This window comes from Nicotiana attenuata, chromosome 1, assembly GCF_001879085.1.
Source record: "Nicotiana attenuata strain UT chromosome 1, NIATTr2, whole genome shotgun sequence".
In the NCBI taxonomy this organism is placed as follows: Eukaryota; Viridiplantae; Streptophyta; class Magnoliopsida; order Solanales; family Solanaceae; genus Nicotiana; species Nicotiana attenuata.
In genome coordinates, this window is record NC_031989.1 from 16,504,320 (window position 1) to 16,576,408 (window position 72,089).

A 72,089-nucleotide genomic window follows, 5' to 3' on the forward strand; every position below is an offset into this window, starting at 1 on the left:
ATCTTCGTTTTTGGTAATTGAATTAAGAATTTTAAATAGAAAATTGGGGTGTTTTGTACAAAGTTTTGTATAGTGAATTTTTGAGTTTGGAACATCGATTCGGAGTCGGATTTGGGTGAAAATAGTATGGTTGGACTCGTATCAGAATGGGTGTTCGGGTTTTACAATCGGGTTACGAGGTGCGGGACCGGGGTTGACTTTTGGTTGAATTTTTAGTTTTTATTAAAGATTGAAGCTTTATTATTCAGAATTGTTTCTTATGAGTTTTATTAATGATTTGAAGTTATTTTTGCTAGATTTGAGCCGTCCGGAGGTTATTTCACTCGAGAAGTCAATTTTAGAGTAACGGTCTATCTTCTTTGAGGTAAGTATCTTGCCTAACTTTATGTGGGGGAACTACCGCTTAGGATTTGAGTCATTCGTGCTAATTGTGTCATGTGAAGTCCATGCACGCGAGGTGACGAGTATGTTTTCGGGCTTATTTGTAAAAATTGGACCGTCTAGGGACTCTTAGGTTCTTATGTTCATTAGATATGAAGCTGTTTTGTTATGATAAATCCCCATTTACTAGTTTTACTTATACGTGTATTTATTTGGAATCAATTGCCTCACGTTCCACCTTTATTGCCGATTTAAGTCTTATGATCCTTAACTGAAGTTGTTTCTTTTTTTATTGCTATGCTACCTTTTTCATAATTGCCTATTATTAGTTGAAGTTATTATCGTCTTCCCCATAATCTGCTTATCCTTAAATGAGTTTGTTGAATCTCTTCTGTAATTGCTCGACCCTAATTGAATTTTGGTTATCCCTTACCGTTATTGACTTACCCTTAATTGGAGTCCTTAATTTATGTTATTCCTCTTATCGTTGAATTGTACTTATGTGGGATCATTGCTACGTAGTATCTCTTCCTTGTTGAGCTATTGCTATGTTGTACCATTATCTCTAGTTGTGTCTTTCCTTGTGAGTTTGTTCTTCTGTCTTTTTGTGTTCTGGAGTTCCTGAGTTGATTTACTTGTTGTATTGGTGTTTGCACAAGGTCTGTGCCATGCCGTTGTGATTCATTTTACGATTTGAGACTATAAGGCGGTACCTCGGGAGGGCTCTGTTGTCATTTCCCCTTTTCTATGCACTTGTCTTTGATTGTTAGTTTCCTTAGCATATTACTAATTATTTTCCTCCGTGTTGGTCTATTCGCTCAGTTTTATGTAGCTAATCTTGTTGTACTTGTCGTAACACCCACTTCATTGTTGTCTTAATTATACTATGTATTTCGTGGTGACTGTTTTTTATGAGCCATTCATTGTCTTTACTATTGTTTGTTGACTTAGATTTTGGTAGAACACTTGCACAAGCATACACATAGATTAATCACCCATATCAGTTAGGGGAATGAATCTTGACGTTATTGACCATTACGTGTATCCTTGTCTACTTGCCTTCTATGTGAGAGTTGTTCTCTTGGCACGTGAGTTGTCCGTGCCGTTACGAGTTGAAAAGTGGGCACAAGATGGCAAGTGATTTCGGGTTCAAGCATTGGACCTGTGAGCTGTGACTATGAGGTTCAGTACCTCGTGGAAAGACTTGAACATATCTGGTGTGAAAGCGGTTGTTCTTATTGAGTTGTTGTCGTCTTTCCCTTTTATTTGGTTTGTTCTCGGACTTAGACAGTGATCAATTACTCTATAGCATTATTACCGACTAATTCTTGTTGCCTATTATTGTTACTAGTGCATTATTGCAAGTATTGTTTTGTATTCCTTATCCCGTCTAGCTTTATATTAATATTGTTCTTTGTTAGTCCAACATACTTGTTCAGGTTGTATAGTCCAGTAGGTGTCTTGACTGTTCCTCGTCACTACTCCATCGAGGTTGGTCTTGATACTTACTAGGTACCGCTGTGGTGTACTCATACTTCACTAGCTGGTCGAGCTATCAAGACTCAAGGTAAACCTGCCATCGCGTTTGCAGGCCTTGTAGTCACCTTCTGATTTTGTTTTTGTACTGTTTGATTTCCATTCTGAATAGTTGTACTTAAGGATTATCTTAGTGAACTCAGTAGAGCTTATGACTTGTACTACCGGTTTAGTTTGTATAGAGATTTTTATTTCGTATTTGTCAGTTGTTGGTTAAATATTGTTATTATTTCAGTAAAGGTTAGGCTTACCTAGTCCATGAGACTAGGTGCCATCGTGACATCCTACGGAGGGAAATTTGGGTCATGACGATTTGGTAACAAAGCTCTAGGTTCATAGGTTTTACAAGTCATGGGCAAGTGTCTAGTAGTGTCTTGTGGATCGATATGGTGATGTCCATACCTATTTTCGAGAGGCTACATGACATTTAGGATAAACTTCCCATCTTTCTTTCCTTATCGTATGGAATTGATTCAGCTTGAAGCGTAACTCTTTGAATTCCTTCCACGCATTCATATATGCATGTGAGCGATCGGTATCAGTTGTGCCTCGACGGCATGTGATCCCATGGATGAGGTGCGAGATGTGATTTCTGTGTGCTGATGATGGGCTAATCTGGAGGACTTGAGACCGGGTTTTGACTGTAGCTTGAGCACGGGGATTTCAATTATGTGAGCATGTGCTTTTGGACTTATATGTTTGGTAGTGTCTGTATGAGTGGAATTTGTGGTTCGATTAGTGGCTAGATGGCTGTATGATGAGCATAATGTGACGGCGGAATGTGTTTAGGTGGTTTGAATGTGACAAGAAATGTTTTCGAGAGATGGGAGAAGGACTATTGGGGGCTTGATTTTTATGTTTATGCGACGTATAGTCTTTAGTTATGAGAGTGTTGAAAGATTTTTCATGTTGTTTAAATTGTGGAATGAAGCAGATTTTCATGCCTTGTTGATGAGTTCGGACTTGAAAAGATTAAGAAATTACGTAGTAGTTGTGGGTGTGAAAGGGTATAGAGAGATGTCAGTTTGAGGCTAAGTGGGTGGGTTATAACTTGCAAGGTAATCTACGGATGTGTGATCCTTATAATGTTGTGTGGAGGATTCCTTTCCTACTAGTGGGTTATGTTTGTGTGATTTGAGGTTGGATCGGTTGTAATGGTTGTCCTTACTGTCACGAGGGCAAATGAAGCTTAGCAGATGATTTGAGGTATTATGTTGTTTGTGTTACATGAGTTTATGAATGATTTAGTTGAATCTCACTGCGGCATTATGGCTGTAATAAAGTATGGGCATTTTGAGTTATCGAGTGTTTTGATCTATCGCTTTGAGCCAAGCGGCGGAGGGTCTGCTAATGACGATCGAATCGTAGGGTTATGCATTGTATCTGTTTTCGGGCCCAGGGATTTGTAAAGACCTGGCCGGTCGTTTTGAGAGATAGAGCCCCAATCCCCTATAACTGCTTCCCCCGCATCTATTTCTGCTATTGTGACTTGCCGAGATGATTCGTTTTGAGTTTCTGAGTGTTTTGGGACACTTAGTCCTTAAATGAGAGCTTAAGACTTAGAATTTGGATGGTAGTCGGAACAGTGTGAAGATTGCTCCGGAATGGAATTCCGTCAATTTCGTTAGCTCCGTTGGGTGATTTTGGGCTTAGAGTCGTATCCCAATTATGTTTTGGAGGTCTGTAGCTCATTTAGGCTTGAAATGGCAAAAGTTGGATGCTCAACGGGTCATTTTTGGACTTACAGAAGTGGCATATTTCTTGTGTTTTGTTGCAGAAAAATCCTTCATCGCATTCACGAGAGGGGTCTCGCGATCGCGTAGAGCATCTGCGAAAGGCAGCTAACTTGTTCTTCGCGTTCGTGATGTTGTTCCCGCGTTCGCGAAGGTTTGGGAACTTAAGCCTACGCGTTCGCGATATGGTCCTCGCGTTCACGTAGAGGGAAGGGGATGAGGGAGCTTCAGGCATTAAGCCTACGCGTTCGCGAAGAGATTCCTGCATTCATGAAGGGTGTGTCAGTGAATGGTATGCGTTCGCGAGAGACCCTCGCGTTTGCGAAGGAGGAATTTTGGGCCACTGGAAGATTGTTCATCGCGTTTGTGATGGTGTTGTCGCGTTTGCGAAGAAGAACGCACCTGGGCAGAATTAAAGTTCAAAAACGAGGGTTTGAGTTCATAACACAAAATTTGGTTGACAGCTCGGTAGGAGGCGAAATTTGGAGAGATTTTTGGAGGAAGTTATTGCGTAATGATTCCTAACTCCTTTATAATTATATGTCATTAATCTTTGCTTGATTTCATCATTTAATTTTGGATTTGGGGTGAAACATTGGTAAAAATGGAGAAAAGTTCTTAGGTCGAATTTTGGGTTTTTGATTGGGATTTTGGTATCGGATTTGAATGAATTTGGTATGGTTAGACTCGTGAGTGAATGGGTGTTCATAATTTGTGACTTTTACCCGATTTCGAGACGTGGGCCCGGGGAGGCTTTTTGGGCATCTTTCTATTTTCTTGCCTTAGCATTTATTTCATTAGCTATTAGTTGCTTGCAGCTATAATTACGTTATGTAATTGATTTGGCTGGATTGGCCATCTGGAGCCGAATATTTGCGGAAAGAGCATTGTTTCAGATTGAATTGAGCTTGGTTCGAGGTAAGTGGCTTGCCTAACCTTAGGTGGGGGAACTCCCCTTAGGATTTGGTACTGTTTGATATATGAGCGTCATGTACGTGAGGTGACGAGTACGTACATGGGCTATTTGTGCTAAAAACTCCATTTTAACTTAGTCATAACCTGTTTTTCTCCTTGTTTGAGCTACACTAGCATATGTACTATCCTATTTAGATTGGAAAAACATGCCTATGTGTTTTAACTGCTTATTTGAACTCTGTGCAACATGTTTAGTGAAATTTTCTTGCTTTTCCTTTGATTTGGACTTGGTCAAAACTGTAGGTTTCTTGTTGTAACTGTTGTTTTTACATTGGTTGAGCTGCATATTTACTTTGATACTACGGAACGACATTCCGGGAGATTCCCATGTACTGCATATTTACTCTCGGACTACGTAATGGTATTCTGGGGTCCCCCAACATTGCATATTTACTTTGGGACTATAGAACGGTATTCCGGGAGATCCCCCTGCACATTTACGCTTGGAACTATATGACGATATTCCAAGAGATTCCCTATTGTTACCCTTGTGTTTTTGAGTTGTTGTTCTTCTATGCTTATTTCCTAGTTAAATTTCATTACTTATTTCTTTACCACAATATTTCTTTCTATAAAATTTTATTATACTTATACTAGTAGGCCCCTGACATGATCTCGTCACTACTCGATCGAGGTTAGGCTTGGCACTTACTGGGTACCATTGTGGTGTACTCATGCCCTTTCTAGCACATGTTTTCCGTGAGCAGAACTAGGTACTAGCTATTATCCTTGAGTCTAGTTGCGTAGTTGTTGCTTCAAGAGATTTCAAGGTACATCTTTCGCGTCCGCATATCTCGAAGTCCCCTTCTATCCCCTTATGTTGATTTTTCCCTTATTTTCTTCAGACATAATTTATAGAGCAGTTGAAACTCTTAGAAGCTTGTGACATTGCGACATTCCGGGTTTTGGGAAAAGTAATTATTGTATATGCCGAGCGACATCGTTTCTGCTTATTTACTATATTCGTTAGCAGTTATCTTTGTGTTTCTATTTCATTTCTGCAATATTAGGCTTGGATAGTCGTAGAGACTAGGTGCTGTCACAACAGTTCACGGAGGGAGAACTTGGGTCGTGACATGATTGCTTGGTTGTTTCTTCGAATAGTCATGTGCTGGTAAAGCGCGGGTCACTCGATGCGTATTAGCTGTGTGTTGAAGATCAGAGTATGGTGAGTGGTAATCGAGAAGGTTTTGATGAGTTCCAGGTCTTATGTAGCATTTAAGGACTTCTGAATTTGTGTATGGGTAGGGTTGAGATCGGTAGCGAATGGTGATCGAATTTGCAGTAGTTCTATGTCAAGAATTAATCTACATGGAAATATTAGAGAGATGCAAGAAACGGCTTCGGGTTCGCAAAAGGTTCCTTCAAAGAAAGCATATCAGATTGAGTTACTTTTGGGTTGGCAGTCTGTGTGACTGGGTTGAGTCAGAGGAGATCAGCTTTGATGACTTGATTATGTGTTAATGAGTTCTGAAGAATTCACCATGGTTGTGGCCGCGACACGTAGTTGATGTTTTCTACAAGTATATAAGATATATTATGTGTGGTGATGTTCTCTTGGATTGAGTAATATGAAAGGTTCTCTATTGATGAGGTGTTCAACTTGCTTGTGGTTCAGATTTTATTATGAGATTTTCGTATTTTCACGAGTTAGCATGTTAGTGGCGGTGCGCCGTGTGGGGTTGAAAGTTGCGAGTTCAAGGTTGCGGTTTTTTTTGAAGGGAAGGATATGAGTTCTTGATGGCACGGATGATTTCAGGTGTTTAAGAGAATGTTGTCACTATTTGATGTCGCTGGAAGAGAGTGTGTATGTTGGCAGGTAGATTGTGTTTTTACTTGTGGGTATTTTTATGTAAGATGATGAAGTATGAGTGACATATCAGCCATTTGAATAGCGGTGTTGAGATCGGATGTGGAGATTCTGGTATTCATTAGGTTCAGATACTAGATGTTCTCGTAGGCATACTATTCCTCGATTGCGAGTTGTGAAGAAATGTTGAGAATTAGATAACTGATGGTATGTGTTATGGATAGGTTGCTATGGACTTTTGGAATGTTATTACCTGTTTAGGAATGATCAAAATATTGTTCGGGGTTATTTGTGATCCTAATGAGAATGTGTATTCTATATCGGATCGAACTTGCTTGCTCTTGCGCAACTGTTACCATAGGGCATAATGGATGTTATTCATGCCTTGTTCTATGTTATGTGTTTCTCTATTATGCTATGACAGGTTGTGAGGGTTACATGATTTTTCGCACGCATATTGTAATTACATTTAGGCCTTGTAGAGTTATGGGAGAGATGACCCTCGTGATGTTGATTTGCTTATTGCACCATAGTTATGCTTGTCTTTCTCAGTATTTTTTGTTCCTAACAATTTTCCTACAGTTATATTCATGCACTCTATCGTGCTTGACATTGACGCATATGTGATCATTGAGCCCGAGCATTATTGCTCGATGGGTACGATTGATATGATTTGATCTGGTTGCTCGCTACAATAATACAATGATCTGATGTAATTCCTTATGCTCATTTTGTGTGTTTTGCTTTTACTTTGTTAAATATAGTTTATAGGCGATGTTAATATTACCCCGCCTGCTTAACTAGCTTAGTAGCCTTCTTATTTAACATTCTAACTATTATCTATCATGTCTGAATTATTACTTGTTTGGTGAACGGAACCATGTTGTGTGGGGCTCCATATGCTTTTATGTGTGACTTGTCGGTTGGGCTGCTTATATTGGCAGATATGAGGTTTCTAGATCTGAGAATTGCACTATCGTATTGGGATGAGAAACGTCTGGGAGAATGATACCATATTTTCTCTCAAAATTTGGCAATGGTCCTTTTCGAACGAGTGAGCCTCTTGTCTTGTTGATCTGATGAGTGGTGATAAGATTCTGCGTGTTTTTATTTCATCATCGATAGTGTATGAGGGTTTTAAATGAGGTTTTTCTTTGATATAAGGTTTAATACCAGTACCAGCTTCATTTTTGGGCAACTATTGTGGTCGAAAGTTATTGAGGTAAGTATCTGAGTTATGTGTGGTATATCATGTGATTACATCGTGGGTTATGGTTATGCTTGGTATAGTTTATTCAGACTTATGCAGTGTATGGTTGTGAGAATTGGGTCTTCTAATGAATTCCGGATGTTGGAAACTGGATTCCAAGGTTTAAGGATTAGATTGAAGGAAGAATCTCCGGTTATGTTGAGTTAGGTCCGAATGGTGATTTGGGACTTGGGCGTATGCCCGGATTTCTCATTTTAATGTTTCATGAAGGTTCTAGCGTTAATTGGCAATTTGGAGTTTTGGAATGTTCATAAGTTTGACCGGAAGTTGACTTTGGCGATATCAGCATCAGATTTTGGTTCCGAAAGTTGGAATAGCTTCGTTATGCCATTTGAAACTTGTGTGCGAAATTTGAGGTCATTCCGAGTTGATTTGACACGAGTTTTGGAAGTTGAAAGTTCAAAAGTCCATTTAGTTTGATTTGAGGTACGATTCGTGGTTTTTATGTTGTTTGACGCGATTTGAAGCTTCGAATAAGTTTGTATCGTATTTTAAGACATTTTGGTATAATTGAATGGGGTGCCGAGGGGCTCGGGTGTGTTTTGGATCATTTGTTGAGAAACTAGTTAAGTTAAGGATTTGGAGTTTGACCATGGTCAATATCGGGTCAAGGTGACCTCTTTTCGGTGTTTTGAGTGCGAGAGCAGGTTTGTAATGTGTTTTATGATTGAAACGCATATATTTGGTTTGCGTCCGGGAGGTCAGAACGAGTTTTGGGTGCTAAAACGAAAATTCTTTCGTTGCTGATTTTCTGATGTAAAATAATTATGAAAATGTCATTTTTATGCCTTAAATTTTCAGACTTCATTCAAAACATCAAAACTTCATATCTCCTTCAGTATAAGGTTAAATAAAGTGATTCAAAAGTCTAAGTTGACTGAAATTTCACAAGAAATCCATTCGAGGCATCAAAGGAGAGTTTTGGGATTATTTGGTGCACGAAACGAGGTATAACAGCTAGGCAAAAATATTTAATATCGAAGGTTTGTTCATCTGTTCATATTTTGAGTTGGGGAGCTCGGATTTGAGGAATTATTTAGGTGATTTTAACCTTATGGATTGGGGTTAATGTTCTCTACTCAGTTTTGATTATATTTTGTGAATTTATCCTCATTTTTGGTAATTGGATCGTGAATTTTAAAGAGAAAATTGGGGGGTTTTGTACAAAGTTTCATAGAGTAAATTTTTGAGTTTTTAACATCGATTCGGAGTTAGATTTGGGTGAAACTAGTATGGTTGGACTCGTATCAGAATGAGTGTTCGGGTTTTGTAAAATTTATCGGGTTCCGAGGTGCGGGCCCAGGGTTTGACTTTTGGTTGACTTTTTAGTTTGGTCAAAGATTGAAGCTTTATTATCCGGAATTACTTCTTATGAGTTTTATTAATGATTTTGGAGTTATTTATTCCAGATTTGAGCCGTCCCGAGGTTACTTCACTCGAGAAGTCCATTTTAAAGTAACGGTCTATCTTCTTTGAGGTAAGTATCTTGCCTAACTTTGTGTGGGGGAACTACCCCTTAGGATTTGAGTCTTGGTGCTTATTGTGTCATGTAAAGTCCGAGCACGCGAGGTGACGAGTAGGTGCTCAGGCTTATTTGTGGAGATTTGACTGTCTAGGCCTCTTAGTTTTTTATGTTCATTAGATATGAAGTTGTTTTGTTATGATAAATCCCCCTTTACTAGTTTTACCTCTACGTGTCTTTATTTGGAATTAATTGCCTCATGTTCCACCATTATTGCCGATTGAACTCTTATGTGCCTTAACTGAAGTTATTGCTTCTTTTATTGCTATGCTACCTTTTTTTATAATTGCCTATTATTAGTTGAAGTTATTATCTTCTTCCCTATAACCTGCTTATCCTTAAATTGAGTTTGTTGAATCTCTTCCATAATTGCTCGACCTTAATTGAAGTTTTGTTGTCCCTTATCATTATTGACTTACCCTTAATTGGAGTCCTTGATTTATGTTATCCCTCTTATCGTTGAATTGTACTTATGTGGGATCATTACTGCACATTATCTCTTCCTTGTTGAGCTATTGCTATGTTGTACCATTATCTCCTGTTGTGTCTTTCTTTGTGAGTTCGTTATTCCATTTTTTTTGTGTTCTGGAGTTCCTGAGTTGATTTACTTGTTGTATTCTTGTGTTATTGTCATTGTTGTTGTAGTATTCAGTGTTTTGTTGGCTCGAGGTTTTTGTTGTACGGATTTTTATTGTGGGACCAGATTTTTGCCGCGCGGTCATTATAGTGAAACGAGGTTTTTGCCGTGCGGATGTTATTGTGGCTCGAGCTTTCTGCCGTGCGGATCGTTATTGTGGCACGAGGTTTCTGTTGTGCGGATGTTATCATGGCACGAGGTTTCTGTCGTGCGATCGTTATTGTTGCACGAGGTTTCTGCCGTGCGGTTATTGTTTGCATGAGGTTTCTACCGTGCTGTTGGGATTCGTTTTGCGATTTGAGACTATAAGTCGATACCTCTGGAGGGATCTGTTGTTATTTCCCCTTTTCTGTGTACTTGTATTTGATTCTTGTTTCTTTAGCATATTACTAATTGTTTTCCTCCGTGTTGCTCTATTCGCTCAGTTCTATGTAGCTAATCTTGATGTGTTTGTCGTAAAGCCCACTTCATTGATGTCTTAATTATACTGTGTATTTTGTGGTAACCGTTTGTCATGAGCCTTTCATTGCATTTACTCTTGTTTGTTCACTTGAATTATGGTAGAACACTTGCACAAGCATACACATATATTAATCGTCCATATCAGTTAGGGGGATGAATCCTGACATTATTGACCATTACATGTATCCTTATCTACTTGCCTTCAGTATGAGAGCTGTTCTCTCGGCATGTGAGTTGTTCGTGCGGTTACGATTTGAAATGTGGGCACAAGATGCCATCTAATTTGTGGTTCAAGAATTTGGGACCCGTGAGCTGTGATTATGAGGTTCGGTACCTCGTGGAAAAGCTTGTTCGGATCTAGTGTGAAAGCAGTTGTTCTTGTAGAGTTATTGCAGGCTTTCCCTTTTATTTGGTTTTTTCCCGGACTTAGATTGTGATCGGTTACTCTATAGCATTATTACCTGACTGCTTCTTGTTTCCTATTATTGTTACTAGTACATCATTGCAAGTATTGTTTTATATTCCTTATCCTGTCTAGCTTTATATTAATATTGTTCTCTATTAGTTCATCTACATACTTGTTCAGGTTGATTAGTCCAGTAGGTGTCTTGACGTCCCTTGTCACTACTCCACCGAGGTTAGTCATGTTACTTACTGGGTACCGCTTTGGTGTACCTATACTACGCTTTTGCACATTTTTGTGCAGATCCAGGTGCTACGGTTGTTGTTGAATATTAACTAGATGGTCGAGCGGTGGAGACTCAAGGTAACCCTGTCATCGCCTTCGCAAGCTTCAGAGTCACCTTCTGATTTCGTTTTTATACTATTTGATTTCCATTCAGAACAGTTGTATTTAAGGATTTTCTTAGCGAACTCAATATAGCATATGCTTGTACTACCGATTTTGGGATTGTAAATTTGTATAGAGATTTCTATTTCGTATATGTCGGTCTTTGGTTAAATATTATTATTATTTCTGTAAATATTAGGCTTACCTAGTCCATAAGACTAGGTGCCATCACGACATCTTACGGAGAAAAATTTGGATCGTGACATTATTGAATAACACATAATTTTTTTGTGGATATACTCAAATATATGTTAGAGATACATGAATATACAAGATGAGGATTAGAACTATTATTTTAATTAAAAAGGGGAAAAAATGAAGTTCTGGCCAATGCAAATTTTATGGAAGAAAAAAAAGGGATGTATCGATTCTATATCATGAAACTTGCCAATATGTTGTTCTAAATTCATGAAATACTAAAAAAATTAAAATATATAAACTTTAGTAGCCCATTCTGGCAGCCAAAATCTAAAGGAGGAAGGCAAACCTCCATCCAAAATTCGATGTGGCAATAGCGGAGATCAGCAACCCCATCCTTTACCTTTTTTTTGGCCAAATAGATACACAACCCATTAAACATGGCCCAAGTTTTCATTTTGGCACCTTAACTCTATCTTGTTCCATTTTGGCCCTCCAACTCCATTTTTTTTGTTCCACTTTAACACAAAAGCTGACTCCAGCAGAAAAAAAGTAGCGCGTGTATTCACACAAATCTGATGTGTAATTATATCCAATCAAATATTGCCATTTCAGCCATGTCAAACGGGTCATATACTATATCCGAACCCGCACCCGACCCACAATAACCATTTCATCCCTAAACCCTATATCCGAACCCGACCCACCAAATCCAGTAAAAATACGCTTCCACCTTCACTGTCCCGTAAAAATCACCCCTTACTGTGACCCTACTCCGTAAAAATCCCTAATCCAACATGAGGTAACCTTCGATTTTTGATGGTTTCTTCATTCTCTGAAGACGTGATTGAGATTTCATCAAGTATTTCTTGCTGGTCGTCAATTTTCACCAACTATTTCACCAACCCGTCGATTTTGTTCCATTTTTGCTTGTTGCTGGCCTTAGAAGTAGCGAATGTTGTGGTTCTTGTACTGGTAAGTGTCGAGTTTTCAATGCATTACTGTTTTTTGGACCTATTTTTTTTTGTCTAGGTATATTGGGAAATTGATACAAAAGCTAGGTTTTGTATTTTTGAAAACAGTGTGTGTATAATACTGTTGGTAATCGTCTCTTTCTTCTTTTTCATGTCAGATTAAAATAAAAAAATGGCAGAGGATTATATTATTGTCCGTTTCCACCATGGTGGAACTTTTATCAAAGCGCCTGACCCGAAATACATTGGTGAGAGAGGAATGAAGGTAACTCCTATTGACAAGGACCACTTTTCTGTTGTCGAGTTGATTAATTATTCAAAGGATATGGGGTACGAAACTGTTGGGGGCTTCTATGTATTTAACTTTAATACCAATGGTTTTGTTCTGTTGGAAAATGACAACCAGATTTTAGATATTGCATCTCAGCTGAAACATGGTGCTTTTCTTGATTTGTTTATTAGTCATGTTGGTTTGCTGGAAGAAGGGGTCCCATTTGACTTAGACAATTCAATAAATAAGGGTTCTAGGGCAACATTAGATGGCTTAGATAGTATAAATGCTGAACAAACTGCCGTAGAAAACCAACCTCTCATTGAACAGGTAGAAAACAGTACATATTTGACTAGAGAGGAAGAAAACACTAATCTAGGAGATGACAATACTATTCTGCCTTCAGATCTGGAGAGTAGTGAATCTGAATTAGATGCTATACCTAAGGAAGATGATGGTGAGTTAGATGATGAGTGTAGAGCCTTAAGGCAAGAAAGAAGAAGAAAAAACAATCAAATCCCAAAGAAAAAGAGGAAGAATCCTACTCCCACACCAGAAGTTGAGTTAGGAGAGGCTGGAGCGGACAAAGGGTTTGATGTTATTGATAGGCCAAACAAAAGAGACAAGTATGCTGGAAGATTAGGGGGGGATGAGCACTACTACACTAGTTCAGATATTTGAAGTGATGATAGTAGAGATGAGTTGGATGTTGTAGCTGAAAGGGGTGTTGACTTACCAGCTAGAAGGAAGAGCAAAAAATTAAGGTTTGACCCAGATTGTAAAATAACTATATTTGAGCTTGGTATGGTCTTTGAGAATGCTATGCAATTTAGGAAAGCAGTGCAATCTTATGCTATAGAGTACAAAGTTCAGCTTAAACTTAAGCCCAATGAGAAGCACATGATTAGAGTAAAGTGTAAAAGCAAAGGGCTATGTACATGGGAGCTATATGCAAGCACCGACAAAGATTCTGGGGACTTTATTGTGAAGAAATACCAACCAATTCACAAGTGCACTACCAATTTAGTGTAAAGTGTTGTGGAATGGAGATTCTTGATTTGAAATAGGTGATGGTGGAAAAAGGTTTATTGTTGACTTAGTAAGAAGGGCATGCACATGTAGAACTTGGCGGTTGAGAGGCATTCCATGTTTTGGGACATAAAAGGCCAAGGCCAACAACAAGTATTGGAGTATATACAAACATTAGGTGTGGAAGAACAGTTATCAATGTAAGCTTGTACTGGCATATTACTTTGCTTTGATTTTTATCATTATGAGTAGTGACTAATTTATATCATTTTGCAGCCCGGTATACCTTCTGAGAGAGTGATAACACCTGGAACTTACAAAGATACATCTGCAACAAATATAGATATTGGATATAAGCCTCGTGGTCTCAAATGGAAGGGGAAAAATGTAGTAACAACTTCTCAACTGCAACATATGCGAGCAACAAGCAGGAATATAGGGTCTTCTCAACATCAAATGCAGTAACAATTTCTATGTTTGGTATTGTTGTGCAAAAAACAGTTTGTCATTTTTGTGTTGCGCAAAAAACAGTGTCATTTGCACAAATTTGCTATTGGGCTTCTGTTTTGTGCAACAACAACATGTTTTGTTGGTTTTTGGGCTTGTGTTTTGTGCATAAAATATAGTCATTTTTTGTACAAAAACAGTGTTTTGTTTATGCGAAAAACATCATATTTCTGGGCTTGTATGCCTTCTGTTTATGCGAAAAACAGCATATGTAGAACTGGTATGCCTTTTGTATATGCGAAAAATATCATATTCGACAGCTTGTATGGCTTTTGTTATAGCCTTTTGTTTCTGCAAAAAGCAGTGTCGAAAACAGCTGGGTTGACAATTTCTTTGTTGGATACGTCTTATAACAGTAAGATTAAGTAATCTAATAAGTAGTAATTGATTTTGTAATTTGACGCATGCAGGGTTCAGCTGTCAACTTGGGATACAAAATTGTTCCTGGTTCGACAATTACATCAATTTGCATATATTGACTCAAATTACATCAATAAAAACCGGGAAAACCTAGCCAATTCCATAACATGAACGCAACAAGAAACACAGCTAACTTCTTCCACCTAGCCAACTTTGCATCTCTTTCTTTTACTTTGTTTAGCAGACCATAAATAACCTTGTTCGCTTGAGCTGGAAACTCATCATCATGCCATCTAAAGTAATTGCAACCACGCTGTAAAACACAATAAAAAAAACAGATAAATCAATGTAAACAAAGACAAGAAAATGAAAACCCTAAAAATGAAATCCGAAAATGGTTCACCTACTTTGTCAAATTTACACCCAATAAAAGCGACGACCTGGATTTCTTGGTATCCATGATACTTTCAATTCAACTTGAAATCCACTTGGAAAAGCTAGCTCTTGCATTAATAAGTGTGTCTCGAAAATTGAAACCTTACTTCCAGTGTCATCATATTTGCGTCTCGGGGACCTCGCATGGCATCCATGGAATTGCTGCAGAAAAGGAAAGAAAGGTGCATTTACGGAGCCTGCCTCCACCATAAGTAAAACAACGAAAGCACAAAGTGTACCACTTACGTGTGAAATTCCATTCCTTGGGAAATGGCAGAAACTCCGCAGGAATAACGATGATAGTCCATACTCGAACAAATCAGCTCATACATCCCCGATCCCCATCTTCTTCATCATCGACAACAACGGGCCTGGTGGAGCGGCATCGTAGGGTTAACAGGCCTCGATGATGAAAAGGCCTGTACAGCCTAATGAGATGACTAAGGGTAAACTCAAGCCGTGCTTCCTCCACAAAGAATCTCATCATCAATACTATCCTCCAAAATGACGGATGAACCTCTGCCAAGGTAGCTCGATACTTTTGACAGAAATCGAGCACAACCCTATCAAGGAGGCCCAGCGTAAATGGGTACGTGTATACGTTCACAAACCCCTCGGCATGATCCATGATGCTCTCTTCATGGGAAGGTACCTGTAGTACCACCTTTTACCCCCATCCACAATCTTTCCTCACTAACTCAAGGTGCCCATATCCTATCAAGGAAATAAACTTCGAGGCATATCCTAATGACCCTGAACATTGGGAGGTTTTTCCGACAAAAGTCCCTCCTCGAAACAAAATGCCCCAAGGTTGACCCGCCAAACACCGGCGGTGCATCATCAACCAGGCGGGAACTAGAGGAAGAACTTCCTTCTCCTCGCCGAACAGATCCTGGCGTAGCAACCATAACTATGATAAAATCAGAGAATTGGAGCGGGAATTTGGGCGAGGGCTTCAAAGCTAAAATGGTGAAAGACTTAACACAGGGAAGAAGAGTTCTATGAAGGAGGATAGCTACTCAGAATAGCGGAATCTTCAAAGAAGGGAAGACAAACCTATATATATAGAGCAAGCGACAACTGTCCGCCTGGCTCAAAGGACAAATTTAAAAATACTGACTAAGCCATTTTCGCTTTCGGAAGATGTACTGGCAGGATCATCTCGGTCGTCCCATAAACATGCCATACGATCAATGCTGTCGTACGACGTTTTAGGTACCAAAAGGCCACGGAGATCAACTAAGCCTCGAGATAGTACCCGATCTCGAGGATCTCTATTAAAAAGAAGATAGGCTTTGAGAAGCTAGTAACATCATTGCAAGCCTCGAGATGGTACCCGATCTCGAGGATCTCTATCAAAAAGAAGATAGGCTCTAATGAGCCATTAGTGTCATTACAGGCCTCGAGATGGTGCTCGATCTCGAGGACCCCTGTCGATATAAAAGATAAGCCCCGAGAAGCTACTCTTATAAGCCTGACCTCGAAGCAGTACCCTACCTCGAGGATTTGTACTATTGGCAACACGAGTCTTTCGTCCGATTTGTTGGCCCTCGAGCTACCTGAGCTCGGGCCAATTTTCATTCAAGGATCACTAATAAATCCTTAGGGCTATTTCTCGCCTTGCGATCCAGTTGAACGCCCTCTCGGTTACTTCAATCCAGGGGCTATCCGAATCCAGGAAAACCCTCGTCCTGGATATATCTATAATGCCTTAAGGTTATCTTCGCTCTAAGTTCAAAACAAGTTCACAGGTTGCCAGAGCTTGATCGAATTCTCGCTCGGGAACTGCTTTCAAGAGCCTAAAGTCTATCTTTGTTCTCAGGCTTCCGAGCAAGTTCCCCTCGAGGACTATCGACGGGGTTTGAAAGGCTGAGTTTCGTTCTATTAATTCGAAGCCCTATTCACACTCGGGGGTCCCGGCGGCCCAAACTTGGATCAATTCATCTCGGGCTCAGCCCGAGTAACGACAAAGGGCTCCACACGATATCGTATTAACCAATCAAGAACTGGGGAAATAACTGCACCTGGGCCCGGTATTCGGACCGATCGGTAGAGTCATGCACTTAGATTCTTCACAAATGCAAATAAAGGAAAATCCAGCATAAATCGGAGACAAATTGAAGAAACCTCTTTGCATTAATAAACGATGATTACACAAAGCCTATGAAGGGACCTTACATATGATTACAAAAGCCCACGAAGGGTCCTTATATAGAAACAAAGAAGCAAAAGTAACGGCTAAAAGTCTAATCTACTCTCGGGGGTACATCCTTGGGAGCAATGCCTTCCAGAATCATTTCTTCGGGCCCTTGTCTCGACCTTCCAAACAATGTCTTCGAAAACCTCCTCCGAAGACGAAAAAGATGAAGAAGCGGAATACGATGAAGAAGTAGAAAAAGATGAAGGGGGGGGGGGGGGGCTCGCCAAAGAGCAAAAGCTCTTTGCAGGCCTTGCCGGCACGACTACTTTGAGTCCACTTCTTGCAACATTGTGCCGTGCAGGTTAGTAGCTGGTAGCGCTGCTCCACTCCACGGAAAGCAAAAGGGGTGAAGCGCCACACCCAGCCGAAGAAGGGAGGTGAGCAGCTGTGTAAAGTTCGAACATCCTCCGGAGCAGCAGTGTTAAGTTCGAATATCTTCTTGAGTAGGAAAAAATCCAACGCCCCACTCCTCATCGTCTCGAGCCAACGACGACAGCATTAACAACAACAACAACAACAAACCAGTACGATCCCACTCAGTAGGGGAATGCTCTGAGAAAGAGCCATAACACAACTGGCAAGAACACTGTCGTATGACCTTGCGGCCACATGCTTTAAACATGGGAAATAAAATTGGATGAAGATGAAGAGAAGTAAGGAACCGAAGATTGTTGAAGAATAACTGAACGAAGTTTTGATTCAAGAATGCTTCCATTTATAGTAAGGAGGAAGCGTTACCAACAGTGCAATCAATGCCTCTGGGAAACGTGCCGACGGCACAATCAATGTCTTGGGAGAATGGATCGACAGGCGCAATTAATTCTTGTTGGGAAACGGATCAGCGGCGATATTATCACCTTGAGAAAGTAAACTGGCTATGCATCAAGCGTTCCTTGGAAAGACGTATCAATGGGACATCTCAGTTATCGTAAAAGCTGACGGCATAAGCATGACATCGTCACAAGAGGCCCGAGGGGATCGGTGTCAAATCATTTCTTAACATTTTATTCTAAGAAACACGGGGACTATCTGTATACGGTAAAAATCAGAGGGCTTGATTTTATTATCACTAGAGCGCCTCAGGGAGACCACCCCCGAAAGGCTCGAAGTATAGATCGGAGATCACCCCAAAGGTGCATAATGATCAACCTCGAGGCAGTACTAACCAACGGCCACGACGCGCTAGCGGGAAGTTTCCAAGGCACATGATTAAAAGGTGGCATAGCCTACTGGGCTAGTTCTGGCCCGCACAGTAGCATTCAATGGCTAAGCCAACATTATGTTCTTTTAATAAATGCATCTTGTACTGTGTTAAGATTCCCCTCATCTATAAAGGGGACCCTTGTCATTTTGTAAAGGCATCTGATACACAAGATACAATACACTACATTCAATACAAGAACATCCTCTTCTCTCTAGCTTGAACACATCCTCTTGGTTTCTTTATTTACATTTATTGCTTATACTCATTGTGTTTATTAATTGTTTTTTATTTATTGCTCATTATTGGTCATAAAGAGCCAGAATCCCATCTCTCATAACTGTTAACCCTTCATCGACTGCCTTTAATCGGGCATCTCATTCGACCTCGGGGCCCCGTTTACACAAGCTCGAGTCCTCGATTTTCAGCCATTTCGGTTCGATTATTAAGCCTTCTAAGCTATCATCTTAATTTCTAATTCTTCACTTAGCATCTATTGCATTTTAACTAGCATAAAAATAGATCACATATTTTTAGAACTACAAAATCAAATCTAATTGTTATTACCATTTTCAAGGTAAACATAACAATATAATGAACACAATACAGTAATACTCAAAGATATGATGCTCAGCTCATTCATAGTTACGGAAAAATAGGCATGTTTTTCAAGTATAACAATAAAACCCAAATCTTTCACCGGGTTCTCCAAAATATGAGTATATCTGTGATTTTTCCCAAAACTTTCGATAACAGATAAGATGTTTCATTATCAGATAGCATGAGGAAAGTACATCTCTATGCCTACATGTCAGTGTGCATGTGAAGTCATGAATGTTACCATACTGTACAACATGAATAAATGCATCTCTATACCTACATGCCAAGTATACATGTCAAATGTAATGCACCACGTAATAAAGTCATGTGCTAATGCTCTCGGAATAGTCAACCTCACTCAGCACCTCCCAATCTCTCAGCACTCGCACTCAATAGATACCTGCCCTCACTGCTGATATGTCGGACTCCGGAGGGGCAGATCTTTCCCAAGCGCTAATATAAGCCAATCATGACATGTCGCGGCGTGCAACCCAATCCTATAAATATCACTCACTATCAGGACCTCGGCCTCACTAAATCATCATCCTCTCTAGTCTCTCAGCCTCAAAAATCTCATGCCATAGCCTAAACAATGATCACATGATGTGACATCAAATGATAATAGAGGTGAATGAATATGACTGAGTATATAATTGCAACTTAAGCAAATAACTCAACAACATAAATGACCTCAGTGGGTCCCAACAAGATAAGCATATAGCCTAAACATAGTTTATAACATGGATCACAGCTCAATTACTCTAGCACGTAGAAATTTCATGGATAGAAACAAGATTAGGTCACTACACAGTACTATAGAATCAACCCAGTCATAATTCACACGGCGCACGCCTACACTCCCATCACCTAGCATGTGCGCCACCTCAATACCAAACACATAACACGTATATTTAGGGGTTCATACCCTCAGCACTAAGTTTAGAAGTGTTACTTTTCTCGAACAGGCCGAATCCAACGTCGAGCAAGCCAAACAATACTCTAGAAATGCCATGCTGCGTGTACCGAGCTCTGAATGGCTCAAACTAGCCAAAAGCAACTCAAGAACATCAAATAATGCCAAAAGAAACAAACCCAATCAATAAAGGTTGAATGCTTAATCGAAAGCCCAAAGTCAAAAAAAAAGTGAAACCCGGGCCCTCACCTAGGAACCCGACAAAACTCATAAAATCCGAAAAGCCATTCCATTATGAGTCAAACCATAATAGTTTCACTCAAATTCGACTCTAAATCGATGTTCAAAACTCAAAACTACACTACATCATATTTTAGGCAAAACCCCTAAACTTTTCTTTGAAATTATATTCCAAATGGCAAAAACGAAGATAGATTCATGCAATATAATAAAACCGAGTAGAAAAAACTTACACCGATCAATGTGGTGAAAATCGCCTCAGAAATCACCCTAGTCCGAGCTCCCCAACTCAAGATGTGAATAAATCAACAAACCCTAGAAATATATACTTCTGCCCAGGCCTTTTCACATTTGCGGACAAAATGCCGCACTTGTGGCCTCGTATTTGCGAGCGAAAACATCGCATCCACGACTACAACTTAAAGAACGAAGACGGCACCTGCGGAGCATCTTCTGCACCTGCAACTTCGCACAAGCGCCTGGCCCACCGCAGAAGCGGACACCCAGCTCGCACCTCTTCTCGCTGAAGCGATCCTGACCGCGCAAAATCGCTTGCGCAACTGCGCTTTTCCCTCCTCAGAAGCGGCACTCACCATAACACCTCCTCTTTGCAGAAGCGAGAAATCAATCGCATAAGCGCCTCCGCGCCTGCGGCCAAATAAGCGCAAGTGCGAAGAACCAAAACCAGAACTGCCAACATGACCAAAAATGATCTGAACCACGTCCGAAACTGACCGAGCCCCCCGGGACCACGCCCGAACATACCAAGAAGCCCCATAACATAACACGGACCTAATTGAGGCATCAAATCAAACGTAACAACATCAAAACCACGAATCGTGCCTCAAATCAAACTTAATGAACATTGAGTCTTTCAACTTCCAAACTCGTGCCGAACCTCATCAAATCAACTCGGAATGAACTTAAATTTTGCACACAAGTTCCAAATGACATAAGAAGCTATTCCAATTCCCATAACCACAATCCGAACCCGATTTCATCAAAATCAACTCCCGGTCAAACTTATGAACATTCCAAACCTTCAAATTTTCAACTTTCTCCAAATGGTGTCAAAACCTTTTAGAAATTTCCAAATGCAAATTCGGGCATACACCTAAGTCCAAAATCACCATATGAACCTAACGAAATCATGAAAACTCCGATTTGAGGTCAAATACTAAAAAGTCATATTTGGTAAACTCTTCTAACTTAAAGCTTCAAACATGAAATTCATTATTTCTAAACTAATTCCAAATCACCCGAAAACCGAAACCGACTATACACCCAATTCATAATACATCATACAGAGCTAATCATGCCTTCAAACCACCGAGCGAAGTGCAAATGCTCCGAACGACCGGTCGGGTCGTTACATTCTCCCTCACTTAAACATACGTTCATACTCGAACGTGCCTGAGTTGTTCCAAAGCCCTCAAATCGCCGTGTAACCTTACCATGCATATACTCGGGGGTGATCCCACGCTAACCCAATCCATATAAGCCTGACAACACAACATATCTGAAGATCATTACTTTAACCTTAGACCGTAAGCCTTAGAACCCAATTCCCAATATCTGAAATGCCCTGCAAGACCTGAATCTTGCATATACACACTGTATAAGTCTAAACAATTTGTATCAAGCCATAACTATAACCCAAGATGTAATTGTCACACCTCTTTTTTTACACACTTACCCCGAAGGATAATGTATAAGGGAGTTTTTCCATTTAAAGTGACATTATTCGAAATGGGATTATTTATTTATTTCTTAGAGTCGCCACTTGGGATAGGATTGGCTTTTGGTGTCCCAAGTCACCGGTTTAATTTAAATCCCAAATCGAGGAAAAATTCGACTTCCCAATTGGAGTCTGCGAACCAGAAATTCTGAATAAGGAATTCTGTTGACCCGAGGGAAGGTGTTAGGCACCCCCGGATCCCGTGGTTCTAGCACGGTCGCTTAAATTATTATAAATGGCTAAAATTCTGATTTTATACATATTCAAACCTATAGTGGAATTTTATAAATTGTTTACCACTTTTATTTACTTTTTACGGAAGTGAACGCCGTTTAAGAGCGTGTTTTTGGATCACGTCACATGAAATGCACCCGGATCCTCAACACCTCTTATTCAATGCTTTAGGATTTGGAATTGGGTTGCGCGAAATGCACATCCGAGTTTAAGAAGGTAAAATTATTAAAAGCACGCCTACAGTGGCTAGCGTCTTATTAACTTTGAGGGAAGCCGTGAAATTCGCTAAACGGCGCGTCCCGAATTCTACGTGTTTTAATATAACATTTAAAGAGAGCCACGCAATTTATGAATTTTGTTTGGCGCGGCACATCTCGTTTTAAAAAGGTCATCCTAAAAGGGACTATTATTTTCTATTGAATTAGTTTCTAAAAAGGGGCTAATTAATCAGTATTGTGAACTCCCATTTATTAAAAATAATTTAGGCTCCCAGCTCAAGTCCACATTTGAACAAGAGGAAGACCTCTTAATTCAAAGGTGCTACCTAACTTGGACAGCCCAAACCCGGTACTATTTTCAATTAAGAATTAATCTTAAAACCCATTCCAAAATGATAAAGCCCAACAGGATGTGAGTCCGGATTTAGACTCAGCGAAGTGAGCTGCTTGTGCGATTGGGCTCACCATTGAAGGGCCCTAAGCCCACAAAGAATATCTCGTACAAAGTTCAGCTGCAAAGCTGAACACTAATTGCTTGGGCCTTGTGTTTGAGCCCAGAAACAGAATTCAAATTGGTGCAAGGTTTGGTATTAATCCGAGATCGGATATTGACTGCCGATGCTACAACTATTTTATATTGTTTGTTAAGACTTCCAGTTTGCTAGTTTAATTTTCGAATCTGTCCAAGGGTGAACATATGGATCAAAAGTTTTTAAGGACAAAATTATATGCTAATATATAAGCTCACAGACGAAACCCGGTTCTCCATTGTGATTCAACAACAGACTTATGCATATACCACCTAATTAAATGTAAAGATTTAAACAACCTATTATCATGGAACACTGCTGTTCCTTCTATCAGAATTCACAACGATTCAAAACAAACTCAGAACAATCCAACAGTCCTATTTATACAAATTGTCCTAGTTAATCCAGTAAATACTAGTTCACATGAGTTTGCATCTAAATATTGAAACTAATCATGGTTGTAGGAACAATCAGATGAAACACCAAATTCTTTTGATTTCACAAGTAGGCTTATACACATTGCCCTAAATTTCCAGCTCAAAGTTACACTGATGCGAGTTCAAAGCTGTGTACCTGAAGTGTGAATCAAGTAAAAGGAGGAGAAGTTAGCTACAGCAAAGCAATCAGCAGCAATTGAAACTCAAGCAGCAACCACTCAGACAGTTTCAACCCAGAAATGAGTGCAGAAATGTTTCAATTCGAGTAGGATGGATAGACCACCCAGAACAGTGTCAAATTTACCCAACTAGACTCAAAAATGACCACAAAACTCCTTTTAAAACTCTCAGCAAACAAAGGACTCAAAAGACTGCTCACTCGAGCTTAAAATTCACTCAGAATCAAGACCATTTGAACTCCTATTTTGTGTGCTTTCTGTTTTTGATTTCTGCTTGAATGAGATCTAAAAGAAATTTGGACTTCAGGATTCAGATTTTTTTTTCTTTGAAATTTTCAGAGGTCCTCCTCACTTGTTGAACAAGGCAGTGTATGTGCCTTTTTATAGGCAAAACCTAAGGTTAACTTCAGATTTTAGTTTTCTTTTTAGTCCCTTTCTTATTTAGTTTCTTAGTCCCTCATTTCTAAGACTTATTACCCAAGTAACAACACTTATTTTACCAAAGCTACACTAAAGTCTTGTTCTAGAAGATCCTATACCTATTATAATCCCTACACTACCCTCCCCTTACCTTTACAATTACTATTCCTAATAAAACTACCCTTTTCCCTACCCAAACTACCCTTTAATTGTACCAGAATTACTGAACCATACCAACTAAAACTAAACCTCAGAACTTAGTTATTACTGACTATGGTTAGCTTGACCTAAACCTGGCAGTGTTCACAATTTAACAGAACTAGCTTATTCTTTTAAAATCTATATTGTTTTCAATTAACGAACTATTTGGACATGTAACAATCAGCAAGAATCATATCAGTATTCGAAAACAGGAGTCATATTTAATCAGAATCAATTCTAAGAGACTAAAGAAAACAATCAAAACTAAAGAGCAAACGGAAACTCAGATATAGTCAATTCTAATATAATTCCTAAACTAATACTGGAAGAGATCAATAATACCTAAATAAATAAATAAATAAAGCAAAAACAGTAAAAGAGAGGTATAAGAAGAAACTTACACGACCCTGCAATCGACCTCAATCGCCCTCGAATTTGATCCCCAAGTGATGTTATTTGCCTATTCTTTGTCAAAAATAGGCAAATATCATCACGTAAGGATCAATTTACCCAACGGAATTTCGAGACCCTCATCCGGAACCCTAGATCTAAGATTCGAGCAAATCCGGTTGGTTTTGAGAAAAATTAGTTCAAGATTCAGGGATAGGAAGGTAAGAGGAGCCCAGGGTGTAATTTGGGCGGAATTTTGGGCGACGCCGCCGTACGCGGCGGAGGCGGCGTCTAGGTTTTCTTTTATTCGAAGAGTTAGAGGAGGATTTGAGGAAAACTATGCTCGGATCCATAAAGGGGAGGTTAAGGGGAAGCCGGGGTGTATTTTTTGAGTGATTTGGGGCTTCGCCGCCGGCGGCGGCGATTTCCGGCCGGCGGCGGACGGTGGCAAAGGGGTGGAGATACAGTGGGGTACGGTGGGGCTATGGTGTGGCGATTTCCGGTGAGATATGAGGGTGGGGGTGCGGGAGAGATGAATGAGGGGGTAGGGGGGTGTGTTTCGGACATATATATATTAAGTAAAACCAGCTTCAGGACCGTTCGATCAAAGAACCTCGACGGTCCTGATTGAACGAGTCCAAACGACGTCGTTTCACGTGGGCTGGGGAATTGGACCGGGTAGGGTTGGACGGGTCTGGGACGGATCAGGCCTATTTTGTTTGGGCTTAGCCATTTGGGCCCAATTTTTGGCAGCCCCTTTGTATTTCTTTTGTATTTCATTTTGTATTTTTGTATTTTGTATTTATTCATTTTTTCTTAATTTTATAAAAATGCTAAAACAAAACAAAGACTCAATTAAACTATTTAAATTTCCTAAAATTACTTAAAACTCTAACGCAACAAATAACAATTAAGAGTGCAACAAGACTTATTATTATATTTTTTCATTATTCTAAATCTAATTAATACCTAATTAATACTAACAATTGTGAAATTAAAATCCCTACATGTATGTGCATATTTTCTGTATTTTTATGAAAAATGCAACCAATTAACACAAAAACTCAAACAAAAATTCACAAAAAATTGTAAAATAATAAAGAAATCAATTATTTGAAACTTTTGGAATTAGTTTGCTTAGGGCAAAAATCACGTGCTCACAGTAATCACATGATATACCACACAACTCGCATAATCGTAGCAATAATTCCCGATCACAGTATCTGCTCAAAACAAACTCGATACCAGTAGTAAACCTCATATCGAGTAAAACCTCATTCAAAACCTTGGTACACTTCCGGGATGAAAGAAACACGTAGAAACTCATAACCACCCATTAGATTAACAAGTCAAGGAGCTCTCTAGCCCGATAAGAACCATAGCCAAAATCTAAGCCGACTAGTGACACAATTCTTGCAAATATACCTTTATCAAATCTGATGGCACTCATTTTAGGCCCAATAACCTCACGTCATCAAGTACAAGGTACTCGACCGACCTTTCAGACAAATCCTACTTAGAGCCACATACCATGCAATTTGTGCACCAACGATTAATAACTCAAATATACCTAATGATGGAAAGAGAATGGAATTGAAGAAACCAACCTGCCAGCTCAAGAAATACCACTACGAAGCGCAATGCTATCAATCCACCACACAAGAGGAAACATAACACACGAAATATGCACATAAGGATCATATCCTAGCATAACGATGTAGTGATGCATGACCCAATCCGAACACCAGTCGATATGACATACCTCATGCCACAATGCTCATAATCAACAACCACACGCAACTCGACATCAAGTATAAGAAGTGAATGACCATAACCATGGAGAAGCGAATGACACAATATACCACAGTCTGGAAAGACCATAACCAAGGCACAATCAACAATTCTACACCCTAATAACCATCTCGCTCAAATTCTGCTATAAGGCCCAAACAAAACCGCACCATGTGTACATATAGCCAACAAATCACCACCCCTCGTAGCATAGAAGGCACCACATAGAACATATCAGAAAATGAACAAGCTCAACTCTAACCGAATGACTTACCCCTCAACACTAACAGTTCTGAGTCAACAAATCTGACCCGGTGTAGAATACACATGCTCATTGGGCCTACCAATGGGCCCCCATATCAACTCCGATGATTCCCAAATGGATAAATGGCCCTCCAACTGTCCACAATGATTTAACCATAACACGTACCATCGTGTGGCTAACTTTGGCCACATATTTACAGTCCGCAACCACGAAAGAATCTGCTTCTAAGAACTCCCAGTCTCAATATGCGTAGAACACACAAATAACCATGGTTGATCCTAACTCAACAACCCGAATATCTAACACATCTCTCATACACAATCATCCCACGAGGAATACTTCTATAATTCATTCATGCCACATAGCAAAATCTGAACATCAGTAGTCGATCAACCAGGCGAGTACCGTAATACTAATGAAGCATCCATAAGTCAAAACACAGTACGCCTTCTGAAATGTGCACCCTTCTCAGGTAATAAGAAGTAGTAATAGAATTCGTCCAATAATGTGAAACTGCCCATGCTATTCAAAATTCTTGACCTCCCATCCAAAACTGAACCGCCACCCTGTACATGCAGATCTCAACCCCACACGACGCACCGCATCTATCATGCTACCATATAAAAATACGAGAACCCCATCGCTAAATCTAAGTCACAAGCAGAATACAAACTCAATTAGCCAGGAACCTTCCACTTGATCCCATCCAAAGGAAAATCATAATACGCGACATGCTCCACGGCAGTAGGAAATATCCATCTCAAATCGTGATAGAAACCATCAAGAACTCTTCGAACCCCATTTGCACATAAGCAAGCCATCCGAATTGGATTTCTCTAACTCAACCAAGCCACGGAGGTCGCCACACCCAAAAGTATTGCCACGAAACACCTGTAGAGACTCACCACCTCATAAGTACCCAAAGAACCTATCATATCCATTATCGTGTTGATCTAACCTACTACCAAGTTGTCATATTTCACCGAGTTCCTTCCGAATTGCTTTGAAGTTAACACTTCTCTTTGCCAGAACACCATGATCCTTACCCAAAGCTCACCACCAGATATCTTAGCATAAAACCACGTCGTCCTAAAGCCCATAAGCCATTGTATTCCCTCTTAAGCTCCCCAAAAGTACCACAACTGAGATGCTCACTCTGAGGATACCTTCTATAAATTTAAAGTTATTCCTTTTACATTCCTGATACTAAAATATAAAATCCATAATGATATAGAAATACCGCGAGTCTCGACACTATCAATGTAAATCTCAAATCCTACCCATATACAAATCCGAAAAATTCTTAGTTGATATATATAAATCTTGAACCCATTAGAACCTTCTAGAGAGTCATCCACTCTGCTCAAAGCTCGGTTGCACCGCCCAAACGGACTGAACGATCTGTGCCCTATTATCACGACAACACCCAAAAAAGTAACCCCGCCTTAACACAACCAAGCAAATTCCTACTCCATGCGCACTATATCCTTCACAAATAACAACTCAATAATTCTGTGATTCCCATATACCCATAAAGTGTAATACACCATGCATCCAGAAATTTCCTTGCTTAAGTCATCCTCAAAACCAACCTCTACAAGTCATAACCGATCCATAAGTACGCCTCAGACCGAAAATAATACAACACATAACCATGCAATCCAATTGTCGATAGTAGACTCCCCTACTTGGCTCAAAGCCTTATACCAAAATACTCGATAACTCACAATTCCCATACTCTATTACTGCCATAATACCGCAGTGAGATCATACTAAATCCTTCACAAGCTCATGTAAAACAAACCATATAGTACCTCAAATCATCTGCTAAGCTCACATTCATCCTCGTGATGGTTAGGTCAACTTTCTCAACCAATCCAAACTCAAATTGCAACACCTATACCTGCTGGTAGAAAAGAAAGCATTCACACAACATCATAGGTATCACACATCCGTAGATTACCGCACAGGTGATAACCCACATGCTTAGCTTCAAACTGACATCTCTCTATACCCTTTCATAGACATAACTAATACGCAATCACTTAATCTTCCTGAGTTTGAACTCGTCAACATGACATGAAAATCTACTTCGTTCCACAAATGAAATAACATGAAAGAATCTCTCAAAAACATTCATAACTCAAGACTTTATGACACATCCACAGAATCGAGCATCCAATAGTCCTTTTCACATCTCAAACAAACGATTACCGTCATATTCAAACTGTCTAAACACATCCCGCAGTCATATCCTACTTATCATATAGCCATCCAACCACTCACCGAGCTACCAGTCCCACTCATAAGGACACCACTAGACATAGAAGTCCAAAAGCACATGCTTACACAACTGAAACTACCGATCCTATGTTGCGTTTAAAATCGGGCCTCAAGTGCTCCTGACTGGCCCATTACCAAAAGATATGAAAAACACCTCGTACCTCATCCATGGAATCCACAAGTCGTCGATGTACAACGAGTACTGAGTGCTCACATGTGCATGCGGGTGATTGGAAGGAATCAAAGAGATAAGCTTCAAGCTGAATCAATACTGCACGATAAGGAAAGAAAGAGCATTAAATACCAAATATAATTACCCAAACCAAAAAAAAATCTATTTAAAAAAAATCTAAAATATAGCTGTTCAAAAATATTTTCAAATATAATCCAATTAAGGATCTAGAAAAATTAAAGAACTAGTTGAATGAACAAAATTGTGGCTCTTAAGTTCCATTGCTTGTTAATAATGGAAAACACAATATTAGATATAATTGTGTCATATCTTCCATTTTAAGTAAAAGTTCTTACCATCTACATGAATTATTCATCTCTTTTAATTTTAACTTTTTTTCTTTCCCTTTAAGTTTTCTTCAATTTAAAGTATATTTTTTATACTAAAATAGTGAAGAAGTCAATAAACAACTACATTACCTCATTAATTATGCTATGCACATATCTTGTTCCTAAAAGAAATGTAAGAACACCACAAATTAGTTAGCAAAATTATTTAGTAAAATTATCCCCAACTTGGTAATGTTATCCCCAAATTAGTAGGTAAAACTAAATGTTTTAATTGTTAAATTTTATTTCAAATTATATTTTTAGGGTGTAACAACCTGATCGGTCATTTAACAATTAGCATCTCGTTCGGTGGCTTAAGGTCTCGAGCAGCTTCGTATTATGTGTTATGACTTGCGCGTGTGATCAAGCTCGATTTTCGGATGAATATGGGTCGATTTGGAAGAAGGATTCTTGTTTTAGAAGCTTAAGCGGTAAGAGTTGACATGATTTTTGACTTTTGAGTATACAACTCTGAAATGGTATTTTGATAATTCGAATAGCTTCGTATGGCGAGTTTGGAATTAGGCATGCATTCAGATTTTAAATTGGAGGTCCGTAGGATAATTTGACGCATTTTGGCGAAAATTCAAAATTTGAAGTTCTAGAAGGTTGAGAGGTTTGACCGGAAGTTGACTTGGTTGATATCTGGCTCGGATTGTGATTCCAAGAGTTGGATTAGCTCCTTTATGTCATTTGGGACTTGCATACAAAATTCGATGTCATTCCCGGTTGATTTGATATGTTTCAGCACGAGTTTTAGAGTTGGATGATTTTAAAGTTTATATGTTCGATTCGAGGTGTGATTCGTAGTTTCGACATTGTTTGATGTGAATTGAGGCCTCGAGTAGGTCCGCGTTATGTTATGGAACTAGTTGGTATGTTTGGAAGGGGGGCCTGGGCGTATTTCTCATGGGCTACAGGCACTTTTTGTTTGTTTCGAAATGCTGAATTTCTGGTGTCTGGTGTCCTTCTCTGCAATCGCGTAGCCGTGATCACAAAGGCTATTTGGTGAGCTGGTCCTTCTCTTCGCGTTCGCAAGGATCAATCTGCGATCGCGTGTGTGTGTGTGTGATTGCTTATTCGCGTTCGCATTGTATCTTCCTCGTTTGCGTAGTGTTGACCCTTTTGGGGAAGCCGACACTTTGCTCTTCGCATTCGCACAGCTATGTACATGATTGCTTACTTTGAGGCAGTGATGAACCGCATTCGACTTTCTTTTTCCACGTTCACGTAGTACCTTTTCATGGGGCGGTGTCATTTGTTCTTCACGATCGTAGGGATTCATTCATTATCGCGTAGTTCACTTTTAGGGCAGTCATTATTTCTTCTTCGCAATCGCATGTGTATTTCTGCGATCGAGATGTAGAAGTACCTGGGCAGTAGAATATATTTTCCAAATCTAGGGTTGGCCATTTTTTTATCATCTTGAGTTTTAGACCTCGGATTTGAGCGAATTTCATGATTTTTCAAGCAAATCATTGGGGTAAGTGTTCTTCACCCGGAATTTATTATATTTCATGATTCCATCTTTACTTTTATCTTTTAATTAGTGGTTTGAGTTGGGGAAAAAGAGGATTTTGAGAAAAACTTTCACAAATGTAAAATGACGATTTGAACATCGTTTCGGAGTCGGATTTGGGTTAAACTAGTATGGTTGAACTCGTATCAGAATGGGTGTTCGGGTTTTGTAAATTTTATCGGGTTTCGAGGTGAAGGCCCGAGGGTTGACTTTTGGATTGACTTTTTAGATTAATTAAAAAGATCAGAGCTTTATTTTATGGAATTATTTACAATGAGTTTTTTTTATGATCTGAAGATATTTTTGCTAGATTTGAGCCGTCCGGAGGTTGATTCACTCGAGAAGGTCATTTTTGAGTATCGGTCTAGCCTCTTTGTGCTACATATCATGCCTAACTTTGTGTGAGGGAACTACCCCCTTAGGACTTGAGTCGGTTGTGTCATTTGTGTCATGTGAAAGTTGTGTACGCGAGGTGACGAGTACGTACTGGGGCTTATTTGTGGAAATTTGACCGCTTAAGGCTCTTAGGTTCTTATGGTCCATAGATGTGAAGTTGCTTTAGCATGTTAAATCCTCCATTTACTAAATTCACCCTTACATGTCTTATTTGAAATTGATTAGTTCATGTTCTACCATTGTTGCCAATTAAACTCTTATGTGCCTTAATATAAGTTGTTGCCTCTTTATTGCCTTGTTGTCTTTACCATAGTTGCTTAACCTTAATTAACGTCATTATTATTTCTTCCGTAATTGCTTAACCTTAATTAAAGTTATCGAGAGTCTTTAATATAATCTAATCGAGGTTGTGTTTAAGAAGGGGTGTTTTTCCTTGTTGAATTACTTTTTAGTTCATTCTGTTGTTATTATGATTCTATGTATACGTTGTGTCGAGCCGTGAGCTATTTATTGCGTTGTTGTGATGATATCATATGTAATATGTTATGTGGTTTTGTTTTTGTTATGCAGAGTATAAGGGTGGCATCTCACTGTTGTTGAATGTACAAAGTGATACAGGTGGCTATTGTGTTATTGTCCAGGCAGAGTGATAAGGGTGGCTATATACGGAGTGATACAGGTGGCAATATGAGAGATAGGGGTGGCTAATGATGATGTCCGGGCAGAGTGATACAGGTGGCTATAGGAGAGATTAGGGTGGCTATCGGAGAGATAAGGGTGGCAAATGTCAGGGATGATATGTGATGGTTGGAGACATTGTGTTGATGATTTTCGTGTGATGGTGTGTTTTTCATTGTGTTTCTCATACACCTTGCTTGACTTGCCTTGTTATTTCGATGAGTTACTCGATGTCTTTGATATTACTTGTTTATTGGGGCTGCAGTAATACACTCGCACAAGAATACACCGTAGCATGCCACTTATACTAGCTTAGGAGTATGAAACTTGACATTTATAGATCATACCAGTGCACCCCTTTTTCTCGTGAAATCGGGTTTCGACACGTGACAACTCTTTTAAGGAAGGTGTTAAAAGAGAGAGTCACCACCTAACGGGTTTGAGGTGCGTTAGGGCACCTATTTGCAAATAACTCTGGTTTAACCAGTTTGCATCACCAAAGATCGAGTAAGGGATAAAATTACCTCGAAGAGAAGGTGTTAGGCATACTTCGAGGTCCACAACAGTGGGTCCCGTCCGAACTCCAATTATATGAATTAGTCAGATAAACAAGGATAGAGAAAAGCATGAGTTTTGGAAGTTTGGGTGTTACTCGTATTATTCACCGGGCACGGACTATCATTTTCTGCTACCCGATTACTATCTTGAAGTTGTTATCTAAGGCGCACTAATTGATTCTAAGTCGTACCTTATGCGTGCACTACCCATCCCATGCCTATGGTCCAGGAAGAGTTTGGACCTCTATTTTGGGTGGTTCTAGACTTAACTTAGGTTGCTCAAAACGAGAAAAGTAGGCGACATACAAAACATGTTGGACTTCATATAAAAGCAGATTATAAGTGATTAAACCTATAGACATGATTGTTAGGTGATTCTGGATTCCAGTATTATAAAGGTAATGCTGTAATTTCTGACGTATTAGAATGTTGTTGCTCCGATAAACATGATATCTAGTGGTAAAATCCAGTTATCAATGTGATTAGGAGAGGGGATTTGGGGGTGAGACGGCTAGGGTTCGTAGAAGATGAGAGCGTGTGAGGGCGGCGGAGCAGAGATAATATATCTCTAGGGTTCGGGGTTGGGTTATAAGAAGAAACGGGGGAAATGTTATGAGTCGTTGATCACTCTTGATCAACGACTGGGATTTTAGAGTAGTTGGGTCAATTTTTTGGACTGGGTTGGGAATTAGGGTCAGTCGGATTGGGCTTAGGGGGGTTGGGCTAGAGATTTGGGTAGTTTGGGTCCGAAAATAGGCAAAATTTGGGAATTTATTTAAATACCCTAAAATTCATCAAAAATGATTTATGAAAATGCATAATAAATAAAATAAAATATTATTTATGCCCTAAAAAGCTTAAAATAATAAAATTGTATTATAAGAATATAAATATGCTATTTTGGGAAAAAATAATATAAAATAGAGGGCAATTGTGTGAATATAGGCCATTGTTGCAAAATTAGACAAAATAGCTTTAAAATGCTAGTGTAAGTACATGTAATGAAATAAATATTTGAAACATATATTATAGGTGCAAAATAAGTATTTTATGTAACCAAATCATCACAAGATAATTTAAAGGATAACTACTAGATATTAATGTGCAAGAAAATGAATTTAAAGCTCTTAAAATTATGGAAAATTATGGAAAATGCTTACATAAATTTTGCAAATTAAATAATGATGCAAATATACTATTTTGACAGAATATATATACAATTTAAAAATATGAGGGAAAAATTGGGTATCAACAACTTCCCTTCTTTACCCGGGAGTGATGGAAGAGTTCTCGGGTAAAGAAAAATGATGACCAATTTTGGCCGAATAGAGGGAGGGATGACGCGATTTTAAAAATGGGAGGCCAAACCCTGGTTCGTGAGTTGCCTACATATCCCTGGTGTTACGGGAATCCGGCCGTGTGTAGTTCTGGATCCAATGGTCAATGAAACCGATAGAGTTGTTATAAGAATGTTCGCATGTTTTGGAGAGGGTTCATATGGGAAGGATAGGATTTGATGGACTTTTGCGAAGTCATGAAAGTGAATTTGAGACATTATGGATGTGTTATAGGGCAAGTATCTGAACGGTCATAGTGTAAGAAGCGGTAATTGATGATGGTCGTTTACATTTTGAAATAATTGCAGGATGTGAACATTATGAACAGAAATCGGGGCAAAGATTGCTCCCGTGTGAAGAACGGTTACTTCCTAGATTACCTACAAAACTTAACACACGATGCATGCAAATATATATGGATTATTACGAGAATTTAAACATGATGCAAATTCCCTTTGGAGCATGGAGATTGTCTTTGGACGGTGAGGATGATGTCCTTAGACCATGACGTCCCGGGCCATGAATCGTGAGATAAGGGATTTGCAGGCCATGAAATGATGTTCTCGGGATATGAGAATGGTGTCGCTGAACCATGACGCCTTTGAATAATGATGAATAATGTTGAGAGATCCTCAGGCCATGACATGTCGTCTTCAGGCTATGAGGATGATGCCATCAGACTATGACACCTTTGGACACGGTGGTGATGTTTCAGCCCATGAGATGCAAAGACATGATGCTGGTTATATGAGAAGCGAAACAAGACAGAGCTTAGTCTTGCATAAGGTTGGGGCAGAGCTTGGCCAGGTGAAAGCAAAACTAGTGCTAGATTTCAAGTAGCATAGCATTTGGTATTATGTGGGGAAAGGCAGAGCTTAGACTTATGCAGTTGAGGAGGCAGGGCTTAGCCTCGAACAATTAAGGGAGACAGTGCTTAGTCTCATGCAAATGAAAGGCAATGCTTAGCCTTATGCAGGGGAAGGCAGTGCTTAGCCTTATGCAATTAAGGAGGCATGGCTTAGCCTCATGCAGAATGGGAGACAAAGCTTAGTCTCATGCAGAGGAAGGCAGGGCTTAGCCTTATGCAATTGAGGAGGCAGGGCTTAGCCTCATGCAGTGAGAAAGGAAGTGCTTAGCCTTATGCAGTTTAGGAGGCAGGGCTTAGCCTCATGCAAAATGGGGGGCAGTGCTTAGCCTCATGCAAAGAAAAGATAATGAGTGATAGCATAGTATTTCTTATCTGGAGACATGTTTGCGTTTGGCAATTTTGTCATTATGAAGATAGTGATTTTGATATGTGTGTATTTGCGAATACTCCTGTTATGTTCATTGTGCCTGCATCAAAAGAAAAGATGTGATTTTTGTGGGAAGGTTGGTTTGTGCCTTCGCCTGCTTTCTTTGCTTTGCTTTTTCCTGGAGATCCTATTTGAGTTACCCTGGGTAACANAGGGGCATATATATATATATATATGTATGCAAGTGCTTCATTACTTTTCCTTAATATTAAAAGATTTTTAAATCTATTCATTCTCTTATTTTTATCCATAAAATTCACTAATTGTTTCCAAAATTGTCATTTTTTGGTGATTCCCTTATTGCCCTTTCATATCTATACCATATATAGCCAAGGGAATTTTTGCACATTTTTACAAGTTTATTTAGTATTTTTAAAGGTAAATTGCATGTAATTGCCATGTTAGACTCTTTTAAGATTTAATTGCCTTTATGTTCACAAAATTAGTTCTGGTATTTTTAAATAATTAATTATGTGTTATAAATTATTTTAGTACCTTTAATTTATTTATAGAAATTATTTTATTTTTTTTGTAAATCAAATAGGAAAAATTGGGTATTTAAATGTTAGCCCCATTTTATTTCAATTATAACCTGATATTGAACCCAATTTGAAACCCAATTACTCCGATCCAATTGCAATCTGAACCGACCCAAACCCTATTCTATTAAACCGTCCCACTTACCCGTCCAATCCAGGCTGTTGATCAAAATGATCAACGGCCATCAGACCCCCTTAACTTAATTAATCCCAAAGGACCCCCCTAAACCCTATCATTCCTCACAACACGCCTCCTCTAAGTCCCCTCCTCTCTCAAATCCTCTCTACACCACCCTCAAACCCTAGCCGCCTCCACCCTAATCCGCCCTAATCCATGGCCTTCCAAGGTCATCAGAGACCTGTATCTGCCTCCCATGGCTTCTACGTGTTCGTTTTTGTGGTCTCATGACCAGATCATGAAGGGGCTTGGTCCAGACTTTGCTTGATGACTGTTCTCTGGCCGTCTCTGATCTTTCTCCGGCCAGCCATGGCCATTCGAGTCAGACCTTGGCTCTCCTGCTTAGATCAATGGCTTTCAAGGCCTTTATCATCACTTGGGGTTCTTCTGAAACCCTAATCTCTAAGGTTCTTTCGATTTCTTCAGATCTGCTTCAGATCTATGTTTGCTTTGAACATCTAAGCATTTTTCTCGAAGTTTCATTTAAAACTATGCTTCCAAAACTCTTTATCTTTTCCGATTAGGGTTTTCTTGTTAAGTTATTACAAGAGTTTCTCTGATTTTTGACATGTTTTACTATGTTTGCTTGTATTGTTCTCCTCTCTGAGTTTGCATGATAAAAACCCTAATTTCTTCTGAGGTTTATGAGTCCATTTGTTAGTATCTGTTTGATTTGCTTGCTTATCATCTCTAGACTCGATTGGTGTTGAAAACCCTAATTTTTGGGTTTATTCGAGTTCCTAAGACTATTTGTTTGTTTGATTTACTTGCTTATCATCTCTAGACTCGATTGGTGTTGAAAACCCTAATTTCTTTTGGGTTCAGTCGAGTCTCTAAGTATTTGTGTAATCTGTTTGCTCATCATCTTTAAACTTGATTGGTTTCAAAACCCTAATTTCTTTGGGGTCTATTCGAGTCTCTGAAACTGCTTGTGCAACTAATCCATTTGAAGTTGCTCGACCTGATTTGAAATTCCTTTGTTTCAGCATCTCTTTTCTTTATGTGATTCTGGGTTCTTAATATATTTGAAACGCGACTATGTCTTCAGAAGGGTTTTCACTTGACCATTTACATGCTTCTGATACTCTATCTTTTTCTCTACTACTAAGTCACTGAAGCTTGACCTACATGACTATCATGCTTCGAATGTTTGCCGCCTACTAACTTTGTGCTATTATCGCATGTTGGTTCCTTCTGCCAATAGTTTAGCCTTGCATGTCAAGTGTTTTTGCACAATATTTATATGCTATGTTTCCCTGTTTGATTGATCTTCCATTTTGTGACTAATTTCAAACTTTTCCTTTGTGATCTGATTTCACTCGCCCATTAAGGTTAATTGATTTCATTCCTTGTTTGCCTTACTGAATTCTTTCCAAAACAAGTATATTCATGTACTTAGACTTAATCACTTACTTGATGGTTTTACTACTTCTTTTATGGCAATAATCAGTCTGCCTATACATTGATTTCTTTCCTTATTTTGAATCTGTCACTGCCCGTTAAGAAAGTGATCCCTTAATTAAAGGCAATCATGTGTGTAATTGATTCTGAATAGTGATTGTTTCCATGTTTATGTTAAGTCTTTGCTTATTACCTTAATTTCTACTCGTTTTCAAAACTATAAATACCCACCTTCTCTTCTTTCAAAGACACGAACAATTTTAAGTTCAGAACACACACTTACACTCAAAAACTCTCTCCTGCTTTACTGCTACTGTGCTACTATCTGGTTCAGTCGGCTGAAAGCCAAGGCTGGACTTCGGAGTCCTGCTTACTTTTCTTTACTGCAATTTGCTTCTCTGACTGGTATGTTCTAACTAATTTTTCAGCATCAACAACAACATGTTTCTTTACTATTTCTTTCATTCTTGTTTGTCTCTTGTTTGTATTTAACTAAGTTCCATTGTTAAGCATGCTCTATTCTGCCTTTTCTATTCTGAATTAATGTTTCTGTTACTTACTTATCATGGTTTGTGAACCGTAAATCCCCATTCCCAATGTGTTTGGTATCTGTAGTTGGTTTGGGGCATGGCAGCATTGAACATTGCTGTCCATGACCCAAACTTGATTCCCCTTGGATCATAAACTCCATGTTTACTCTAGTTGTTGTGTGTTCTGGTTGGCTTATAGGCACGCCAGCATCTTTTATTGTTGTGCATGTCCTAAGCTAACCCTTGCCTAAGTGCATAGGCTCCTTGCAATGAATTCCCAACCCCTGACCCCCTTTGTATGAAGTTATCAACTCTGTATTTTTACTAATTACTGTTTCCCTAATAACCTTTTACCCCTCTCCTTATCCACTCAATTTTAAGAGTCCATTCTTGCACTTCCACTGTCTTCTTAGACTTAAGTTCTGCCCCTCTTATGTGAGCCTTGCCTTGGGACCCATGCGCTCCCTCTGAACTTGGACACATAAGTGTTGGCCCTTCCACACTGCACTAATCTTTATCTGGTTCTGTTGAACGTGGGTGTAAGCACTGCCCGGGGTTCCTTGAGACCCTTAGGGAACTCTGACACACCCAGGTCCGAGAAAGGCTTTGAAACAAATGGTTTTTGAGGCATTTTGTTTCATAACTCAGAGAGGAAGTCAGAATCAGGCTTCCTATGGTTGTAATTTCCCCTTTTTATACATTTTCTTGATGTAATTCAGCAACTGGTCTGTAATAATTTGTAATGAACATCTGGGGTTGGCTAGTGAAAAGGGATGGGTAATTATGCATGCTCAAGGGTAGAAAACATGCCTATAGGATTTGTATTTTGAATGATTCAATTATGCATTTAGAAAGCATGCCCGTAAGACTGTTTTACATCCTGCATGTTTGATTCTGCATTTTAGATACCATGCCTATAGGGGTTCATTTAAAATTCTACATGTTCAACTGAACACCTAGATAACCTGCCTATAGGACTTTATTCTGCACGTAATGTTTTTACCACTTAGACATCATGCTCTAGGATCTAAACGGCTATCAATGAGTATCATGTTTATAAGGTTAAAAAATAGTATAATGTATAGAGATCATGCCTATAGGAATTCCCAAGTGAAAACCTGCCTGTTTCCGTTTCTCATTCAACTAGATATCATGTCTGTAGCAATTAAAATAAGCAACACTAGATATCATGCCGATAGGAGTTAAAACCAGCAATAATAGATACCATCATCTGCAGAATCTGAGACTAGTCTAATTTAAAATCAGTCTATCCGGAACCACTTTTTTATAATTTAATCCCCTATTTAACACGGTTTAGCAAGCATGCCTATATGATTTCAAACCACTAATCTATAAGATTGTTACTGTTTTGCAAAATTCTGAATCCGTAATAGATACCATGCTCATAGGATTGTGCCCCAAACACTTAGGCAAACCTTAGGTAATAACAACAAATAAAACTGAGCCCGTTAATAATTGCTACAACCAGCAGGCAGGCCCGATTCTGACTTCTTATCTGCGTTATGTAATAAATTGTCCTGCTTTCAACAGCTTTAAACTCCCCTTTGCCTAAATATTTCCAGACCCTGCTTGTTGTTTGAGTCATGCTATTTGATTGCCTTGTTTGAGGAGGTATATGTGAGCCTTCATTATTTATGTGCTTCCCCTGTTATTGTGCTACATGTTTTGTATGTTGCCTTATATTTTTCACCTGTGAAACTCCAAGTCATCCTAATACCCCTCCCTTTTAGGAATAGTAGTCCTAAGTGCCTCTGGTACTGATAGGAATGGGACGGGTAATAGCATGCAATAGTGCTCAAGACCAATCCGCGCTTTAGTACCTTAACGGGGTGGGAAGGGTAGATATGGATTTGATGATCGCTGCGCTAATACCACGTGTAGCCCCTCTTTTGAGGAGTGATTACCGGGTATTGCATTGATGTGATCCATAGTATGAACAAACTTAGGACCCCCTTCCCCTTTCTATCTTTGTCATTAAAATATTATGACTTCTTTCGAAAATAGCCCTTTAATAACTGCTCTTTCATACTTTGGTTACTTTCAAGCATTTGTGTATTAAAATCCCCTCTTATTTGAGCCTTATCTGCTTAAATGTTAATTGCACCAAATTCACAAAGAATTGTCTGGCCGGGAACAACACTAGTGGATCCTGAGGGGTGCCTAACACCTTCCCCTTTGGATAATTTCAAGCCCTTACCCTATCTCTGGTTATCAAAAAATGTAGTTATAGTGAAACTTATAGGTGTCCTAATGCACCCGAATTCATTAGGTGGCGACTCTTCAAAATGCAAAACTCAGTTCCCAAAAGGAACGAGTTTCCCCATACCCCAAAAATGTCATAAACCCGATTCTCCCGCCGCGAGGAGGGAAAAAAGGGGGCGCGACAGCATGGCGACTCCACTGGGGATTTTTTTTTAGGCTTTTACCATTTCAAATTGTTCTTGTGAATTTGTCCCTTCCCTTTACATGCAAATACTTGTTTAAATTCCTTTAAGCATTTAATTTCTCTTACAAGGCAAAACTGACTTATCTTCTTCGTTTCTTTTCTTTATTACTGTTCTAAATTATAAACTGCTATATTTACTACTTTTTTAACGTGCAAATACATGACAACCTGCTTTTTAATTATTGCATAATCATGCTCGACATCATATTCCACTCGTGCCAAACAAATACCATAGCAACGCTTATAATGAGTGGTTGCGCTCTTCCTATATTATTACCCCTAAAATTTGGAAAGGCATATTTGCGGTAAAACCAGTCGATCAACGATGTAGTCGACGGTTCCGTGCCTTCCCCCTTGAGTTGTCCGCTCAAGGGTACCAGTCTAAAATCCCATAGAAACCTTACCCCGTTTAAATTGTGCATGCATCATGGTCAAACCTAGCCATATCAGTTATGTTGTCCGCATAATGATCCTTTAAGATAGCCATGTCCGAAGTCCACTGGGTTTCCCTAAACCCAAACGGACACCATCACGTTCTGTGCATTTATTTGGAGAACTAAATGCCTAATGCTAATTGTTGATGTTAGATAGTCGAGTCTGGTAGGGGTAGGGTCTAACCCTTCTGTTTTGCAGATAATAAGGCACAAAATCCCCAGATTCAGCATGGTTACCAACATCCACCCAAGACTGCTCTAGCTAGAAGTTAATTGAGGAATGGAAGGACATGGCTGTCAGCGCCAACAAATGACTGGTATACTTGGAACGGGGCATAGTGGAGTTAGAAAGAAAGTTTCTCAAGAGGGTCGAAGACTGCCAAAATGCTGAGGGAACCGAATGAGGATATCTGGCCAGGGCCTACCTATTGCTGGGACTTCGCGAGTTGGGGAAGCTGTTCGATGGAGCAGATGATGCCGAATCTGGGGAGGGTCCTTCTGGGACCAAATAAATAGGTGTTTATCTTTCGGCTTTATAAAATGTAATAAGGCCAATGGCCATTAGTGATTTCATTTCTTGTTTATTTAGTGTCATTTTGGGATTCGTCTATTTTTTATCAATAAAATGAAGCATTTAGCATTCTAAGTTCTCCGAATCAACTTGTCGCTAGGCCTACCTCGGGCACAACGAGGCTCCCAAATTAGGACACGATTTACATTTCCGCACTATGTGTTTAAATATTGCAATACTTCATATAATCCTCACTAACTTGGTTACCTTTTTGTTTTTTTTTTACTTTTTGTTTTTATTCCCCTCCCAAAGGTTAGTTCGTGCACTGTGGCATCATCATCTTATTTCACAAGATCCAGGGGGCCCTCCACCCACTCCTCCTCTTAGTCCTATTAAAGGCAAGAACAAAGGCAAAATGGAAGAGGACAGTGATATGGACTGTCGTGTTATCCTTGAGGAGGAGGGGGAGGAAGGCCCTTCCATACAGGCCGTAAGCAGAGGAGCACGCCTCAATAACTGGACTATCAGGACAACCAGAGCTCGGCCAGCCTCGGGGTAGCAAGGCTAAAACAAGCGTCATGCACTATTTTTATTTACTAGATGATTTTTCTTTTCGCATTTTAATATCCGCAATAACATCTTCGATGTTCAAAACAGTAATGGAATTTATCAAAGCATTTTTGACTTTTCTTATGAATCAACACTCATTATTGTTTTTCTCTCATTACTTTACTTATACAACATTACCATTACTTATCTTGATGAACCAATGACTGTGACATGCAATGAGACAACGCAACAAACGGACATTGAGTCAGAGGAGGATGACATTCTAGAGGAAATTGTCAAAGAAGTAGAGAACTTTGAGAACAGACCTAAGTCCAACCCGGACGAGACAAAAATTGTTAACCTGGGAGATGCAGAAAATGTCAAGGAAACACGAATCAGTGCTCACTTATTGCCATTAGAAAAGAAGGAATACACAGAATTTCTAAGGGAATATAAGGACATATTCGCCTGGTCATATGATGACATGACCGGTCTAAGTACGTCTATTGTGGCTTACAAACTGCCGACTAATCTGACATGTCCGCCGGTAAAACAGAAGCTCAGAAAGTTCAAGCCGGATATGAGTTTGAAAATCAAGGAAGAAATCACTAAGCAAGTCAAAGCTAAGGTCCTTAGGGTAGTGGAATACCCGACATGGTTAGCCAATATCGTTCCAGTACCAATGAAGGACGGGAATGTCATAGTCTGTGTTGACTACCGGGTTCTCAACCAGGCCAGTCCGAAAGACGACTTCCCTTTGCCAAACATACACATCTTGATCGACAATTGCGCCAAGCATGAGTTGCAATCATGTGTAGATTGTTTCGCCGGTTACCATCAGATCTGGATGGATGAAGAAGATGCTGAGAAAACGGCTTTCATTACGCCGTGGGGAATGTATTGTTACAAGATGATGCCATTCTGCCTAAAGAATGCAGGGGCCACATACATGAGGGCCATGACTACCATTTTCCATGACATGATACACAAGGAGAAAGAGGTATATGTGGATGACGTCATCATCAAATCCAAGAAGGCCGCTGACCATATAAACGATCTGAGGAAGTTTTTCAACAGATTACGGAGGTACACCCTGAAATTAAATCCCGCAAAGTGTGCATTTGGGGTTCCTACTGGGAAGTTGCTTGGGTTTATTGTGAGTCGCCGAGGAATAGAACTGGATCCATCAAAGGTCAAAGCCATTCAAGGACTACCACCGCCAAAGAAAAAGAAGGACGTGATGAATTTCTTAGGAAGACTTAACTATATCAGCCGGTTCATAGCACAGTCCACGGTTATCTGTGAGCCAATCTTTAAGATGTTGAAGAAGGACGCCGCTACTGAATGGACCAATGACTGTCAAAAGGCCTTTGACAGAATCAAGGAGTACTTGTCAACACCACCAGTATTAGTCCCGCCTGAGCCAGGTAGACCCCTATTACTCTACCTTGCGATATTGGATGGAGCTTTTGGTTGCGTTCTGAGGCAACATGATGAAACAGGAAGAAAGGAACATGCCATCTATTATCTCAGCAAGAAGTTCACTCCGTATGAGGCCCGGTATTCTCTTTTGGAGCGCACCTGTTGTGCTTTGACTTGGGTCTCTCAGAAGCTAAGGCATTACTTCTGTGCCTATACTATATATCTCATATCAAGGATGGATCCTTTAAAGTACATCTTTTAGAAGCTCATGCCCACTGGTAAGCTAGCCAAGTGGCAAATCCTATTGAGTGAGTTCGACATTGTCTACGTAACTCAGAAAGCGGTCAAGGGACAGGCCCTGGCAGATCACCTCGCTGAGAATCCCGTGGATGGAGAATACGAACCTCTGAAAATGTATTTTCCTGATGAAGAAGTATCATTCGTAGGAGAAGATATTGCAGAGTCCTATGATGGTTGGAGAATGTTTTTTGTTGGAGCAGCAAACTTCAAATGAGTTGGCATAGGAGCATTCTTAGTATAAGAAACCGGCCAGCATTATCTAGTGTCCGCCAAGCTTAGGTTCCCCTGCACCAACAATATGGCCGAGTACGAAGCCTGCATCTTAGGGCTCAAAATGGCCATTGATATGAACATCCAAGAACTGTTAGTGATCGGAGATTCAGACTTACTTATACATTAGGTACGATAAGAATGGGCAACCAAGAACTCCAAGATACTCCCATATCTGCATCAGGTACATGAATTGAGAAAGAGGTTCACAAAGACAGAATTCCGACATGTTCCCAGGATCCAGAATGAATTCGCCGATGCATTGGCTACCCTGTCATCCATGATACATCATCTCGATAAGAATTTCATTGATCCCATACCAGTGAAAATTCATAATCAACCAGCTTACTGTGCCCATGTTGAAGAGGAAGCAGACAGAAAACCTTGGTTACATGATATCAAGGAATATTTGGCGAAAGGAGAATACCCGGAGCTTGCCAATCATACCTAGAAGCGCACACTTCGGAGGTTGTCTAACAATTTCTTTCACAGCAGAGCAATCCTGTATAGGAGGACTCCGGATTTGGGATTATTAAGGTGTGTCGACGCAAAAGAAGCATCCAAGCTACTAAAGGAAATTCATGCTGGGACCTACGGTCCACATATGAATGGTTTTGTTTTAGCAAAGAAGATACTCCGGGGTGGTTACTTTTGGATGACTATGAAGACAAATTGCATCCAGTATGTCCAGAATTGCCATCGCTGTCAGATTCATGCCGACATGGTAAAAGTGCCTCCGAATGAACTTAATGTAACTAGCTCACCTTGGCCTTTCGCCACTTGGGGAATGGATGTTATTGGTCCAATTGAGCCCACTGCTTCAAACGGACACAAATTTATCCTAGTAGCCATCGATTATTTCACCAAGTGGGTCGAAGCAGCATCTTACAGAGCAGTAACTAAAAAAGTCGTGGCAGTCTTTGTCCGCGGCCGTATTATTTGTCAATTCGGTATCCCAGAGTCGATCATCACTGATAATGGCTCCAATCTCAACAGTGACCTAATGAAAAGCATGTGCGAAACGTTCAAAATCAGCCACAAGAATTCCACAGCCTACAGGCCTCAATTGAATGGAGCTGTGGAAGCCGCCAACAAGAATATCAAGAAAATATTGAGGAAAATGATAGAAAAGCATAAAGAGTGGAACGAGAATTTAGCATTCGCTCTATTGGGGTATCACACCACAGTCCGCACATCAACCGGGGCAACCCCTTATATGCTGGTTTATGGTACAGAAGCCGTCATTCCTGCCGAAGTAGAAATTCCTTCGTTCAGGATCATACAGGAAGCTGAGCTCGACGATGCAGAATGGGTGAAGAGTCGTTACGAGAAGCTAGCTCTTATAGATGGGAAAAGAATGAACGCAGTGTGTCATGGAGAACTTTATCAGAACAGAATGTCCAGAGCCTTCAACAAGAGAGTCAAGCCAAGACAGTTCACACCGGGACAGCTGGTGTTAAAGAAAATTTTTCTACATCAAGACGAGGCCAAAGGGAAGTTCTCTCCCAATTGGCAGGGTCCTTACATGGTTCACCGGGTTCTGACAGGAGGAACCCTCATACTTGCAGAAATGGACGGAGAAGTTTGGCCAAAGCCGATTAATTCAGATGCAGCCAAGCGCTACTATGTGTGATCTTTATATTTTCCCTGCACAATGTAATTGAACTACGCTTGACTTGATTCCTGTTTAAGAGGGGCTACGTAGGCAGCCCTATGGGTTCGGTCACAATTCAATAAAATTTTCATTTTTCCCCGAAATTAGAAACTAGGGCAGAATTTTGAGGAGGACCCTCAAAATTCTGAAGCAATTTCACCCGATCGTCGCAAGCAGCAGCCAGCATCACCAACCCATCAAACTGGGGCAGAATTTTGAGGAGGACCCTCAAAATTCCGTAGCAAAAAAGGTCGCAATGTCCCAAACCACGTCACAGTCGTCGGTTCATCTAAAAACTATTTTAATTATACATTTATGTTATAATTTTACAAAATCATGCATGTTTATTATCGAAACTGCTTTGTTTAGAAACGGTACCCCAATGATACAGACAGTATCTCCAGGTCAAAGCCGAACAAGTCAAGCAAAACCAGTAGGGGATACGAACTAACCTTCCCCTTTACAAAACTCACGATTTTTCTTTGGATGCAGGATTATGAAATCATAATGTACACACATAAGGCAGATCTTGTTCAAGAAAACGATTCTTCGATCCATTGCACCAACCAATATTCGCTATCAGCACGCGCCCGTAACATTCCGTGTGTCACAATGTCCCCAGCAGTCCCAATATCGCGATCTGCTATCGGCTAAGAAAGCTCCATTACCATTTGCCATTTTATTTCTTGCATTCTGCCTTTTGAGACTAAACGCTGTCTCCATCTGCATTTCTGCATTGCATAAGGCTACCATTCTGCCTTCCGAGACTAACCGTTGTCTCCATCTGCATTTCTGCATTACATATGGCTACCATTCTGCCTTCTGAGACTAAACGCTGTCTCCATCTGCATTTCTGCATTGCACACGGCTACCATTCTGCCTTCCAAGGTTAAGCTCTACCTCCATCTGCATTTGCATTGCATAAGGCTACTATTCTGCCTTCCATTTGCATAAGGCTACTATTCTGCCTTCCATTTGCATAAGGCTACCATTCTGCCTTCCGAGACTAAACGCTGTTTCTATCTGCATTTCATGGGCTGAAAGATCGCCTTGTACTGCATTGCATGGCTGAAAGATCGCCCATACTGCATTGCATGGCTGAAAGATCGCCCCATTCTGCATGGCATGGCTGAAAGATCGCCCCATACTGCATCTGCATGGCTGAAAGATCGCCTCATACTGCATCTGCATGGCTGAAAGCCTCATACTGCATCTGCATGGCTGAAAGATCGCCACATATTACATCTGCATGGCTGAAAGATCACCTCATACCGCATTTCATAGGCTGAAAGATCGCCACACACTACATCTCATGGGCTGAAAGATCGCCAAATCATCCAAAGGCGTCATCGTTCGGAGGCACAATCCTCATTGCCCGAGAATACCATGTCATGGCCTGAGGATCCCTTTCAATCTTTTGCATATCATTACTCAAAGGCATCATGGTTCGGAGGCATCATTTTCGTAACCCGAGAGCATCATTTCATAGCCCGCGAATCCTTTATTAGACGCCTCATTGCCCAGGACGTCATGGTCTAAGGACGTCATCCTAACCGTCCAAACACAGCATTCATGGTCCGGCGGGAACTTGCATCATGTTTAAATTTATGCACGATATACGCTTGTGTTGTTTCTATTTACAGGTAAAACCGGCGTGCAATAGCCGTCCCAGCAGGAGCCCGCTCCAGTGCCCGCAGCCATATCAAACCTAACCATTCCCGTAAACCGTCCACGCACACTCGACCAGCCTAAAATATTGCGTCCGTTCTTGGAAAATACCCCTCGGCATACTCCGCCGACGGATCCTGAACTACATATGGCCTGATTCCTGTAAAACCAGGGATATGTAGGCAGCTCAGAATCCAAGGTGCGGCCTGAACCTCTCTCCAAAACCATTTCGCTCGGTCAAAATTGGCCATCATATCTTTACCCGAAAACTCTTTCATCATTCTCGGGTAAAGAGGGGCAGCTGTTGACACAAATTTTTCCCTATATATTAGCAATATGAAAAATAGCTTCAAAATGATATATATACATATATATATATATATGCTTCATTACTTTTCCTTAATTTTAAAAGATTTTTAAATCTATTCATTCTCTTATTTTTATCCATAAAATTCAGTAATTGTTTCCAAAATTGTCATTTTTTGGTGATTCCTTTATTGCACTTTTATATCTATACCAAATATAGCCAAGGTAATTTTTGCATATTTTTTACAAGTTTATTTAGTATTTTAAAGGTAAATTGCATATAATTGCAATATTAGCCTCTTTTAAGATTTAATTGCCTTTATGTTCATAAAATTAGGTTTGGTATTTTTAAATAATTAATTATGTGTTATAAATCATTTTAGTACCTTTAATTTATTTACAGAAGTTATTTTTTGTTTTTTTTTTATAAATCAAATAGGAAAATTGGCTATTTAAATGTTAGCCTCATTTATTTCGATTATAGCCTGAGTTTGACCCCAATTGAACCCAATTTGAAGCCCAATTACTCCGACCCAATTGCAATCTGAACCGACCCAAACCCTATTCTATTAAACCGCCCCACTTACCCGTCCAATCCAGGCTGTTGATCAAAATGATCAACGGCCATCAGACCCCCTTACCTTAATTAATCCCAAACGACCCCATAAACCCTATCATTCCTCACAACACGCCGCCTCTGAATCCCCCTCCTCTCTCAAATCCTCTCTACACCACCCTCAAACCCTAGCCGCCGCCACCCTAATCCGCCCTAATCCATGGCCTTCCAAGGTCATCGGAGACCTGTATCAGCCTCCCATGGCTTCTACGTGTTCGTTTCTGTGGTCTCATGACCAGATCATGAAGGGGCTTGGTCCAGACTTTGCTCGATGACTGTTCTCCGGTCGTCTCTGATCTTTCTCCGGCCAGCCATGGCCATTCGAGTCAGACCTTTGACTCTCCTGCTTAGATCAATGGCTTTCAAGGCCTTTCTCGTCACTTGGGGTTCTTCTGAAACCCTAATCTCTAAGGTTCTTTCGATTTCTTTCAGATCTGCTTCAGATCTATGTTTGCTTTGAACTTCTAAGCATTTTTCTCGAAGTTTCTTTTAAAACTCTGCTTCCAAAACTCTTTATCTTTTCCGATTAGGGTTTTCTTGTTATGTTATTTCAAGACTTTCTCTTGAATTTCTGACATGTTTTGCTATGTTTGCTCGTATTGTTCTCCTCTCTGAGTTTGCATGATAAAAACCCTAATTTCTTCTGAGGTTTCTGAGTCCATTTGTTAGTATTTGTTTGATTTACTTGTTTATCATCTCTAGACTCGATTGGTGTTGAAAACCCTAATTTTTGGGTTTATTCGAGTTCCTGAGACTATTTGTTTGTTTGATTTACTTGCTTATCATCTCTAGACTCGATTGGTGTTGAAAACCCTAATTTCTTTTGGGTTCAGTCGAGTCTCTAAGTATTTGTGTAATCTGTTTGCTCATCATCTTTAAACTTGATTGGTTTCAAAACCCTAATTTCTTTGGGGTCTATTCGAGTTTCTGAAACTGCTTGTGCAATTCATCTGTTTGAAGTTGCTCGACCTGATTTGAAATTCCTTTGTTTCAGCATCTCTTTTCTTTATGTGATTCTGGGTTCTTAATATATTTGAAACGCGACTATGTCTTCAGAAGGGTTTTCACTTGACCATTTACATGCTTCTGATACTCTATCTTTTTCTCTACTACTAAGTCACTGAAGCTTGACCTACATGACTATCATGCTTCGAATGTTTGCCGCCTACTAACTTTGTGCTATTATCGCATGTTGGTTCCTTCTGCCAATAGTTTAGCCTTGCATGTCAAGTGTTTTTGCACAATATTTATATGCTATGTTTCCCTGTTTGATTGATCTTCCATTTTGTGACTAATTTCAAACTTTTCCTTTGTGATCTGATTTCACTCGCCCATTAAGGTTAATTGATTTCATTCCTTGTTTGCCTTACTGAATTCTTTCCAAAACAAGTATATTCATGTACTTAGACTTAATCACTTACTTGATGGTTTTACTACTTCTTTTATGGCAATAATCAGTCTGCCTATACATTGATTTCTTTCCTTATTTTGAATCTGTCACTGCCCGTTAAGAAAGTGATCCCTTAATTAAAGGCAACCATGTGTGTAATTGATTCTGAATAGTGATCGTTTCGACGTTTATGTTAAGTCTTTGCTTATTACCGTAATTTCTACTCGTTCTCAAAACTATAAATACCCACCTTCTCTTCTTTCAAAGACACGAACAATTTTATGTTCAGAACACACACTTACACTCAAAAACTCTCTCGTGCTTTACTGCTACTTGTGCTACTATCTGTTTAGCCGGCTGAAAGCCAAGGCTAGACTTTGGAGTCCTGCTTACTTTTCTTTACTAACATTGCTTCTCTGACTGGTATGTTCTAACTAATTTTTCAGCATCAACAACAACATGTTTCTTTACTATTTCTTTCATTCTTGTTTGTCTCTTGTTTGTATTTAACTAAGTTCCATTGTTAAGCATGCTCTATTCTGCCTTTTCTATTCTGAATTAATGTTTCTGTTACTTACTTATCATGGTTTGTGAACCTTAATCCCCATCCCCAATGTGTTTGGTATCTGTAGTTGGTTTGGGGCATGGCAGCATTGAACATTGCTGTCCATGACCCAAACTTGATTCCCCTTGGATCATAAACTCCATGTTTACTCTAGTTGTTGTGTGTTCTGGTTGGCTTGTAGGCATTCCAACATCTTCTATTTCTGTGCATGCCCAAAACTAACCCTTGCCTAAGTGCATAGGCTCCTTGCAATGAATTCCCACCCCTTGACCCCCTTTGTATGAAGTTATCAACTCTGTATTTTTACTAATTATTGTTTCCCTAATCACCTTTTACCCCTCTCCTTATTCCCTCAGTTTTAAGAGTCCATTCCTGCACTTCCACTATCTTCTTAGACTTAAGTTCTGCCCCTCTTGTGTGAGCCTTGCCTTGGGACCCATGAGCTCCCTCTGAACTTGGACACATAAGGGCTGGCCCTTCCACAATGCACTAATCTTTATCTGGTTCTATTGAACCTGGGTGTAAGCACTGCTCGGGGTTCCTTGAGACCCTTAGGGAACTCTGACACACCCAGGTCCAAGAAAGACTTTGAAACAAATGGTATTTGAGGTGTCTTGTTCTATAACTCAGAGAGGAAGTCGGAATCAGGCTTCCTATGGTTGTAATTTCCCCTTTTTATGTATTTTCTTGATGTAATACAGCAACTGGTCTGTAATAATTTGTAATGAACATCTGGGGTTGGCTAGTGAAAAGGGATGGGTAAATATGCATGCTCAAGGGTAGAAAACATGCCTATAGGATTTGTATTTTGAATGATTCAATTCTGTATTTAGAAAGCATGCCCATAGGACTGTTTTACATCCTGCATGTTTGATTCTGCATTTTAGATACCATGCCTATAGGGGTTCATTTAAAATTCTGCATGTTCAACTTCACACCTAGATAACCTGCCTATAGGACTTTATTCTGCACGTAATTTTTTTACCATTTAGACATCATGCTCTAGGATCTAAACGACTATAAATAAGTATCATGTTTATAAGGTTAAAAATCAGTATAATGTATAGAGATCATGCCTATAGGAATTCCCAAGCGAAAACCTACCTGTTTCCATTTCCCGTTCAACTAGATATCATATCTATAGAAATTAAATCAGCAAGACTAGATATCATGCCTATAGGAGTTAGAACCAGCAATAATGGATACCATCATCTGCAGAATCTGAGACTAGTCTAATTTAAAATCAGTCTATCCCGAACCAGTTTTTTAATAATTTAATCCCCTATTAAACACGGTTTAGCAAGCATGCCTATAGGATTTCAAACCGCTCATCTATAAGTTTGTTACTGCTTTGCCACATTCTAATCCATAATAGATACCATGCTCATAGGATTCTGCCCTAAACACTTAGGCAAACCTTAGGTAATAACAATAAATAAAACTGAGCCCGTTAATAATTGCTACAACCAGCAGGCAGGCCTGATTCGAACTTCTTATCTGAGTTATGTAATAAATTGGTCTGCTTCAACAGCTTAAACTCCCCTTTTGCCTAAATATTTCCAGACCCTGCTTGTCGTTTGAGTCATGCTATTTGATTGCCTTGTTTGTGGGGGTATATGTGAGCCTTCATTGTTTATGTGCTTCCCCTGTTATTGTGCTACATGTTTTGTATGTCGCCTTAGATTTTTCACCTTTGAAACTCCAAGTCAGCCTAATACCCCTCCCTTTTTGGAATAGTAGTCCTAAGTGCCTCTGGGACTGATAGGAATGGGACGGGTAATAACATGCAATAGTGGTCGAGACCAATCTGCGCTTTAGTACCTTAACAGGGTGGGAAGGGTAGATATGGATATGATGACCGGTGCGCTAATAACACGTGTAGCCTCTCTTTTGAGGAGTGATTACAGGGTATTGCACTGATGTGATCCATATTATTAATAAACCTAGGACCCCCTTCCCCTTTCTTTCTTTGTCTTTAAAATATTATGACTTCTTTCCAAAATCAGCCCTTTAATAACTGCTCTTTCATACTTTGTTGACTTTCAAGTATTTGTGTATTAAAATCCCCTCTTATTTGAGCCATATCTGCTTACATGTTAATTGCACCACACTAGTGCATCCTGAGGGGTGCCTAACATCTTCCCCTTAGGATAATTTCAAGCCCTTACCCTATCTCTGGTTATCAAAAAATGTAGTTATAGTGAACCTTATAGGTGTCCTAATGCACCCTAAATCATTAGGTGGTGACTCTTCAAAATGCAAATCCCAGTTCCCAAATGGAACGAGTTGCCCCATACCCAAAAAATGTCATAAAACTGATTCTCCCGCCGTGAGGAGGGAAAAAACGGGGCGCGACATGGATCTCTTTATTCATCGGTTTTGATCACATTTACCCCCCTCGCCCCTGTGATTCAGGAGAGAATTGTTGTGGGCATTAGGTGCAACCTCCTTTTGTTGTATAACCTTAGTGTCAATCGGTGTTTGGATCTTATCCTTCAAAGTGCGACATTCATCGATGGTATGACCCTTCATGCCCGAGTGGTAGGCATATGTCTTGTTTGGATTGACCCACTGAGAGGTGTTTTCCATGGCAACAACTGGAATGGGAGTGACATAACCGAAAACCTAAAGTCTTTAATACAAGTGATCGATAGGTTCACCAATAGGGGTGTATTGTCTGGGCGATCTACGGCCGGAATTTGGTTTGGGTTTTTGGTAGTTTTGGCGGGCTGGTGGTGAGTGGTAATATGCTGGCTGACTGTTGTAAGTAAGGTAAGTGGCGGCGGATTGTTGGTATCTGGGAGGTGAAGGCTGATATGTGGGTGGTGGTGTTTGGTATGTGAGGGGATACTTCGAACCTTGGGCTACCGTCACTGCCCCTACTTCCTTCTTTTTAGAAATACCACCCGACTCCAAGGCTTTGTTTGTAGCCTGTAGTGCCTCAAAATATGTCACCACTACGCTTTTAATTCCTTCCTCTTTCTTTCTCCTAATTTGATGATATCGGTGAACTAATGGTTTTCAATAACCATCAACCTTTCATAGTATTGCGGATCTAGAGCTTCGACGAAGAACTTATTCATCTGTTCTTCTTCCAGTGCTGGCCTTCCCTTCGCAACTTCCGACCTCCATCGAATAGCATACTCGCGGAAAGTTTCTGTTGGCTTCTTCTTACGATTCTGAATATAAAAGACGTCTGGCGCATTTTCTGTATTGAACCTAAACCGATCCATAAAATCTGACGCCATTCTTACGCAGTAAACCCATTTCTTTAGATTTTGACTGATTTACCAAGACAGGGCATCTCCAGTGAGACTCCTCATGAACAGCTTCATGCGGATTCTTTCATCTTTACCAACCCCTATGAGCTTGTCACAATATGTTCTCAAGTGTACCTTCGAATCCCCTATCCCGTCTAACATTTCGAACATAGGAGGTCTATAACCCTCTGGTAGTTCTACGTTCGGCTGAATAAATGAATCTTCATAATTCAGACCTTCGATGCCTTTACGACCGTCAACACCCTAGACTCGACTAGTAAACTTCTTGAGATCCTCTTTGATGTTCTTGATAAGCAGGTCCTTCTCTGCGGATTCAAGAATGTATAGAGTTTGTTGTGGAGTATGGGGTAAGGTTTCCACATATATGGGGTTGCTTTGATGGACTCTAGGAATTAGGGCATAGTGATGGTCATTGGTTGAATTTTAGGGATCACAGATAAGTTGTGATGCGTTTTGAGGAGTGTGGTAGGTGTGGTTTGTCGATACTGAGTTGGGTGGTGGTGATGCTGTGGAGGTGTAGGTATTGGTGGAGGATTAGGATTTTGAGGACGTGTGGCATACTGATGAGGTGTGGGAGGATTTTGTTGGTTTTGTGTGTTCTAAAGAGGTGCCGGATTTTGAGTGTTTATGTTCTGTTGGTTGATATTGGGGACGTTCTGGGTAAGGGAAAGATTTTCCAAGTTCCAGACCTGCTCAAGATCCCCTTGTAACTCCAATATCTTCTGTACTAATAGTAAAACTAGGTCATTCTGTGCCGGAGTACTCCGACCATCCGAAGTTTCAACATTCTTTGCATTCGTAGCGTTGTCTTTCCTGATACCACTCATATCGTCCATTTTAGGTTTTCCCTTGCTGTTAGGATCACTTGGAGGAGGAGGAAGTGGAGGACCTCTAGATCTGGTGTGGTATGTTGATGATGCAGTATGCACAAACCAACCTTAGGGGATGGGAATAAACAAATAAAGAAAAGAAGAAAACAAAAAGGTAAGCAAGTCAATAAGGAGTATTAAAGGGATATTTGCGGTATTTAAACACATATTGCAGAATTATAAATTTTCCTCCTAGTTTGGGGGACCTCATTGTGCCCGAGGTAGGCCTAAGCGACATATATATTTGGAGAAAATCGATGCCAATAACTGCTTCATTTCATTAATATGATAAATTAACCAAATCTCTACTAAAACGACAATAATTATAAAGAGTAACTAATGGCATTTGCCTTATTACAACCAAAGTCTAAAATGAGTCTAGAAAGCAAGTAAAACATCATTCCTAATCTATTTGGTCCCAGTAAAACTAATGTCCATGCTTGGCCTTCTTTGCTCCATCAATCAGATTCCCAGGTCGCGCATGTCCAACAGCAGATATGCCCTTCCGAGGAGCCCTCCTTCATTGCCATCCATGTTTTGACAGCCTGCAACCCTCTTTCTCATTTTCCCTTCCAGCTCCATCAACCCTTGCTCCAAATATTCCAACCTCTCTGTTGATTTAGTAGCAATTTCCTTCCACTCGTTGATTACTTCCATGTCCACTTTATGATAATCCACATTCTGGCTTTAGACTCGAAAACCCTTTTGCGCAACATCCTATATTTGACTTGTGCTTGAGAAGCGTCATCTATAACCATGTTCTTTGGATTAATACCCGGCTTGACATCTCCTGCTATATCATCTACCAACCATGATGGATAGAAGTGCACATGGACGGCATGATACCGATCTGGCTCAATGGTATCTTTCTCCACAATGATCTTTTGATGCCACATGTGTTCTGCCTCGAACTTTAACGGAATGGCGTTCCCCTGGAAGTCTTCTTTGTACTGAACCATTTTTCAAACTCGTGGTACAACCTGTTTTCTTCCAGCTTGCCTTATAACCCTGATAGGAGCATAAGGATAGATCCCCCTCAATCCGATTATCACTAGATGAGGAGTATCTCTCGGCCTGATGATGAATTCACAGCTAGGGAACCACTCGAACATCCAATGTCCTTGTCATTAGTCAACGTGCCAAAGAAATGTGCCCAGCTCACAACGTTTTCTGGTTGTGCGAATATATTTGGGATAAAAGTCATTCTCTTCGGATGATGATAGGCTATGTGGTCATTCCATGATCGTCGCAAAAGTTCTTGACTGTATTCTCCTCCAACAACCATACTTGCAGCAACAGATTGCAACCCTCGAAATGCCTATACCTCTTTTTGCAACGGTCTAAAGCCCGGTACATATCACCCAGAATCATAGGGACAATAGTATAAGTTTGCCCCCCAATCCCCTCCATTAAGGTCTTAGTGACTATAGCTTGGCGAGTGTGGATCCTTTTCTCCCTGTATTGGGAATACCAGCATCCCCAGAAAGCAGACAATGAATACATAAACCGGTGGTGAGTCCAACCCAAAGAAGTAATGGAATACTCATCATGATAAAGGCGATATAACTTATTGTGCCCATAACGCTCATAAAGAAAATCGAATGGTATGTAAGATTTCTTCAAACAGACTATCTCATGGGAGCCTAGTGAAACCTCCTATTTCTTCTAAAAGGGGAGTAATTTCTATGTCACCAAATCGAAAAATGGCTCTGTTCTCATCCTACAACATGGTGGCGTCCTCAATTAACACATTGTTTGGATGAATGTCTAACAAGGATGGTAAATTTCCATGAACTCTTTTCACATGATTTTCCCCACTTGGTGCGAGATTTTCCCACCAATCCAGCAGCAAAGGTGGTATATTTTGAACCATGCTGAACTTGGAACTTCGTGCCTCATTTCTGCAAAACATATAAAGTTAGCCCTTTCCCCCTCCGAATTTGGCTATTTACACGTTAATGGTCAATATATTGGCACGTTTTCTTCAAATAATGCACACATCTTGATTATATCCATTGGGATTATGGAAATCTCGGCGGACTTTGGACAAGGCTTATCTTAGTGAGTTATTACGCGGACAGCGTTTTAGCCCATACTAGGTTTGGACATGATGCATGCATAGTTAATATTAGAGTGGGGGTTTCTAGAAGAGTCTAGACTTGTACCCTCAGTGAACAACTTTAGAGGGAAAGGCACGGAACCGTCGACTGCACCGCTGATCGACTATTTTTACCGCAAATAAACCTTTCCAAATTTAAAGGGTGATTTAGGAAGAGCGCGGACACTCATCAAGCGCCGGTATGGTTGTAATTACGCACGAGTGGAATATGATGTGGAACATGCTTTATGCAAAGATAAAATAACACGTTGTCAAATATTTTGCATGATAAAAATAGTAACAGTGGTATTAAATGAAATGTAAGACATAAAAAGAAAGAAAAACAAAGAAGAAGTTAGTTCGCGCGATGTGGAAATTGTAATAAAGTAGACAAGGGAATGAGGGTGGGGAGAGACATGATGTAGCAATTCGTAAAAAATGACTAAAGGAAATGCATGTTATGACCAAATTGAGCAGAGATTTGCATATTTAGCGAATTCAAATAAGGGAAAACGGGAAAAACAGCGTATAGGTAGCAATAAAAAGGAAAGGGAGCGGGATATTCATGTAACAACAAAAATAATAAAGACACGTTCATCAGAGAAGACTAGTTCATATAGACCAAGTTTGCTATGGTAAGAGCCTAAAAATATCCCCAGCAAAGTCGCCATTTCGTCGTGCCCCTTTTGCTTGCGAAATCGGGTTTCAACACGTGACAACTCTTTTAAGGAAGGTGTTAAAAGAGAGAGTCCTACCTAACGGGTTTTGAGGTGCGTTAGGGAACCTATTTGCAAATAACTCTGGTTTAACCAGTTTTCGTCACCAAAGATCGGGTAAGGGCTCAAGTTACCTCGAATAGAAGGTATTAGGCATTTTTCATGGTCCACAACTGTGGGTCCCAGCTGAACTCGAATTATATGAATTAGTCAAGATAAACAAGGATAGAAAAAAGAAAGAAATTTGGGATGTTTTATTAAACACAAATAATTGATTTTAAAGATAAGATAGGGGGTCCTAAATTTTATAGCCTAAAGGATCACACCTTGCAACATAAATAATACTTCGTAACTCCCTCAAGATGGGGTGTTACTCATATTATTTAGCATGTACAGACTATCATTTCCTGCTACCCGATTACTATGTTTAAGTTGTTACCTAAGGCGAACTAATTGATTCTAAGCCGTACCTTATGCGTACACTACCCGTCCCATGCCTATGGTCCAGGAGGAGTTTGGACCTATATTTTGGGTGGTTCTAAAATTAACTTAGGTTGCTCAAAATGAGAAAACTAGGCGACATACAAAACAAGTTGGACATCATATAAAAGCAGTTAAGGGCTCAAGTTAGCCTCCACACTTATACAACAAATGCACGCAAATAAATATGCAAATTATGAGCTTTCAGAATTCAGAACCTTAAACCTATAGACATGATTTCTAGATGACTTTGAACCAAAGTACGGGCAGTTCTAGATGCAAGGTGCCATTTCATACTTATTGACAACTAATAGTTGTAGGGGGGGAATATTTGGTATTACAAGCGGATAAATGCAATTGCAGATTATAAGTAATTAAACCTATAGACATGATTGCTAGGTGATTCTGGATTCCAGTATTATAGAGGTAATGTTATAATTACTGACGTATTAGAATGTTGTTGGTCCTATAAACATGATATCTAGTCATTTGTATAAATGGGCAAGGAAGTCGTCAATAAAGATCCTCTGGGTGGGTTTTCTAACTATTGACAATTGGGTTTGATTATAAATGTTTTATCCCTATAGGCATGCTTTCTAGGCAGGTAGTATGATGCAATAACGAATTTAAGTAATTAAAATCCTATAGGCATGATGTCTATTGTAACATGCGAGATAATATCAAATTAGGTGGTCAGATCCTATAGACATGGTTTCTAGTGTACAGTGTAGGACAATAGCAAATGAAGTGATTAATCCTATAGGCATGCTTTCTAGTGATCATACTGAGGTGAATTGAAAGATAGTTCATTGACATATTGTTCTTATAGGTAGGTTCTCTAACAATGCATAGCAGTAAGAAACAATTGTGGCACTCACGTTTGCAACAGGCAGTGTGCACATGTATGCTTATCCTAATGACATGATTTCTATAGCGTACATGTAGATCGAATGGCACATATAGCAAGTGAATCGATAAGTCTTATAGGCATATTATCTACCCCTTTCATGTAAACATTAAGAATCTACCCATTCCCCATTTTTACTAACACCCAGTTGTTCATTAAAAAGATATTACAGGCTCAATAGTAATGTAATTATAAGTATTGTACAAATAATGGTCGTAGGCTCATAGTAGGCCCAACAAGAAACACCCAGCATTGCCTGGGCCTTCAGCAACTCTCACGCAGCATGCCCTGGAATCGTATTCATTAGCACAACCCAGAATCTATAGAAGAATTTAGGCTAGATCAGACAACCATAGGTTGACCAACAAATTTATATATTCAGTAGATCATAGGCAGAAAGAGTGGAGTGTCAGAGATAGTGCAGGTTTTAGTATTAGGGTGAATGATCAAGGACCCAAATCCTAGTGTGTCAGAGTTCACAAGGGCCTCAAATGGACTCCAAGCAGTGCTCACACTAGGGAGGTCAATAGCAAGAGCCTTGAAACCTTGGCTTTCAACCGGCTAAGAATAAGGAGTTGAGAATAGCATAAGTGACAATGAGGGAGAATGGACAATAGCTGAGGGACAGAAGTGGGGGAACACACTTATAACCTAAAGTAGACATAGCCATAAAGAGCAACTAATCAAACAGGCCAGCAAGGTTAGCAGAATTTCAACACATAGCAAAGTACCACATAGACACCCATATATTGGAAGAAGTTGGGGAAAGAAACAGGTTTGCATAGGTTATCAGTCATGACACTAAACCAATTGAGGCTTAGGAGGTTCAGATTAAGCTAAACATGCATCCTAGGGGCATGCTAATCAGTACTTAGACATGATGGGGGACACATTCCGTGATAAACATTGGAAGAAACAGGGTATCAAATGAACAAAGGACAGTCTGGCAAACATATTAGCATAGAAGCAAGATCATAGTCGATAGAAAATAGTCTTAATACAAATTGCGACACATTATACATGCAGGACAAACATTGCAAGGACTCAGAACAGTGTAAGATAGCAAAACTCATACCAAATATCACATATGGGTATTCTGGGATTGTCATAGTAGACTAAACAACTAGAGAAGATATAAATCATGTCGCAAAATGGTTCAAGTAGGGCATGGAAAAACAGGTTGAGGCAACTATTAAGATCTCAATCAGTCACTAATGGGGTATGGGGATCAAGTGAGCATGGTGAGTGACAAAATAGCAAGTGAACATATCATAATTAACACAGACATTCTAGCATTCACTATAGAGGTTAAAAACAAAATAAATAAGCATGAATTAGGGAAACATCTAGACCCCTGCACTCATATTACCCAAGTTAGGCTTAGGCATACACAGAACTAGTAGCATTAGGAGGAGAGTCAGATGCTAACGAACTTAGAACAAAGTAGAATTAACAAACTCGTGCACAAAAGTAATCTAGAAAACATATTAAGCCAAGAATTTCAGAGGTGATAACATACACAAATCAAGAACACAGAGGGATGAATTGCAAGAGTCAAGTAGCTTACCAGTTAGACGAACAACAAACAAAAGAAAAAGATCACAAGAACCCAGAAGCCTCGATGCGTCAAAGTTCCCAAGGGCTTCAAAGAATCCCGGGCAATGCTTGCAGCCAGAAGAGTTCGAACAGTAGATTCTCTATGGCCTTGTATTTCACCCAGCCACCACAAAACAAAGAGCAAGATAATAAAGGAATTCACAGAGCAAAGCCTCAAGTTTTTAGTGAGATTTTTGATTAGGGTCTATCTAAAAAGGGGAAGGGGAATGGGTTTATATAGCAATAAAATCGGATGCACAAAAAAGGAAAATAATTGATCAAACACAAGTAAGGAAAGAAATCAAGTAAACATAGACGAAGAAAAGGAGGAAATCTCACATGCAAGTCAGTAAAACAATAGAAAAGGAAAAGTATCAAACTCCAAACCCTAGTTAGGGTTTTAAACTCAAAATCTGGCAACTGGTATGAAAGATCCAGTTAATCTCGCGTATATGGACGGAATATCACACAAATCTTCAATATTGAATCAATTCTCGTTCGATATAAAGGTGGTATTTCCCAAAATTAGGCAAATACCTAATTAATACCATCGAGTAGCTAGTACCAAAGGAACCCAAATATGGTAAGCAAATAGTGGTAAAATCCCATTATCAACGAGATTAGGAGAGGGGATTGGGGGTGAGACAATTAGGGTTCGTAGAAGATGAGAGAGTGTGAGGGCGCCGGAGTAGAGACAATATATCTATAGGGTTAGGGTTGGGTTATAAGAAGAAAGGGGGGAAATGTTATGAGTCGTTGATCACTTTTGATCAACGACTAGGATTTGTGAGGAGTTGGGTCAGTTTTTTGGACTGGATTGGGAATTAGGGTCGTTTAGATTGGGCTTAGGGGGGTTGGGCCAGAGATTTGGGTAGTTTGGGTCCAAAAATAGGCAAAATTTGGGCATTTATTTAAATACCCTAAAATTCATCAAAAGTGATTTATAAAAATACTTAATAAATAAAATAAAATACTATTTACGCTCTGAAATGTTTAATATAATAACTTTGTATTATAAAATATAAATACGCTCTTTTGGCAAAAAATAATATAAAATAGAGGGCAATTGTGTGAATATATGCCATTATTGCAAAATTAGACAAAATAGCTTAAAAATGCTAGTGTAATTACATGTAATGAAATAAAATGTTTGAAACATATATTATAGGTGAAAAATAAGTATTTTGTGTAACCAAGTCGTCACAAGATAATTTAAAGTATAATTACTACATATTAAAGTGCAAGAAAATTAACTTAAAGCTCTAAAATTTATGGAAAATTATGGAAAATGCTTACATAAATTCTGTAAATTAAATAATGATGCAAATATACTATTTTGATAGTATATATATATATATATATATATATATATATATATATATATATATATATATATATATATATATATATACAATTTAAAAATATGAGGAAAAAATTGGGTATCAATAATGCACATGCATCCTTGTATTATCTGTTTCCAAATTGATATCGAGCATGTGACCATGCCGGGCGGATTATGATTGGGATCTTGTGATCATACCGATCAGATTGTGATGGTCAGCATGTGACTATGTCGGGTGGATTATGAATGTAAGCCTGTGATCATGTGGTTATGGGCATATGTGCGATGTGTTACGTCATGTAGTTCTAGTTGGTGGGAATAGGCATAAGTTGTTGCAGCTAGTTAGGTTGGTACGGTGTGTTGATGTAGGAATCGGGTCTTTAGGAAACAATCGGATGGTGATAAATTTCGTTCCAAGGCCTTTAGTGTGGGTGGAAGAAATAATATTCAGTTAAGTTAGTGATGTCCGACCTATGTGGATTGGATGACATAGGATCACCCGCGAGTATACGTATGGTGAGTACACTTCGTGACTTGATGACTTCGAAATGGTTCTTGGCATGTTCGAGGATGAACGTTTGTTTAAGAGGGGGAGAACGTAACGACTCGACTGGTCACTTTGAGAATTAGCATCCCATTCGGCGGCTTAAGGTCTTGCGCAGATTCGTATTATGTGTTATGACTTGCGTGTGTGGTCAAGTTTGAATTTTGGATGATTCGGGGTCAATTTGGAAGAAGGATTCTTTTTTTAGAAGCTTAAGTGGTAAGAGTTAACAGGAGTATTGACTTTTGTGTAAACGACTCTGATTTGAGCAATTTTTTCGCGGGTTTGTCAAGAAAATCATTGGGGGAAGTTTTTTTCACCCGGAATTTATTATATTTCATGATTCCATCTTTACTTCTATCTTTTAATTACTGGTTTGAGTTGGGAAAAATAAAGATTTTTAGAAAACTCTCAAAAATGTAAAATGATGTTTTGAAGGGCGATTTGATATCGGAATTTGATAAAATTGGTATGGTTGGACTCGTATTGGAATGGGTGTTTGGGTTTTGTGAATTTTATCGGGTTCTGAGGCGCAAGCTCGGGGGTTGACTTTTGTGTTGACTATTTAGTTTTAATAAAAAAATGAAGCTTTATCATACGGAAATATTTCCTATGAGTTTTATTTATGATCTGAAGTTATTTTTGCTAGATTTGAGCTGTCCGGAGGTTGTTTAACTCGAGAAGGTCATTTTAGAGTATCAATCTAGCTTCTTGAGGTAAGCATCTTTCCTAACTTTGTGGGGGGAACTACCCCTTAGGACTTAAGTCGGTTGTGCTATTTGTGTCAAGCGGAAGCCGTGTATGCGACGTGACGAGTACGTACTCGGGCTTATTTTTGGAAATTTGACCGTTTAGGGCTCTTAGGTTCTTATGTTCCTTAAATGTGAAGTTGTTTTAGCATGTTAAATCCTTCATTTACTAAGTCCACCCTTCTGTATCTTATTTGGAATTGATTGGATCATGTTCTACCCTTGTTGCCAATTAAACTCTTACATTCCTTAATTGAAGTTGTTGCCTCTTTATTGCTTTGTTGTATTTCTCGTAGTTGCGTAACCTTAATTGAAGTTATTATTATTTCTTCTGTAATTACTTAACCTTAATTTAAGTTATCTAGAGTCATTAATCTATTCTAATCGATGTTGTGTTTAAGAAAGGGTGTTGTTCCTTGTTGAATTACTTTTCCGTTCATTTTGTTGTTATTAAGATTCTATATATATGTTGAGTTGAGCCATGGGCTATTTGTTGTGAAAATATTGATTTTGTTGAATCTTTGGAAACGTTCTAGCCTATGGGCACTTGTGATACGAGTTGATATATTATGTTGTTGTGATGATAGCACATGTGATTTGTTGTGTAGTTTGGTTGTTGTTATGCGGAATATAAGGGTGGCATCTCAATGTTGTTGAATTTATGGAATGATACGGGTATCTATATAAGAGATAAGGTGGCTAACGATTATGTCAGGGGGGAGTGATATAGGTGGCTATAGGAGAGATAAGGGTGGCTAATGAGAATGTCAGGGCGGAGTGATAAGGGTGGCTATCAGAGAGGTAAGGGTGGAAAATGTCAGGGATGATGTGTGATGGTTGGAGACATTGTGCTGGTGATTTTCGTGTGATGGCGTGCTTTTCCTTGTGTGTTTCACACATCATGCGTGACTTTCCTTGTTATTTCGATGAGCTATTCGATTTCTTTGATATTACATGTTGACTTGGGTTGCAGTTGTACACTCGCACAAGTGCCACTTATACTAGCTCAGGAGTATGAAACTTGACATTTATTGATCATGCCCATGTGTTCTTGTATTATCTGTTTCCATGTTGATATTGAGCCTGTGACCATACCGGGCGAATTATGATTGGGAGCATGTGATCACGCTAGGCGGATTGTAATTGTGATCCTATAACTATGCTGGGTGGATATTGAATTCGAGCCTGTGATCATGCCGGGCGGATTAAGATTTTAGCGCGTGAGTTGTCGGTGCGGTTGTGACGCTAGATGTGACCACGTGATGCCGTAAGTATATGATGGTAGGTTGAGACCCATGACTTGTGACTATGAGATGAAATACCACAGAGTGTTTTCGTTGTGAAACTTGTGTTAGAACAACTTGATTACTTGATTGTCCTTTGTGTTTCCTTATTTGGCTTCACCGTGTTCTTATTTCTTTACTATTTATATAACTTGTTCGCTCTTGTTGCCATTGCTGATTTCCGCTTTCCGTTATTAGTTTTATACTCATATACTGCACAGGTTATTTGTCTAGTGAGTGTCTTGACTTGTACCTCATCACTACTCTACCGAGGTTAGTCTTCATACTTACTGGCTACCGACCGTGGTGTACTCATACTACACTTCTGCACATTTTTTGTGTAGATCCAGGTACTCTGGAGCATGTTGATTGTTAGATAGTGTATTACATATTGCTTTGGAGACTCAAGGTATATCTGTTATCCCGTTAGCAGGCCTCGGAGTCACCTTCGGAAGTTATTTTGTGTAGTTTACTTCTACTCCGTAACAGTTGTATTTAGAGATTTTTTAGTGAACTCTGTAGAGCTTACAACTTGTACTACCAGTTTTGATATATTATTTTATGTTGTAAATGTTGGATTCATTTAGAAATATCCGGTTTCTGCTTAATGGTGTTGTTGGTTAATTTCTATCAATTTATTCAGTAAGTGCTAGGCTTACTTAGTCGTAGAGATTAGGTGTCGTCGTGACATCCTACGGAAGGAAACAAGGGTCGTGATATAGGTCTCCACTACTCATTCCCATAATCTTTTCAATGGGCAATTCTAAATTGCCAACATATAAGTTTAATTTAGTTACTAACAACAGTCATAGATTTAATTTAGCTAAGAACAATCAATTTTTACAAATCAAACTAGGAGGAATTAAACAAAATCACTGTATTTCAAAAAATAAAATCAAAGGAGGTGAGGGAAATACCTACCTGGGTAGTGGAGGTATGGAGATACAGGAGAGGAAGGTCGCTGGCGGAGCTGGTGCTGGGGCGTTAGTGGACCTAGGCAGCGGGCTGGGTGGGGGGAGGGAGAGAGGAGTTTGAGTGTGAGAGAGAAAAGAGAGAAAGAAAAAAGAAAGGGGTGGGGGGAGGGAGGGTTAAAAATGGTTTCCGACCGGTTCGGTGACTAACGAGGTCAACAAAGTCAAACCATATCAAATCAACTCGGAATGAAATCAAATTGCGCACACAATTTCCAAATGACATAACAAACATATTCCAACTCCCGGAATAATAATCCGAAACCAATATCATCAAAGTCAACGCCCGGTCAAAATTATGAATTTTCCAAACCTTCAAATAGCCAACTTCCGCCAAATAGCATCACGACCCAAACTACCATATCGTGATGGCGCCTATCTTGATACTAGGCAAGCCGACTCTTTACCAAAAAAATCCGATATTTCAAGTTAAAGATAAATTCAAACCATTTAATAATAAAACTTCATAAAGAAATTCTGAATAATGAAAGTGCGGAAAGAAAAGTCCGACATCGGGGTGTCACTACTCATGAGCATCTACTAAAAATCTGTTTGAATATACCAAGACTAACATACTCTAAAAAAGTAACTACAAAATAAACTATAGGAAGATAGGAGGGAGAAGAACTGGGCTGCGATTGCCAGCAGCTACCTTGCCAACTCCGAGAAGAATCTACAGCTAGACTACTCAACAGCCGCTACCGGGTCCTGATACGCCTAGATCTGCACATATGGTGCAGGGAGTAACGTGAGTACGCCAACACAGTAAGTAACCAAAGTAAATAAAGGCTGAGGAGAAGTGACGAGCAACAAAGCATAGAAAGTTCATATATGGAAAACCTAGTAAAAATATAACAGTCTTTTAAAAAACAGAGTTTGAATCAAATCATTTCGTTTAAACTCAGTATCAGTAAATCATTTGAAGATATTTTCCAACAGTTCTCAAACAGAAGCTTAGTGCAACAGTAAGCAAAATGAGGGAATCATAAACATCCCCTGGGGCAAAACATTACTCACGAACGGCCCCTCGGGCAAACCTCTCAGTCACTCGTATACAGACCCTTGGTCATATCTCATATCACTCACACTCAGGGTACTACCCGCGCTCACTAAGGGTGTGCAGACTCCGGAGGTGCTCTTTCAGCACAAGCGCTATAACAGGCCACCTCATGGTATACATCAATCAGGCCCTCGTCCCCACTCAATCATGAATCAGTAACAACATGCTGCGGCGTGCAGCCCGATCCCATAAATATCCTTTCAAATCAGGACCTCGATCTTACTCTGTCATAAACCTCTCAAGCCACTCGGTCTCTCAGTAAAAACAGGGTACTCAGCCCAAAACAACATTTTATATGCATCAAAACAGAGTAATAAAGACTGAGTTATGAAATCAATAAGTGTAACAAGACTAAGTATAGATTTTCAACAAAAAATAGTGAGAGGATAATATGAAAAAGGCCCATAAGGGTCCAAACAATTCTGGCACAAGGCCCAAACATGGCATTCAGCCCAATTTGTAGAAACTCGTTATTAAACACATAAGTATCATATAGTTTCAACCAAATACACAACTTTATAGTTACTACGAGATGGACCAAGTCAAAATTCCCAACGGTGCACGCCCACACAACCGTCACCTAACATGCGCGTACCTCAAAATAGTAAAACGATACAAAATCTGGGGTTTCATACCCCCAGGACTGGATTTACAATTGTTACTTACCTCAAACCGGTCAAATCTCTACTCCGCGATGCTCGTGCCCCTCGTCTTGGCCTCCAATCGCTCCAAATCTATTCACAACCAGAACAATACCATCAAAATGTGCTAATGGAATGAATTCCACAAGAAAAACTATCAAATTAGGAACAAATCCCGAGATCCTCTCAAACCCGGCCCCCGGTCCCATGTCTCGGAATCCGACAAAAGTCCCAAAACTAGAAACCCCTTTCTCTCACGAGTCCATACATACAAGATTTATCAAAATCCGACTCCATTTGTCCCCTCAAATCCTCAATCAAACTCTCCAAAATCCCAAGCCCTAACCCCTCATTTTCACCCTTAATCACCACTAATTACATGATTAATCAACGGGAAGTTACAAAATGAGTATTAGGGCTCAAATCACTTACCTCGATGAAAACCCCCTTGAATCCCTCTTCAAAATGCTCCCAAAAGCTCCAAAACCGAATAAAAATGGTGAAGAATGACCAAAAATTCGTGAAAGGTTCAATATATACTTTCTGGCAAGGCTTTCCGCACCTGTGGTCAAAATAGCGCACCTTCAGTGCCGCTTCTGCACCCAAATGTTTGCATCTGCGGAAGTCACTTAAACTTCTAAAACTGCACCTACGCCCCATGTCTTGCACCTGCGATCTCGAAGATGGGACAAAACATCCGCTTCTACGACTCCACTCCTGGCCCTCAATTTCCGCATCAGCGGCTTCCCAACCGCACCTGCGACCTCGCACCTGCGGTCCCACGCCGCAGGTGCAGTTATCACAGAACATAGTAGCTTCCGCTGCATTTCCAAGTGCAAACTCTCCGTTGACCATCTGAATTCATCCCGAGACCCTCGGGACCTCAACCAACAATACCAACAAGTCACATAACATCTTTCAAACTTACTCTAACCTTCGTATCTCTCAAAACAATATCAAAACACCAAATCACCCTTGGATTCAAGCTTAAGAACTTCTAAACATCCAAATTCCGCAAACGACGCCGAAACCTACTAAATCACCTCCGAATGACCTGAAATTTTGCACACACATCATAAATGACACTACGAACCTACTCCAACTTCCAGAATTCCATTCCAACCCTGATATTAAATTTTCCACGGCCGACCAAAATCACCGAATTTCCAATTTCGCCAATTCAAGTCTAATTCTACCACGGACCTCGAAATCACATTCCGAACGTGCTCCAAAGTCTAAAATCACCTAACGGAGTTAGCCGAACCATAAAAATCAAATTATGAGATCATTTACTCGTAAGTCAACATCCGGTTGACTTTTCCAACTTAAGCTTTTAAATAGGGGACTAAGTGTCTCATTCCACACCGAAACCACTCCGGACCCAAACCAACCAACACAATACGATGAAATACAGCTGAGGAATACATAAGGAAGCAAAAATGGGGGAAACGTGGCTATAACTCACGAAACGACCCGCCGGTTCATTACATCCACCCCCCCTCTTAAACAATCGTTCCTCCTCGAACGAGTCTAGAAACATACATGAAGCCTCAGATAGGTGTGGATATATGCTCCGCATCTCCTGCTCGGTCTCCCAAGTAGCCTCCTCCATGGGCCGACCTCTCCACTACCCTTTCACTGAAGCTATATCCTTTGATCTCAACTTTCGGACCTGCAGCTCCAAAATAGCCACTTGCTCCATATCATAAGACAAATCACCATCTAACTAAACTGTGCTGAAATCCAAGACATGAGACGGATTGCCGATATACTTCCGTAGCATAGAAACATGAAATACCGGATGCACGCCCGACAAGCTAGGTGGCAAAGCAAGCTCATAAGTCACCTCCCCAATCCTCTGAAGCACCTCAAAAGGCCCAATGAACCGAGGGCTCAACTTGCCCTTATTCCCAAATCTCATAACACCCTTCATGGGTGAAACCTTCAGTAGAACCTTCTCCCCAACCATGTATGACACATCATGAACCTTCCTGTCAGCATAACTCTTTTGTATTGACTGTGCTGTACAAAGCCACTCTAAAATCACTTCCACCTTGTCCAAAGGATCCTGTACCATGTCTGTACCAGAAAGCCTAGCCTCGCTCGGCTCAAACCAACCTACTGGAGATCTACACCGCCCCCCATATAAAGCCTCTAAGGAGACATGTGAATACTCGACTGATAATTGTTGTTATATGCAAACTCTGCGAGTGGCAGAAACTGGTCCCATGAACCCCCAAAATCAATGACACAAGCGCGCAACTTATTCTCCAATATCTAAATAGTTCGCTCGGACTGTCCGTCCCTCTGAGAGTGAAAAGTTGTGCTCAACTCAACTTGAGTACCCAATTCTCGCTGCACGGCCCTCCAAAACTGCAAAGTAAACTGAGTACCTCTATCTGAAATGATGGAAACTGGGACACTATGCTGACGAAAAATCTGTCGGATATAAATCTTAGCCAACCGCTCTGAAGAATAGGTAGTACACACAGAAATGAAGTACGCGGACTTGGTCAGCCGATCCACAATCACCCAAATAGCATCGAACTTTCTCAAAGTCCGTGGGAGTCCATCTACGAAATCCATGGTGATCCGCTCCCACTTCCACTCTGGAATATATATCTGCTGAAGCAAGCCACCCGGTCTCTGATGCTCATATTTCACCTGCTGACAGTTGAGACACCGAGCTACAAACCCCACTATATCTTTCTTCAATCTCCTCCACCAATAGTGTTGTCTCAAATCCTAATACATCTTTATGGCACCCGGATGGATGGAATACCGAGAGCTATAGTCCTCCTCTAGAATCGACTCCCGAAGCCCATCTACATTGGGCACACTGTATGCGGTAAAATCGAAGGGTCCAATTTTTGGCCATCATAACACCTTGTAAGCAAGCACTCCAAAGGCTCGAGACTACGGTCGAGATTTACCCCGAGGGGCCATCGGTGTCCAACCTNCTCAGACCCCAATGAGCACGTTACTGCTTACACTTGTGCAGTGAAGGGAAACGACCTAAGGGATGATGAGATCGAATCCTTCCTACTAAAAAAATTTGGAGAGACACTTTCAAAAGGGGCGATGATGTTATATCACAACCTGGACCCAAACTCGATAGATTCATGCTGGAAGATTCTTTCATAAAGGCACATCTTGGTGCCATCAAAGTAGCAACAAGGAAATCCAACGTCTTCAAGATCAATCAGAGGGAGAATGAGATGCTGCGAGAGTTTGTATCTCACTTTCAAATGGAACCAACGGAACTACCTCCGGTCTCCGACGACTGAGTGGTACAGGCCTTCACTCAAGGTTTAAACGAGCGAAGCTCGGAAGCTTCGAAGCAGCTAAAGCAGAACCTAGTCGAATACTCGGCGGTGACTAGGTCAGACGTCCACAACCGATACCAATCAAAGATCAGGGTCGAAGACGACCAACTAGGAGGCCCCTCGGGCTCAGTATATCCTAGCAGGCTTCTGGTGAAGGAGCCGAAGCCAAACAAAGAAAGGTACTAGCCATACATCGAAGATAGGAGAAACGCCCCGAGGCGTGACATACCCCGGAATGATCAAAGAACGGGCCGAGGGCAGAACCCTCGGGGACTCGGATATGCTGACGAAAAATCTGTCGGATATAAATCTTAGCCAACCGCTCTGAAGAATAGGTAGTACACACAGAAATGAAGTACGCGGACTTGGTCAGCCGATCCACAATCACCCAAATAGCATCGAACTTTCTCAAAGTCCGTGGGAGTCCATCTACGAAATCCATGGTGATCCGCTCCCACTTCCACTCTGGAATATATATCTGCTGAAGCAAGCCACCCGGTCTCTGATGCTCATATTTCACCTGCTGACAGTTGAGACACCGAGCTACAAACCCCACTATATCCTTCTTCAATCTCCTCCACCAATAGTGTTGTCTCAAATCCTAATACATCTTTATGGCACCCGGATGGATGGAATACCGAGAGCTATAGTCCTCCTCTAGAATCGACTCCCGAAGCCCATCTACATTGGGCACACTGTATGCGGTAAAATCGAAGGGTCCAATTTTTGGCCATCATAACACCTTGTAAGCAAGCACTCCAAAGGCTCGAGACTACGGTCGAGATTTACCCCGAGGGGCCATCGGTGTCCAACCTCGAGATAGTGCAAGTCGACAGTTATGATAAAAAAGTGGGAAGTTCCCTAGGCGAATGATTAGAGCTGACAAAGTCTAGTAGGCTAGCTCTGACCCATATCAGGGCATTAAATGGCTGTACCAGCCCCATATCTTTGTAATTAATGTATTTGTATTATCTTGGGATTCTCCCCTCATATATAAAGGGGATCCTTGTCACTTTGTAGATATCAGATACTCAATATTCAACACAAGAACATTCTCTCTGCTCTCTAACTTAACATATCCTCTTGAACTCATTACTTCCATTTACTGCTTATATTCATTGTGTTCTATTTATTGTTCTTCATTTATTGCTTATCATTGATCATAAAGAGCCATCACTGTAGCTCTCGTAAACTGTTAGCCTCTCCATCGACTGCCCACGGCAGGGTATAAGGCTTGACCTCGAGGCCCCGAATAAGCAAGCTCGAGGCCCCGCTTATCAGCCCATTGGTTTGGTTGTCACCCTGCTTTTAAGATCATATCTCATTTTCTAATCTTTTACATAGCATCCATTGCTTAACAACTAGCATAAAAATAGTTCACATATTTTTAGAACCACAAAATCAAATTTAATTGTAATTACCATTTTCACGGTAAACAGTTTGGCGCCCACCGTGGGGCTAAGAATAATAGTGATTATTTCTTGCTGGTTTAACTACGTAACGAAAGTTATCTTTCACTCTTTTTCTTGTCCAAGATCTTTGGTTTCAGGTCGAAATGTCTAACTCAGTAAACGCACATGAAAACATCAATCTTGAAGACCATGGAGAAAACGGTGTTGACTTCCCAGGTGTTGCTGTACCACCACGAAATCCTGAGAATACACCAGAACCAATTCCTGTGGATGCGGTCTCGCGCGATGCCCAACACATCAATATAAGCTCCCACACTAACTAGAGCGTGCGCCAAGGAGATCAACCAGAACCTCAGAAAACCCCAGCTGGGGAAGAACGGAAGGTTAGCCTTCACGTTATTTTTGAAATGTTACAGGCACAACAGCTGGTGATCGCTCAACTGCAAAGTCACCAGAAAACTCCCAGCACGGTAGCACCGGGGAGGGCTCCCCTAGCCGAGCAGGTACTAGAGAGATCAAAAACCAACGGGTCGGCAGCCGACCCCGTCATCGTAAAGATGCTCGAAGACCTCACAAAGAGGATCGAGTCGGGCGAGAAGAAGCTAGAAGCCAACGAGAAAAAGGTCGAGACCTACAATTCCAAGGTCGACCATATTTTGGGTGCACCCCCGTTCCTGAAAGGTGTGGATTCAAAGAAGTTCGTACAGAAGCCATTCCCATAGGAAGCATCTCCGAATCTCATTCCGAAGAAGTTCAGCATGCCAGACCTTCCAAAGTACAACAGAACCTCAGACCCCAATGAGCACGTTACTGCTTACACTTGTGCAGTGAAGGGAAACGACCTAAGGGATGATGAGATCGAATCCTTCCTACTAAAAAAATTTGGAGAGACACTTTCAAAAGGGGCGATGATGTTATATCACAACCTGGACCCAAACTCG